This window comes from Carassius auratus, chromosome 19 (assembly GCF_003368295.1).
Source record: "Carassius auratus strain Wakin chromosome 19, ASM336829v1, whole genome shotgun sequence".
NCBI lineage: Eukaryota > Metazoa > Chordata > Actinopteri > Cypriniformes > Cyprinidae > Carassius > Carassius auratus.
The window spans coordinates 1,579,396-1,640,343 of NC_039261.1; the positions used below are offsets into that span (position 1 = coordinate 1,579,396).

Genomic DNA, 60,948 nt, shown 5'->3' on the forward strand with positions numbered 1-60,948 from the left:
ATCAGATCAAATATTCCTCAAGTGCCTTCAGGGTTTTCATTTGCAGAACATTTATTTCCTGCAGCATTTGCTCTTGCAGAAGATTCAAATAAATCTGAGAGAACACGTCAGTCGAGAGGAACAGGAACAGAGACGGAGAGTCGTGTTACCCAGAACAGCCTCTGACACCGGAGAGAGTCACCGGTCCTGTTTGCTCACTCTAAACCTGCAGCGGCCAGTGTGTGTGTGTGTGTGTGTGTGTGTGAGCACACCTGTGCAGTGTGTGTCCAGGCTGCTGAGGGTGTGTGTGTGTGTGGTCCGGGGCTGATGTGGGGCGCTCACACTGGCCAGCGCTGGCAGCAGCACGTCTCCACACATGTGCGGTGGAGTGGGGGGGTTCTCACTCTTCACGGTCACCTGAGAACACACGTGAGGACAGGAAGAGTCCTGATGTTTGATCAGCTGCTCTGAAGACAGCACGAGCAAACACCACCAACGGCAGCAAGCAGAGATGCACACTCTTACTGTACACACACACACACACCTGAGGATCGGGGACAGAGGGGACGGAGCTGTCAGAGCCCAGAGACGACACAGGCGATGGAGGTTCGGTCTTCACCTGGAAAACTACAACACACACACACACACACACACCTTACTCATGCCTTCCACCAGAGCTTCATCTGAAACAAGACTGTGGCAAAACTCACGCTCTGAAAACCTAATCATCTACAGCCATTATAATGCATTAACGTATAATAATAATAATAATAATAATAATAATCCTGACCAGATCCTATTTACACACAACACGAGATGGTCAGCATGCAGACAGGGTCACTTACACATGTCCACTGGCAGAGGTTGTGTTATCGTCATGTCATGCTTCAGGACTGACGCTTCACCTACAGAGAGAGACACAGCACACACAGTGAGAGAGCAGGTATTCCTCATCAAATAGAGGAACACAGCCTGGGAGGCAGGGGCCGTTCCTGAGCATTTAATCATTAAACACTGATGTTTGCAGGTCAGAGTCCTTCTGGAAAACTGCACACGCTGCGTTCATCACAAACACATTACTGCATGTCCGAGTGTTCAACAGATTCATCACATAACCAAGTGAAGACATTTCTGAAGATAAACTCCAAGAATTTCATAAGAATGTTCCTGAGTGGAATTCCTGAAACATTCTCAAGTTTTGAATAAAAGGTGGCTCTTGCGGAGGATTGGTGGACTCGATCTGTTCATTATTCTGTGTGGTACAACCGTCCTGTTCATGGTGTTCATGAGCTAATAATGCCTGAGACTGTCATATTTAACAGCACAATTTTACGGGACTCTGTAGAGTGCTGTTGAATTTCTCTGATCTTCTAATACCGTCTCTGCTAATGAAGTGACATTATAAAGCAGTGTCCCACCTGTGGAGTTGTGCTCCAGGTTCTTCCAGGGTGAAGTAGGGTCATCAGGGTCCAGCGTGAGGACCAGGTCACTGTCCAGCTGACAGACAGACAGACACATTCAGAGCATCATCATTCACTTCTGGCAATAAGATGTAGTAGCTGTTGAGTCTATTTGTGACCCTGGAGATCTATATATGATCTGAAAGATTAATAAATCATCTCTCCAGTGATGTCTGGTTTGTTAGCAAGACGATATTTGTCTGAGACATAACTATTTGAAAATCTGGAATCTGAGGGAGCAAAAAATTGAGGAAATCATATTTAAAGTTGTCCAAATGAATACTTAGCCATGCATATTACTAATCAAAAAAAAAGTTTTGACATTTATGGTAATAAATGTACAAAATATCTCTGTGGAACACGATCTTTACTTAATACCCTAATGATTTTTGGCATTAATAAAATGTCTGTGTGTGTGTGTATGTGTATGCGTCCGTGTGTGTGTGTGTGTGTGTGTGTGGTGAACCTACCGATGTGTCATATTTCAGTTCTCCGGTGAAGTCCTCCTCCATATCCTCACACTGGTACAGACAGGCATCTGACGGACACAGACAGAGAGTGTAAGTGTGAGAGGAAGGGAACGGGATGCTAGAGAGCCAGAGGATGACCAGTGTACACATCCTTCTCACACATGTACACACACTGCTCTTCAAGCACAGAGCATGAACATCCTCACGGTCCTCAGTGTGTGAAGACATCTCAGAAACTACAGTCACAGCTGGGAAGGGTTTGAGGAAACAGAAGATGCTGGAAAACCAAAGCAAGAACTGCTCGAGACAAACAAGAAACTCACAACCTACTCTCACAACACAGTCGACTCACAGTTTTCAAGGCTATGTCACTGTTTCGTAAAGACTGCTAACGTTATTTGTTTTTGAGCGGAGCTGAAATTGAGTCTTGTGAGAGAGATCAGTCTCCTCCAGCTGCTGCTGCTTCGCTGTGGTTCAGGACACAGTCACTTCTCCAGCAGCTCCGTTTCCTTTGTCATATTCCTTACCACCAACTGTTTATTTTTAACGTCTTTCAATCTTTGAAATCAACATATAGAAGGGGAAATTGTATTTCTAGTCAAAGTGAGACACACGTGCACACTAGCAGCAGCCGGAACCGGAGTGACTCCGGTCCAGAGTCAGCGGAGCACCCCTCACACCGAGCCGGTAACGGTGATGTTACTCACCCCAGTCCGCGCTGGTCAGCAGGTTATCGGCGCAGAAGCGGCTGTCCAGCTCCGACAGCAGCAGCTCCGCGGTCATCATCTCGCTCTCAGACACACACACACACACACACTATCTCTCTCTCTCTATCAGTGGGAATCACAGAGGCTAGACCGATTCTACCCCGAGAGGCATCAGTCACTGAAGCACCGAAACCGTGAAGCAGAGCACTAAATCTGACCGATAGCTTTTGTTTATCGTTTTAGCTCGCCATTCCGCACATTCGCTCGACTGACATACACAGACAAGGAAACTAATTCCCTTAACAAGACCCGCCTCTTTGTTTTTTGATTAACCAATGGGAACGTAGGACAGAAGATTGGCACGGCGGTTGGCCTCTCGAAACCCAGAACGCATGATATTGGATGACCGCGATCCAAAGGTGTGGTTTCTCGCGGGAAGGCGGGTCTGTTCTGCTGCAGAAGCCAATCAAAACACGCTTTGGCGATTGACGGTATTATTGACCAATGAAGTTGTACAGAAAATGGACCTTCCAAACTGCGCTATTGTTCCCGTGTTATTGTTTTTGTGCCTAATATCTATTTTTGCAACAAAAAAGTATATGTATATTATTTTATTAGAATAGACTTTGAAGTCAGCAGCTGTTCATTAAATATAAAGATGTTTGTAGAAAGTTACTGATTGTGTAGCTCTTACAGCGGGTCATGTAAGGATGCCTCGATGGTCACGTGGAGTCGAGCGTGAGAACAGTGAGCCGGTGTACACCGGAGGACTCCCCCAAAACTGCATTCAGGGCACACCGAGAGGATGTGAGAACCTAGCGCACTTCCGACAGATGATTGCATGTCACTGCAGATCATATTGATCAGAAACCTGTGCAGTTTGTCGTGCAGTGGCAGTGATGAGAAAACAACAACAACAACCCTGCACCCTTGTCTATTTGCACAGTCACATATTCTCTCAGGAGCTGCCTCTTGAGTAAATACTTACTTCAAAACAACATGTGACACTTCAGCTTTATGGAAGTAATGGTAGTAGGTTGTCAGGTGCTTTTCTACCACTGTTTCATAAATAGTGAATTTAGACAGGACTCATTAAAATAATTACAACATGCATATTTCAAGTTAAGAATAGAAGAGCCGTGTTTCAGTTGTATACAGCAATGACTGGAAATTTTAACCATTTTATTAAAAAAATTAATTAAAATCTATAATACAAGAGTTAAAATGTTATATTTTCAGTGTCTAAATTTAACAACCACATCCTTATATGGAATCCTCAATCATATTCCGAATTAGTCAATTCGTGCAACCATGGTGAGCAACACTGCCAATAAAAGAATAAATTATGTTCAGTCACCGTTGTTCGTGTAAGCCAAATCTGCAAAGATTTACTGCAAGTCCTCTTCTCTTTCTTAATATGTATTAAACATATGATAACTGTGCATCATCTGTGCATATCTGAGCATCACTAAGCAACACCTGACAGCTCAAGCTGCAATCGAGCCTCCAAGGGAATAATGAAGACTCAACGAACAATAATCATGTGGCCATATTTGCCTGGCTAGACCAAGCCCAGTGTAACATGAAAGTGCCATCAAGCAACGAAGAAGACAAGAAAATAAAATTATAGGCTCTACAAATAATATCACATATTAATTGATATAAAGACTTTTTTAAAAATAAAATGTTACCCAAGTTATATTAGCCAGTGTAAGCACTTAGTTCCCTCAATTTATAAATTGTGTGCACGATTTAGCAAATGAAGAGAACGAATTAGTAAATTGTGCACACAATTTATTTATTTTTTCTTGCATGTCAAGTCTGAAGTGTGGCTAAACTTTGCAAAGTCAGAAGCTGAAAAAGCCAAGTGTAATATTTGTGGCAAGCTAATTTGCTGCAAAAGAGGTGTTACCAGAGGTGTCAAAATGTTTTGCAAAAAGAGACAGAATATGAATATATTTGATATCTACACACTGGAATAGAAAGTGGGGCTCAAATCGAATAAATAAAATTCAAATTATACCAAACCCTAATTAACTGTTACTTGTGTCGTGAGAAAGGTCTAGAAAAGCTCTTCATGCACAGAATATTGGAGGAAAAGTGGGGAGAGTGTTTTCACTCCAAAATTCATCCAAGTGATTTTTGCATTTTTATGTATTTAGCAGATGCTTTTATTCAAAGCAACTTACAGTGCATTCAGGCTAACATTTTTTACCTAACATGTGTTCCCTGGGAATCAAACCCACAACTTGCACTGCTAATGCAATGCTCTACCACTTGAGCCATAGGAACACAGTGATGATAGATGGATCTGTGGACTCTCATTGAAGAAGAGATGTGTACCTGAGAACTTAAATATGTCAAGGTTTCTGCCCAAACACCATAAACTTTACTGAAGAAGTAAGTAGCGTTATGTAGTGAAGACAAACGTGTGGCCATAGAGACCACAAGCTGCAGCAATGACTGGTGAAAGGAACCGTGTTTTTTTAAGAACTTGGGGAAACTGGTCTTACAGCATGTGCTGACTGGTTTTATTCCCATACGTGTTTAGGTTTCACCGTGTACACTGGTAAGTTGGGCATTTTCTCAAATATAGCACAGAATATCATCTGCTTTGACCAACTAAGGCATGGATTCCTGTTCCAAGAAGACACAGCTCCGCTGGGCACAAAACCCTATACACAGCAGGGACGCACTCCAGTGAAGTTCCTAGTCACTTGGCCAAGTTTCGGGACAGGAAATGTGCATCAGTATTGTTTTCGTCTGGCCTGTACAACACATCAAATTCACATGAGGTTGGGTGTTAGCCAGTGATCTCCAGTCACTGGCATTAACCTTTGCAGTGTTGAGAATGCATGTGATTGGATTATTATCATTACGTATGGTGAATTTGGCTCCATATAGGTATTCATGGAATTTATCCTTGACTGCAGAGTTCATTGAAAGAAATACCAATTGGTGATTAGGATATCTCTTCTCTGATTTGCTCATTTTTCTAATTGCACTGAAACTCAATGAGACAACAAAGCTTCAGGTTTTAACCTGACCAAGGGCTCATCCTGGATTTGAACCCAGGACCTCTCGCACCCAAAGCGAGAATCATACCCCTAGACCAACGAGCCTTCTGAACTGGGCTGCAGACTGGAGAAATGCTGATTTAATTCAAAGCCTAGCCCTTTTAGACTGGCATCTGCATGCAAGATGTAGGGTTTGTAGGAGTCTGCAAAGACTAAGGCAATAGTGAGACACTGATTAATTTGGCAAAAAACATCCATGCAAGACTGATTCCACCTGTCTCTGAAAGGTTCAGACAAACATAATACTTTGTGATGTCAGTAAGTGATCTGATAATTTGAACATATTTGGCTATTTGGCTATTTGGCTATTTGGCTATTTGGCTCACATTTGGGAAGTCGTGGCCTAATGGTTAGAGAGTCAGACTCGCAATCGAAGGGTTGTAGGTTCTAGTCTCGGGCCGGATGGAATTGTGGGTGGGGAGAGTGCATGTACAGCTCTCTCCCCACCTTCAACACCACGACTTAGGTGTCCTTAAGCAAGGCATCGAACCCCCAACTGCTCCCCGGGCGCCGCAGCATAAATGGCTGCCCACTGCTCCGGGTGTGTGCTCACAGTGTGTGTGTGTGTTCACTGCTCTGTGTGTGTGCATTTCGGATGGGTTAAATGCAGAGCACAAATTCTGAGTATGGGTCACCATACTTAGCTGAATGTCACTTCACTCACTCACTTCACTATGAAGCTACAGTAATAACCATAGAAATCCAGAAAAGATCTTAAGGACTAAAGGTTTGTAAGATGCAGTTTGGTGCTGACTTGTCATGGTTTGCCGCAGTGTTTTCAGATACTGTTTGTCAAATTACAATTTCAGACCAACTTTCTCTAATATTTCGATGAGGTCTTTCCAAAGATGGTCAGGTCATAGGACTCCAAGAAGGTTCATGTTTTAAACCGCCTTTTCCCTCAAGACATTGGAAAGTTGCTTGGTGCCATGTGGCATATGCTCAAACTGGTAAAAACCTAACAGGTGTATACAGGTGGTTTTATTCTTAACCTCTCTAGACATATAGATTAAGGACTGAAAAACATCTACTCCCTAACAGATCATGGGGAGTAGTACACTAATCTGTTACTGTAAGAGCATTACGTGTGTAAAATCTATGCACAATCTCACATTTGTACTTTTTCTTTCTGACTATAGGGGCTTTACGATTACTTAATGATGTGTGCTTCTGATAAGCTTCTGATGGTGTCCTGTCAATATCTGCTGGAGCCAAACCCCTGGAATCTTAAAATAGAGCCTTGGATCAGATAATTGAATTTGGTGTCCTGCTCCTTTTGCCAACCCAACATTGCACTGAAGTAGTGAGAACAAACCAGCTCTTTCTGACAGCTTCTGTCTCTATCTTTTGTTACCTTGTCTCAGGAATACAGGTTTTTCCAAAGACAATGAGGTTTGTATCGGTATCTACTGTCTTTGTGGCTAGAGTTTCAAGATGGCCACCAAGCTTTACAATCCAGGAGACAAAGACAAGGAACCAACATTTATGTCCAGAGTCTACACAATGTCCACCCCAGCACTTTCTTTACACAGCTGGATCAAGCTCATGAAAAGGTTTTTATTGGTGCCCAGAATAACCAGGGTTCGGTAACAAAAGCCAAGTATCTTAGACTTTCTCTCAATTCTTAACAGACTCCGACTCTGTACTTTTTATGAGACTTATTGTTTTCTCCATCTAATATGATTTTTTGAAGAATAGGAGGAGGAAAGAAGAACTGAGGGGAAACAGGATAATAATAATAATTCCTTACATTTATATAGTGCTTTTCTAGGCACTCAAACTCAGGGGATAACTCCTCATCCACCACCAGTGTGCAGCACCCATCTGGATGATGAGACGGTAGCCATATTGCGCCAGAACGCTCACCACACACCAGCTTACTGGTGGAGAGGAGACAGAGTGATGAAGCCAATCAGCAGATATGGGGATTGTTAGGAGGCCATGATGGTCAAAGACCAATGGGCGAATTCAGCCAGGATGCCGAGGTCACACCTGGGATTTTTAAGGACCACAGAGAGTCAGGACCTCGGTTTAACGTCTCATCCGAAGGACGGTGCTTGTTGACAGTATAGTGTCCCCATCACTACACTGGGGCGCTAGGACCCACACAGACCACAGGGTGAGCGCCCCCTGCTGACCTCACTATCAATCAATCAATCACCTTTATTTATATAGCGCTTTAAACAAAATACATTGCGTCAAAGCACTGAACAACATTCATTAGGAAAACAGTGTCTCAATAATGCAAAATGATAGTTAAAGGCAGTTCATCATTGAATTCAGTTATGTCATCTCTGTTCAGTTTAAATAGTGTGTTTTTATTTGCAATCAAGTCAATGATATCGCTGTAGATGAAGTGACCCCAACTAAGCAAGCCAGAGGCGACAGCGGCAAGGAACCGAAACTCCATCGGTGACAGAATGGAGAAAAAAACCTTGGGAGAAACCAGGCTCAGTTGGGGGGTCAGTTCTCCTCTGACCAGACGAAACCAGTAGTTCAATTCTCACTAGCACCTCTTCCAGCAGCACCTAGTGATCCCAGAGGTCTCCCATCCAGGTACTGACCAGCTCAGCCCTGCTTGGTCTTGGGCTCCAGGGTGATATGGCTGCCTGCAAAGGATGCCTTTCATTATTAATATTAAATGCAAATTTATCCATTCTTTCTCTAGACCACTTGTACACTGTAGGGCGATGGGAATGCTGGCGTATATCCCAGTGTCTCGGCAATGGGTGGGGTCTATCACAGCGCTCACACACATTTGCATGCACACATACTTCCATACATTGGTTCTGTTGGTCAAGGTAACACCTTGAACTCTGTCATATTCCTCAAACCATTGCTGAAAAAGCCTCCATTATCCTACAGGAAGATCCCGCTTCCATCAGGAACACAGCTGCAATAAAAGACTTACAAGGTTTTTAGTTAGGTTTCAAAGGTGTCAAGGTGAATGCTTAGACTAACCCCATACACAAGCAAACTGTGATGCCACCTCTTGAGATTTGCCATTATGTCATGAATATTATTCACTCCACCTTTCTGAAGTTTTATTGTTGTGGCTGATCTGTGTAGATGGAAACAAAGTAACCAAAAACTGAGGGCAGACTCATTTTAGAGTTTTACTTATAAAGATAGTCTCAAGTGTGTCAGAATGAGCTTCAACAAAAAAATACACTAGAGAGAAATAACGCGAGTAAGACATTGCTTACTCTACTAATAACTAACCTACTTTATCCTGTTTCCTCTCTGGAAAAGTACTTGTCTCTATCTGCTGTTTTCCACCGCAGCGGGTCTGGAGATCACAGATTGACACGTTTTGCATGTCTCCCTGTATCTGACAGACCAAGCTGAGTTCATGCATCTCCTGAGCTGATGAGTTGAATCAGGTGTGTCAAAACATCAGAAATACTAAACGTGCAGCTCTCCCTAAGACTGGAGCGGAGAACCACTGTTCTGTTGTAGATATTACTTGTTGAAAAGATACAGAGAAATCTCTTATTGAACCTGTGGTTCAGAGTAATCCCAAAAGTATCATTGCAACTAGAATCTAAAAAGATCTATTTATCCTAAAATAACAGCTTCTGGATAAATATTGTTCATGATTCTAAACTGATTTTATGTTAAATCAGCCATTTAAGTTAATTTAAGTTGTCTCACTGCCCCATTTCTTTTTACATTTATTTATCCCTTCTGTTGCAGATAAGTTTGTGTAAAGTCATTTGTAATAGTAATATAATAAAGTCAGAAATATAATTAAGTCAGAAGTTGTAGTTTTTATGTCTGAAGGACAACTTTAGTACAAAATGAAACAACTTACCCACTGCAAGTCAAGGATCATATAGATGCACGCATATATATCCATCAAATAACAGATCCTGCTGCATGCAAAGGTGCTGAAAGTTTCATCTTAATCATTTGGATGTTGTGTAAATATGTGGATGTAGTATTGTGGTGCAGCATAACATGCAGTAAATCTGAAAGGGATACTCCACCACAAAATGAAAATGTTGTCATTAATCTCTTACTCCCATGTCGTTCCAAACCTGTAAAAGCTTTGTTCGTCTTCAGAACACAATTTAAGATATTTTGGATGTAAACCAGAAGCTTGTGACTGTCCCATAGACTGCCAAGTAACTTACACTGTCAGTGTCCAGAAAAGCATGAAAGACTTACTCAGAATAGTCATCTTCCATCAGTGACTCAGCTGTAACGTTATGAAGAGATGAGTTTACTGTTTGTAAGCCAAGAAAACTAAAATAACGTCTTTATTCAACAATTCTTCTCAACTGTGTCTCTCTACTTCACCCTAGCACCATTTTGGAGAATATGGGTGCTTCTCAATTCTTATTTGTTCATCCTCGCTTCTTTCCTCATGTCTTTGATCCACCTCTTCAGGACGCAAGGAAAAGACGTGAGGATGGAGGACTTGAATCATGTGAAATGATTTATCCTTGCTCCCTTCAGCGTTACTTCAAAGTGTCATCAGCTTTGATTAAAGGGATCTGCCCTTATGTTGTTAAAGTTTGTTAATTAAGACATTCATAATAAATATTAATAAAGCAAGATGCAATGTTTGAAATACATGACATGCATGGTTTATTTGAAGTGAAAAGGTAAAATATAAATACAAATTATAACAACAGATGTGAAGGGGAGGAGAATTTATACGTGCGTCACGTTAAGTCGAAAAAAGACTTCCCATAGGATACACCAGTGTATCCTCGCTCATCGCTCCTCATGAAGCCTCCTCCCTCCTCAATCCTCGCCTCCTCATGGTGCAATTAGAGAATTGAGATGTCCTTCAAGATGGCTGTGCTCGATCGGTTTCAGGGTCATAGGATGGAGGACGGAGGAGCGAGGAGACGAGGAGGGATATTGAGAAGCACCCTATGAGTTGTGTGCACACCATAGCTCTTCTGTCTAAGTCTTTCATACTTTTCTAATAAATACTACTTGGCAGTCTATGGGACAGTCACAAGCCTCCTGGTTTTCATCCAAAATATCTTAAGTTGTTTTCTGAAGACGAACGAAGCTTTTACAGGTTTGGAACGACATGGGGGTAAGAGATTAATGACAACATTTTCATTTTGTGGTGGAGCATCAGTTGAAGACTCACTGAAGCAGACAGACATCCATCAGAGGAAAGCTAACATGTCCTACACGAGAACGACCTCTGCTGACCACACTCCATATGACACTGACATTCTAATGAATATGACTGCATTTCAGTAGAAACACATCACTAAAACATTTTACTATACAATATCTTATAAAAAAGGAAACTTGTGTGAACTTGAACACGTAAACATGATTAACACTTCATGGTCAAGAACATCACAGTGTTGCCAGATTAATACAGCCATTGTAATTATGGTGTGAATCTGAGAAAAGGAGCTGCAATCATTTTTTTTTTTTTTTTACAGTATTTTACAGAGGGCAGTTGTTTTGATATTTTATATTTAATGCAATTACATAAATGTTAAATGTGAGTATCCAATATAGCTGAGTCTTACAAAAAATCTTGTTCATGTCTTTGCAGCTTCAGCAGAAGAGAAAGATAAAGAGTGATGCTGAAGCGCTGGTCATTTCTGTCAGCTGGGAAAGGAAGGAAGATGTTGTTGCTCTATCTAATGTCACTTTTTATTCCAAAACATTTGACACTTTTTATCTGCAACATCATGAATCACTTGGTCATTTGAGAAAAGACACATAATTAGACATTTTCTATTACAAGTAGTTCAAATTGTATAAACACATAATTCATGAGTTTGCAGTAGTGTCTGCCTTTATGTCAGGGCAAATTTGAGCATATTTCAATTTTGTCCAACTTGTTACTAATAAACTTGATTTGTCCAGAGCTCTCAACTCAATTCAAACAACTCATGACACCATTCCTTCGACACACACACACACACTTTTATCCAAAGCAACTTGCAGTGCATTCTAGTTATAATTAGTTTTTTGTTTTTTTAACCAGTGTGTGTTTGTTCCCTGGGAATTGAAGCCACAAACTTTAGCACTGACTGCTCACATAATGCTCCACCACTGACAGACGGACCGACACACACATACATGCACACACACACACACACACACACAAGGAGGAAGCTTTTGGGATCAAGTGGAAAGAGGGACACAGTCTAGTCAGTCATATGAACTCGGGACTGGTTCAGTCACAATGAGAAATCTTATTCTAAACTGGACATTTCTCTTTATTTTACATCTGACCAAAGAGGACGCTTCAGGTAAAACAAATGACTGAATCTGAATCATTTCTTGTTTTTTTCTCCACTGCTTCGCTGTTGATGTTAGTTAATCTCAATGTTAGAAATGCAACATCATAAGCTGTTGTCTATGATGATCTCAGTACTAATATATATTCATCAGATGTTATTAGTGTTATCAGTGTCATCAGTGTTATTATTTATGAGCATATGAAGTATGATGCACTTTTATATTTTATTAAATCCTGAAGTAGTGAAACTACTGTATTAAAGAAGCTTTACATTACATTACATACATTAAAAAGGACAGCTCAACACAAAACTGATCACTCTGTCAGTATTTAATCATCAAACCTGTATGACTTTCTTCTGCTCAACCAATGTTTAGTTTTTGCCTTACAGTGAAAGATAAAAGGGTCTAAAACAACTAATAATCAGCATCGCCATGACACTCTGTATACCTTTTAAAAGTCTTTATTTTTGTGTCCTTGTTACTGTGTAAATATACATTTAAGTACTAAGAAATATTAATCAACTACATGTACTTACTCTGTGGTTAGGGTTAGGATTAAGGTTTGGCTTTGGGTTACGTGCATGTAATTATGCATGATTTATTGTTATTATAATAGTAAATACATGTAACATTAGGGTGACAAATGGAAATGGAAACAAACACAATTTCACTGAGATTGGACTATGTTTAGGGTGTGCTCCACAAAGCTTATTATAGTGTTAATGACAATAACAGCACGTAATTAATAATTATACAACACCATTAGTAAACTGTGAATTATGTTAAAAAAACGAGAACACAGAGCATGCCAGGACATGTTGCCAAGTATGTTAACCCATACACAGAGTTTGATACCTGGATCAGTTGTGGTATTGGGGGTAGAAGAGAATCCCTGCTGGCACTGAGACTCGAACCATTAGGCCACAACTGACCCTCACCTCTGATTCAGAAACACGCAACATTTTCTCAGTGAACAAAAGCTTTGCTACATCACCAATCAGCTCATGAAGCATACTCTAATGATAATTTATCTGGATGGGATTTTGCATATATTACTATCTTCTAGTGGAGAAACAAACAAAAATAAAGTGGGTGAGAGGTTATATATTTATACACCCTAATGTAACGTGTAACAAAGACACCTTAAAATGAAGTGTTACCAGACTTTTAAAGTAAGAATCCCATGACAATTCTGTTATTCCCCGTTGGATATTAAGCATAACGTCTTTAATTATAATGATTTCAAGCACTGCAGAATTATCTGCTTGATATGTTTGAACCACAGGGTCCAAAACAACACTGGACTCAACTTTTTTTATTATTGTTTGTTTTGTATGTAGGAAAAAAAACTACTGTCATTCAGTTTAGAGTGAGAAAATTACAGAGTTTTCATTTCTATGCGAATGTTTAATAACAGGCAGGCATGTTAGTGTGTGATGAGAGACGTCTGACCAGGTTACTGACCAGCGGACCTAAATAACCTATTCCAAAATATAAAACTGGTATCAGTTTAGAGACAAAAAACAAAAACAATATTAACTTCCATTTGAAACGGAGTCACAGGAACAGACTTCCTTCTGATGAGCTATAAATATGAGGCGATCAGGAAGTCCAGTCAGCCTCAGCTCTGAGTGTGTGTTCATATCAAAGTGAGTCAGCTGTTCCTTTACACAACAACATCCTGCGCTTTCTATAGCAATCAGATATTCTAGATTGTTACTCATGTTGCAGTCATTAAAGCCATTTCTCATTTAGCATTGCAAAATATTTCAAAGACTATGCTAAGCTACTTAAAATTTGCAAAGAAAAAATGTTTGTTGTTTGGTGCTCGCCCATAATTGGCTTCATATTCATTTCTCTTCTCATATAAACCCATGGGCACAGGACTGTTTAAGGAAAGCAATGCATTAAGGGCTGATATTACATTTAAAGGTGAAATGTGAGTGTATAATCTCTGACCTTTCACCTTTCTCAGTGCAAAAGCTGAGTGCCCCAGAAAAGCACTTTCTTGTCCTGATGTGTTCTGACGCTTCATATGTTGACTGGAGCCATGGGCTGGAAAAGGTGATCGCTTCTAAACGAGGAAAGCTGGTGTCTTACCTGGACCAAAGCAAACACCAGCTGCTTGAAGACGGCCAGCTCTCCATTAAAGGCCTGCAGGAATCAGACGCAGGAGAATATTACTGCAACCATCAGCTAGTGGCAGATATCACTGTGCTCAAAGGTATTTTAGCCGTCGCACGTCTTTCCAAGCTCACACTATTTTATTTCTTCTCTGGGAATACAAAAGACACCAAATATACTGTGAGCACAGGTCACCAAGAGCCAAGAAAGACAAAAAAAAAAAAGCACCATGAGAGTGGCATAAATGTGTGTTACAAGGGGTGTGTTGGTGCAGTGGATAAGACACATGTCTTTGTTGTGAGAGACCCAGGTTCGAATCCACTGTGAGACACCAATTTGTCTCTGAGCAAGACACTTAACCCTTGTTGCTCCAGAGGCGTTTGACCTCTGATATATACAGCAATTGTAAGTCGATTTGGATAAAAGCATCAGCTAAATGTGTTAATGTGAATCATGCAATACAGACAAACACTTCAGTGACATTTACACTGTACACAAACCAGCATGCATTCATTTCTTCTTACTTACTGTATGTGTTCTTAGAGTTGTTTTCTTCTTACATAAGCTTTCTTTCTATTTTTCCTTCCAGGTCATAACTTTACAGTTGCTGAGGGCACAACTATTTATCTGCCATGTAAGACATCTGATAAAATGAAGCAGAGATGGGCATTCAAACGCACTCCTCACTCCAGAAAAGAGTTCATCTCCACACTTTATAAAAACAGCACCATAAAGAAAGAGAGAGCTGATCCAACATTAAGATTCACCCACACCACAGACCACCTGATTATCTCCAGTCTCCGGCTGCAGGACTCTGGGCTTTATCTGTGCAACAACAGAGAGATGGCTTTCCTCACGGTGACCACAGGTAGCACTGAACACCACATCCACAGTTCACAACTTCACAAGTTAAGTTCTGTCAAATGAAATGGAATGACACCAGGGAAAAAGCATTGGACACATGAAGAGGCGCAAAAAGACATGAAAGTCAAGACACCAGCTGAAATCTATCAGTAATTAGAAAGCAATCCTGTCGATCCTGAAAGCAAATTAGCTTCAGTTCCAACACCAACAGTACAAGGATGATGAAGATGAAACAAGGCTGGACAGCTAAGGAAACTCTTGACTGGTTTCAGAGAAAGAAAGTGAAGCTGATAGAATGACCAGCCAATCGCTGGACTTGAATCCAATAGAAAATAAGAACTAAAGGTCAGAGGTCATAGAAGAGGCCACAGAGCCTTCGAGCTTTGAAGGAAGTTTTTGTGGAAGAATGGGCCAAACTCACACCTGTCAGCACCATCAAAGACTTTTGTACAAATTCTTAAGATTAGATTAGAGTCAACTTTATTGTCATTGCACATGTAGGTACAAGGCAACAAAATACAGTACAGGGGAAGAAGGATACAGCATAACATTAGGGAAGCGAGGAGAAAACAACAACACCCAGACTATGCTCCTTTGGAAGAACAGAGTGACAACAGGAAAAACACCTCAGCAACAAAAGCACATAATCAATACTGAAAACACACGACTTTGCAAAAGGGGAGGGGAATGGGGGGGGGGGTCGAGGTAATCCAGTGCAGGCAGGAGTCATCCGGTCCTGGTCACAGACCCGCTTGAGAGACTGGAGGTACAAAGCGGTGAAGGCGCACGTCCATCGTGTAGCCAGCTTCCAGGCAGGGCAGTCAGGTTCCCCCGAACCCAAGCTCCTCGTTGAGAAGATGGTGTCAATTTCGTTTAGAGACCATGATTTTTCAGTTTGGAGAGCAGTGCAGAGAAAGTCTCTCAAAGTATTTGACAATAGACGAGACGAGAGAGCAAGCAGGGAAGGTAAGGGGAGGAGAGGGAGAACATGTGTCCGCCTTCGCTGAGAGCCACAGAAGGCTGTCAGTGAACCCTTTGGTTCTGTGTTTGCTGTAAGTCTTGAAACCCTCTGGAATTCTGCATTCATTCATGAGGAAATTTTAATGTTTGATGGGATGACTTTTGGTGTGGCAGCTTGTTTTACATATGCTTAACAGCTTATATTGCTCATTTCTTGTGAATTCTGCTCTGGGGGTGATTTCATGTGTGTTATATGTGCCACCGCAGCATGTCTGTGGATGTTCTGGCAGAAGCAAGTCTCTGTACGTCAGCAGAAGCAGTGTAGCACATCTATTCTGTTAACACATTCACATCATCATATCCATAGCCATGCCAATCTATTCAGAGAGCTGTGGCCTTACAACTCTGCACTTTTCTGAAGTGTTTTGCAGTGCCACTAAATCAGCTGTGTTTTAATGACTTTAGTTCACACCGGTGTCCACGCAGAGGAACCAGGTGTAGATCATCACATCAACTGTGAACATGTTCCTAACATTTCACAATCAAAGAATAGCTCAATGCAGCAAATCTTCAAACCTGTGTATTATCATTCTTTAGAGATCATGTTATCTAATGTATTGACACTGCTACACATGACATGAATCCATGCATTAAACGTATTACAATTCTCAGTATACAATATATTTTATTCTCTAGACAGTGTAATGAAATAAGAGTGTGTTTCTTCTTCACAGCATCGACTGAAATTGAAAACAGCAGTCCAGATATAAACAAATATCGTAAGTTCTGTTCATTTTTCCCCTAGTATCACAAGAAAGTCTGTAAGCTCTTCAGTATTTTCTGTATAAATTCAATCCATATCGAATTTGAATTTCATTGTATAACTAGACAAAGAGAATCCAGTTAGACAAACAATACACACATCTATAGGGAAAAGGGGGACGCGTTAACATCTGTGCTGCAGAGAGTATGTGGACCTCTAGATTATCAGCATATTTAAAGAGTAAATCAACTGATAATTCTTGAGAGCTGACCAAACGCATTCAGTAATAAGAAGCTCATCCGACCGTAAAACACTGTGCGGGTTGTATAAGGGTTTGACCTAGAGCTGGAGCAAGACACTTCAACAGAACAATGACTTCTGCATTCTACACGAGAATGTCCAGCGCAAAAACAGCACCGTGCTTTTGTTTTTATTTGTTAAAATGTATCAAATATATTAGAATTTCTTTACAACATTATAGTACTAGACAAACATCAGATCTCAATGTAGCTCAAAGTAAAATAAATACAAAAAACCCTGCCACTATAGCACTGTACGGTCTGTAAAACATGAACGTGTGTGTTTAGTGACTGTGGCCGTCCTGCTGGCCTTGTGCATACTGGCGATGGTTTGTGTTGGACTTCTGTCTGTGACGATCGGCTGGAAAAGCAGAAGAAGGAGAAGAAACTTCAGAAAAGAAACAGGTGCATTGGACATGGAATCCATCTTTTGACCAAAAGACATACTCATACACACACAAGTAAAATACAAATAAATAAATCAATACATAATTGGATAATTGATTGATTTATTTAATTCTTTTCAGAGCTGACAAATATTGCATCTGGTCAACAATTACAAAGCATGTCAAATGAAGGTAGGGGTGGAATGTTATTCTTTGCATTAATATCATGAGATCATTATGCAGACATGGTTTGATCCAAGGTGATTTTTAAACAGTGATCTTGTGTTGTTTATCAGGCCCCTGGATGCTGGACCCTCAGGAGGATGCAGTGAGTTTCTTTCTCCACCAATCAACAGCCAAATATACTTGTCAATTTAAATACGATGTAAATATGGCTAGAGTTATCTATATTAGCTGTGCTAATGTGTGTGTGTGTGTGTGTCCAGGGGGAAATCCAGTACGCGTCTCTGGGTGTGCAGCACTGGAGACAGACAGACAGACAGCTGAGCAGCAGACAGCATGTCATTTACTCCACACTGACCCCGTCATGAAAACAACACACTCATTTACACTGGATACCTAGTCAATATGAGATATGTTCATATAAACCGAATACATTCAAAAACACCTTATATAGAAACTGAGTCTTAGCTTTATTGTCATCCTACAAAAGCTTATATATAATCAAACAAATGAAAAACAAACCATAGAATATAGTTATATAACACATGTAATATAACTACTTTAGCTGTGAAACTTGAAATTATTAGGAAAGGGGATCTGCAAAGATTCATAAAACATAGGCACATTTAGGTACATTGGGGCGCATTCCCTTCAAAAACAAAGCTAAACCACAGCAGCTCAGATGTCAGGAGTAAATGAGACTGCTATGTTCATTATAAGATCCACCAACAGAACACCTTGATTATTAGGAGTCATTCTTTCATATTGTCTTCCCCTGCACACAATGGTGGCCTTGTCAATCAACGATCGTGGGAGTGGCCTGTGCAGAACTACGTCACTCTCACAGGAATCTCAGAACAGCCTGGTTTGAGAACAAAATAAAATAAAAACACCGGGTGGATTTTTACCATTAGTGGTTGTGTACAGACACTTTTATGACCCCTTTAAACCAACTACATGTAGCCTTGGTGAACAAAATAGACTTCTTTCAGAAATATTACAAATAGTTCCAACCCCAAACTTTTGAATGGTATTGTATAAATGATTTTATATGGATTTCTCCCACAGGCTTGGCATAGGTTCAGAGTATAGATGTTGGTATAGTAGACTTGTTAAACTCTGAAGCTGAAGCTGGTTAAATGCGGTGAAATCAGGACGTGTGGTTGTTTATAGCTGCGTATATCACATTGACTGGAGCAGGAGCCGTGGCTCTGGACCGTCTGAGGAACCGGAGACTGGAATACTGTACTTGTGCTGCCTGGAAAACAACAGCATCTCCCTGCGTTAGTGAATCAGTATTAATGTCACTCTCAGAGCACAAAACAACACAAACGACTGACTACACAGACAAACAGGAGAACCAAGGTTCCTTTCGTAGGTATGCCACTTCTTAGTGGTATTCTTATCCTTGTTTTTACGTCGATCGTACCTCATATTCTGAGTTTGTAGTTCTCTAATGCCAAGGTCTCCATTTTTTTTTGTGCTTATAGAATTTTAGTTATGCCATTCTTATGCTCCTTTTTTGCATATATGCCATTTTTTAAAGAATCCAAGTCCATCCCACCTTGACATTTGAGTTTTCTGTCACGCAGCTGATGCAACAGACCCTGGAAGAACCTAAAAGAAAAACACAAGCCAAATGATGCACAGCGCTGTGTGGTGTATCCTGCATTTCAGTCAAGTTTGATTTGGGGCTTCATGCTGTTTTAAAGGGGTCATGAACTGAGAAATTCTAATTTCTTTGATATTTTGGCAAATAAGAGGTTGCTATACTATAAAACATTTTGTTAATCTAAAAATAGCTTATATTGAAGGGGTCTGCCAAAACCACAGCTTATGGAATCTTCTACTCCATGATGTAATAGTTTGGATAAGCACCGCCTCCTCCTCAGAAGCACTGCCTGTTTAGCCCCGCCCACCAGTTCATGCATGTAGAGTAAATAATGCTAATAATAAACAAGCTGTGGAAAAACAGTGTTTGCATCTTCTTTCTGATCCCAATATTAGAATTAACTTTATTTTTAATGAAGATCTAGAACATGTCTCGGTTCTTTGTTCACTTCATTTTAGTTCAGATTCATTAACAAACAAGGCACAATTCGATGCAGGATTTTTAGAAAGACTGAATCTGACAGATGATGCTGTGCGATTATATTGGATCTGACAGTAATGTGGCAACAAGTGTGAGTAACTGTTTTAAGTACAGTATTGTTCAAAATAATAGCAGTACAATGTGACTAACCAGAATAATCAAGGTTTTTCGTATATTTTTTTATTGCTACGTGGCAAACAAGTTACCAGTAGGTTCAGTAGATTCTCAGAAAACAAATGAGACCCAGCATTCATGATATGCACGCTCTTAAGGCTGTGCAATTGGGCAATTAGTTGAATTAGTTGAAAGGGGTGTGTTCTAAAAAATAGCAGTGTGGCATTCAATCACTGAGGTCATCAATTTTGTGAAGAAACAGGTGTGAATCAGGTGGCCCCTATTTAAGGATGAAGCCAACACTTGTTGAACATGCATTTGAAAGCTGAGGAAAATGGGTCGTTCAAGACATTGTTCAGAAGAACAGCGTACTTTGATTAAAAAGTTGATTAGAGAGGGGAAAACCTATAAAGAGGTGCAAAAAATGATAGGCTGTTCAGCTAAAATGATCTCCAATGCCTTAAAATGGAGAGCAAAACCAGAGAGACGTGGAAGAAAACGGAAGACAACCATCAAAATGGATAGAAGAATAACCAGAATGGCAAAGGCTCAGCCAATGATCACCTCCAGGATGATCAAAGACAGTCTGGAGTTACCTGTAAGTACTGTGACAGTTAGAAGACATCTGTGTGAAGCTAATCTATTTTCAAGAATCCCCCGCAAAGTCCCTCTGTTAAAAAAAAGGCATGTGCAGAAGAGGTTACAATTTGCCAAAGAACACATCAACTGGCCTAAAGAGAAATGGAGGAACATTTTGTGGACTGATGAGAGTAAAATTGTTCTTTTTGGGTCCAAGGGCCACAGGCAGTTTGTGAGACGACCCCCAAACTCTGAATTCAAGCCACAGTACACAGTGAAGACAGTGAAGCATGGAGGTGCAAGCATCATGATATGGGCATGTTTCTCCTACTATGGTGTTGGGCCTATTTATCGCATACCAGGGATCATGGATCAGTTTGCATATGTTAAAATACTTGAAGAGGTCATGTTGCCCTATGCTGAAGAGGACATGCCCTTGAAATGATTGTTTCAACAAGACAATGACCCAAAACACACTAGTAAACGGGCAAAGTCTTGGTTCCAAACCAACAAAATTAATGTTATGGAGTGGCCAGCCCAATCTCCAGACCTTAATCCAATTGAGAACTTGTGGGGTGATATCAAAAATGCTGTTTCTGAAGCAAAACCAAGAAATGTGAATGAATTGTGGAATGTTGTTAAAGAATCATGGAGTGGAATAACAGCTGAGAGGTGCCACAAGTTGGTTGACTCCATGCCACACAGATGTCAAGCAGTTTTAAAAAACTGTGGTCGTACAACTAAATATTAGTTTAGTGATTCACAGGATTGCTAAATCCCAGAAAAAAAAAATGTTTGTACAAAATAGTTTTGAGTTTGTACAGTCAAAGGTAGACACTGCTATTTTTTTGAACACACCCCTTTCAACTAATTGCCCAATTGCACAGCCTTAAGAGCGTGCATATCATGAATGCTGGGTCTTGTTTGTTTTCTGACAATCTAATGAACCTACTGGTAACTTGTTTGCCACGTAGCAATAAAAAATATACTAAAAACCTTGATTATTCTGGTTAGTCACATTGTACTGCTATTATTTTGAACAAAACTGTATGTGATCACAATTGCTTTGTCTGTTATTACAAATAATTTGATATGAGTATTTATGCATTTTTGACCTAAATCACAGCAGCATCCATCTGTGAGCAATGTAGGCTGTCAATCATACACTATTAGCCAATCACAGCAGGGGGTGTTTACTTCAGAGTCTACAATCCTCCATGACTATTCAAACAGAGCGTTCTGATGAGGGTTAAAACAGGACAGAAAATAGACTACTATTTCTTAATTATGATGGGTTTTTTATGTAAAAATCTTTATAGCATTATAAGTTGACATCAGAGAACAGTACATAAAAAAACAAAAACCACAGGCAGCTCGTGACCCCTTTAAGAGCTGCGGTTCTCTGTTTCTCACCTTGTCTGTAACAAAGCACAGTCACGCAGAGAGTACTGCAAACCCCACAAACAACACAAGCACAGACCAACAGCATCCTGCAGCCCACACTTTCTGATGAACGCCGCAGTTCAGCGTCTGAAACACAAAACCAGTGGAAAGAGCAGCAGTTTCACTGGAACAGATGAGAGGTTACAGCCATAACTAATCCTTCTCTAGAAACAGCTCTTCTGTGGTTTCTCGGTTTTAGAAAGACAGTGAAGAAAGGTTTATTACATTACTAATCTAACAACTTGTCAACAAACAAAGCATTCACAATTTAGCAGTATATTCTGACTGCTTCTGCACCTTTATGAATTGGTATTGTACTTTTTATTTTTTATAAATATGGCAACTTTTTTATGAAGTAAAATGGCTAAGTATAATTAGTAAATGTATTTTCCATTTAGCTGGAAGTCTAAATATGATGGCACTATTCTAACAGATAGCTTTGATGTTATGCACTATATCTGAACCATGCTGATGAAGGAAGAGGTCTGTTCTGGAGAAGTGATCCACTAAAACACAGAGCATCTTTACAGCTCTGACATCACAGCTCTCTCTGCTTCTGCCATTTTGAATTATAACATAATTAATATAATAAAAAATCATGATGTTTTGGCCGATCAGAAGAGCTCTAACCTTCAAATGTGAGTCTAACAGCAGTGCCAAAGTGCATCGTCTTTGCCCTGACACCAAGAGCGCAGTAGTACAGCCCCAGATCTGACTCTCGGACCCCAGAGATCACCAGGCTGACCGAGTCCATCCTCCTGTCTGCTTCCAGCCCAAAGTGACTGCCATTCTCATTATAGTAAGTAACTAAATCTTTTTTGTTAAGGTTTCCTCTTGCTGCAGATATGAGTAAAGTAATGTGCTCAGAGCTCAGTCGATACCATGCCATCTCAGAGCTGGAGTTCAGGAAGCAGGGCAGAGTGACATTCTGCTCCAGCAGGACGCTCATGTTCACTGTGTCTGCGTGGCACTGTGTGCTGATGCCTACAAAGATAACATGAGGACGTTCTCTAATCAGTTGTTATAACAAGGAAACCACATTATATACATTTTTTTACATTTACACACCATATAAATATTATTCATCATTTAGCAGATGCTTTTATCCAAAGAAACTTATAAATGAGGACAATAGAAGCAGTCAAAATCAACAAAAGAGTGCAAGTGTTATAACAAGTCTCAGTTAGCCTAACACAATACACATAACAATTTTCTTTTGTTAATTGTATAATAAATAAAAAGAAAACAGAAAAATAACAGAGAGAGCTAGTGTTAGACGCCCTTTTTAAAAGAAAACAAGCAGTTAAAAAAGATAATTATATATATATATATATATATATATATATATTATGCATATAATAAATATAAATAAAACAAACATAGAATAGAAAAAGAATGGTCAAACATTTTTTTTTTTTAAGAAAACACATAGAATGCAAGTCTTATAGTGTGTTTTATATATATAAAAAAGAACAATTAGATAAAATAGATTTAGAATAGAGATAATTAAAGGGTAAAATAAAGATGGAAGAGATTTGTTTTTAGCCGTTTATATATTAATAGAGATCAATGTATGGCTGTATACTCACTGACTAAAAGGATAACTTTGAAAAAGCTCATGTTCCAGTCTCTTTGTCAGGTGCAGTTCATCTGATCTGAGATGTGGGAGCAGGGGTCTTACTTATAAATGCTTCAGTTTGCTAACCCTCGACAGGTCAGGCTTTCACTTATAAACCACAGTTTTGCACATTTCCACAGTTGTCATGCTAGTGTTTACTGAAAAGGGAAGAATCTGTTTGCTGCTGCATACCACCACCCTTAAGTTTCATTTTTGAGGAAAAGGTCAAATCTAGAGCAGCTTGGTGTTCACACTTTCTTCCGTCAGTATGAGCACATGTGTACCTCGCAGTCCATTACCACACACAAAAATGCAAATGTACAACAGACATCCCATGCTTTCTCACAATGTTTTTGTAATTTCTGCACACTAGACATTGATTTTGATTTTATCCAAAGTAACTGATAATGCATGCAACATATGCAATACATGTGCATGTATGTTCCCTAAAAAATATTTACTTATGACTCTCATCTTTGATTCTACTCATCTCTGATTCTACACTACACTACAGAACACTGCACCACACAACACTGCACTACAGAAGACCACACTACTTCACTACTTCACTACTGCACTACAGAAGTACTGCTATACTTCAGATATCTTGCATTTAAAGACTGATATTATTCAAAGATCATACGATCCTCATCGATAGTCACATTAAAACACATTTCAGGCTCAATATTAACATATTGTGCACAAGTAGTGGTCCAAATAAAGTATATCAGTCTCAAGCAATATGTCAGTAAATATGTTAATATGTTAACAGATTAACCATATTTTGTATGAAATCAGTGTATTTTAAATATAATCTATTACTTTGTTTTTACTAGGGTACACTCCACCAGTATGCAGATTGGGAAACATCATCACACATGACTGAAGGAGCCTAGTGGAGATGTGGGAAGAGAGCTTTACAGCAGCTGACCCACTGCTAAAAAACAAAGAAATGTCCTGAGGAATTCTTTCACGTTTGCTGTTAAACGTGCAGTTGGTGGTGGAGCTCTGATCGATTCGGCTAGCACTGTACACACCACTTCAGCTCACTTTTTCTAACGCAACCTAATCTTTTTTATTTACGTTGCAATGATACCTTCTATATATTATGTATAGAATGTTTATATAATATTAGCGCCATAAAGAGTCTGAAAACATTTACATATATGTCCTGTGTCCCGGCAAAAGATGAATTCAAAAATTGGCAGTAGTTTTCTGTGAGGGGTAGGTTTGGTGTAGGGAGATAGAAAATACAGTTTGTACAGAATAAAAACAGTAGGTTTGTGCAACAGTGTGTTTGTGTGTCTGAACATTTCATCAGAGGGATCAGAGAATCTCCGTCAAAGAGAAAGCACACACTGGCTGCTTAAGAAAGAATCACGCTAACCTTTATTGTGCAAACAGTAAAACCAAACGCTTTAATCATTTAACATAACTGATTTTTCTAGAAAAGCAGTCTACTGCTGAGACACGAGCATTTGTAGGAGCGCTCCAGCAAACACAGACAGTACATCTTGGGAATGTAATGGTCAAGTCTCTTGGAGTCTGTACACTGAAGCGTCTGGTCCCTGGGAAGGTCCCTGTGCCTAAAATGATTACGTGATCCATTCATGTTGGTCTGGAGTGCTGATCCCTCTCTCCCTCATTCGTTCAGTTTTTTAGTTTCTGTGGTCAATGCTATCATTCGTCTCAACACACTCCTGGTCTCTAGAGGTCAGGTGACCCAGCACTGGTTTTACAGCTTCTTCTCTCAGACACGGCTCCGTGTGTCCCTCACTCGTACTCGGCGATCAGCACCATCATTCCCACCCCGAGCAGCAGGGCCAGGACCTCCAGCAGAGACTGCCAGACACTGGAGCGGCCCACCAGCAGCTCTGGGAGCACGGTGACGGTGGCGATGTAGACGAAGCCTCCGGCGGTGAAGGGCAGGATCCAGGCGGTGGCCGCGGCACCCACCCCTTCAGCCAGCAGAGAGCAGGCGGTCCCAGCCAGCGCCCCGACGGCCGTCAGCAGCTGGAGACACATGGCCTGAGCAAAACATCACCACTGGAGTCATGACCATTTCAGTCATTCAATAACAGAAGCAGGCTACTGTTTTAAAGAATTACAAATTCATAATTGTTAAAGGAGTCATATGATGCAGTTTAAATGTTTCCTTTCTCTTTGGAGTGTTACAAGCTCTTGCATAAAGAAGATCTGTAAAGTTGCAAAGACTAAAGTCTCAAATCCAAAGAGATATTCTTTATCAAAGTTAAGCGTCAACCACTCGCTCCTAAAACAGCTCGTTCTAACGCGCCCCACATGACACACATTTTGTAATCATTATGTAAAATTAGCTGTAGGAACACCCCCCGGATCTCAGATTTTAAAACAGTGGGTGCATTTTGTAATACTTGAGACAAGCGCATTTGCGAATGACGTCAGTAGGCTATTATCAAATATGGTCAATTACTGCATCGATGCAGAATCGTCCACATCCGCATGCAACGATGACTTCCAACACTAGAATACAGCACACTTCAGGGTGAAGAGCAAACACAAAACTGTTTGTGTGAGCAGTTAATCTTTTCACAGATCAGCTGTGTACCTTCCTCTTGGTGCAGCCCGACTGGACTAGAATGGCAAAGTCTCCGATCTCGTGTGGCACTTCATGAAGGAGGATGGTGATGGTGGTGACGGCACCCACCGCCGGGCTGACCAGGAACGACGCTCCGATCGCAAGCCCATCCGTGAAATTGTGAGTGAAATCAGCAGCCAGGTTCAGATAAGCAGACACTTTAATATCTGCAGACACACACAGTTTCCCTGTCAGGGACACAACGGCTGACACACGACAGCTCAGACACCGGAGCGTTTCATACCGGATGTCATCTCGCCGGGTTTCTTCACAGCTTTCTTATCAGAGTCAGCGTGTTTCTCTTTCTCTCGGTTCTTGTCATCATCATCGTCATCGCTGTCTTTTGCTTTTGGAGCAGCTGAAAAAATGGCAAGAAAGGGTTTTTATTGTATCTGGAAACCAGTCAACAACATCCGCATCACTGCTCACAAAACCAGAGAAGAAGAAGAGAGAAACTCTGTTTCAGTATTCTATAGCAACAGCAGGAGTGATGGGAATGTGACGTTACTTTCTGCTACAGCTGCTTAGTCTGGAAGGGATTGGGATTTTGGTCTTAATCAAAGAGCCCTGATGTAATGGGATCAGTTTAAGACTCTTACCATGAGAGTGAGAGTGAGAGTGACCTCCCTTCAAAAGACGGACAAATTTCTCGACCACCAGAAACGCCACGATGCCAGCCAGCACCCACAGCCCCACCGACATCATGTGACCATGACCATGACCTGCGACAGAAACCAAGCTCTGCTTCAGAAAAACAAAACAACAGTTTCCAACAAAATCACATTCTTGTATTCCGTTTGGCCGAAATATATATTCAGCGATTGAACAATAGCCTACCGTGAGAGTGACCATGTGACTCGCCGCTCCCGTGCGATTGGCCGAGAGGAGAATGAGGCGCTGTGTTGAGATGAAATCGAGGGGTTAGCATGATGGCAGATTTCAGAACTACATCTGCCTGCAGTCTTCTGACAGGAGAACAGCTCTTCATATTGATTAAACTTACACTATCAAAACTAGACTGGATTTATACAGCTCATAAAAACAATGCACAACTCTTCTCTGCAACTTTGCTGCAACCTAGACTGCTGGTCTCGCCTGGACAGAGGGGAATGGCCCACTATTAAATACAGTAAAGCTGCTTTGACACAATCTGCATTGTAAAAACACTTCAGTACAGACGTGATAGCAAGAGAAAGAACAGACCCAAAGACACGGCTACGGTCGGACAGTGTACTCTGTGAACTCCTCGGGTCATGTGACAGGATGTGATGGTAACGAGACTCACTCACCCAGCGCATGAGGGATGAGATGAAGGAAGGCGTCTCCGAGCAAACCTCCGGACGCGAAGCTCAGGAGCACTTTGAGCAGGTTCTGATGCTGGTCTGTGTTTGACTGCACTGGGATGAGGAAGAGGATGAGTAAGGGAGCAGCGCTGATCAGCAGAGTCGCTCCAATCGCCTGCAACCACCAGAGAGAGAGAGAGAGAGACTCAGAGAGGACCTCCACAGACCCCTGGAGGCCAGAGGAGGCACTGCAGAGCATCTGAGGACTGACACATAAAAACAATATTTCAGCATTTTCTGAATATAATTTTTCTGCTTTAAATACATACATGTAAACATAACCTAACTTAATTCCTCATGTAAAAGCCTTTATTTACCTTAACTGCGGAAGGTAACAGGCTTTTATTTGAAGCAGGCTTTTATTAGAGGCAGACCTTTATTTCTAATTGCATTACTTACTTATTTGATAAGTAATTGTTTTAAATAACCCGTTTTAAATTAAAAGTGATAGCATTCCAGTAGACAGAGATCATAACATTAGCACAGAATCAGTTCAGAATCAATCACCAAAAGAATCAGTTTGGTTCAGACTCTCTGTGTGTCGGTCTGCTTCACACAGAATCACACATGCGCAGTATCATCAGCTCTTCGGTTCTCGAATCAGATGCGTCCGACAGAAACGCTTCTCGGTTTAGTGTACTGGTGATCCGAAAACGAGAAACGCTACGTTCGTTATCTGGCTCTGCTGTTATTAAGCCTCTCATCAAAAAACCACAACTTGACCCCAAAGAACTAGTTAATTATAGACCAATCTAGAATCTCCCTTTTCTGTCCAAGATACTAGAAAAGGTGGTATACTCACAATTATATTCCATTTAGAGAATAATGGTATCTGTGAGGATTTCCAGTCAGGATTTAGACCGTATCATAGTACTGAGACTGCTCTCCTTAGAGTTACAAATGATCTGCTCTTATCATCTGATCGTGGGTGTATCTCTCTATTAGTTTTATTGGATCTTAGGGCTGCGTTTGAAACAATTGAACACAACATTCTTTTGCATAGACTTGAACACTTTGTTGGCATCAGTGGAAGTGCATTAGCATGGTTTAAATCGTACTTATATGACCGCCATCAGTTCGTAGCAGTGAATGAAGATGTATCATATCAATCACAAGTGCAGTATGGAGTACCTCAAGGCTCGGTACTAGGGCCGCTACTCTTCACGCTTTATAGGTTACCCTTGGGAGATATCATCAGGAAACATGGTGTTAGCTTTCACTGTTATGCTGATGATACGCAGCTCTATATTTCTTCACGGCCCGGTGAAACACACCAATTTGAAAAACTAATGGAATGCATAGTCGATATAAAAAATTGGACGACGAGTAATTTCTTACTGCTAAATTCAGAAAAAACAGAGGTGTTAATTATAGGACCTAAAAACTCTGCTTGTAATAACCTAGAACACTGTCTAAGACTTGATGGTTGCTCTGTCAATTCTTCGTCATCAGTTAGGAACCTAGGTGTGCTACTTGATCGCAATCTTTCCTTAGAAAGCCACGTTTCTAGCATTTGTAAAACTGCATTTTTCCATCTCAAAAATATATCTAAATTACGGCCTATGCTCTCAGTGTCAAATGCAGAATGTTAATCCATGCATTTATGACCTCAAGGTTAGACTATTGTAATGCTTTATTGGGTGGTTGTTCTGCACGCTTAGTAAACAAACTACAGCTAGTCCAAAATGCAGCAGCAAGAGTTCTTACTAGAACCAGGAAGTATGACCATATTAGCCCGGTCCTGTCCACACTGCACTGGCTCCCTCTCAAACATCGTATAGATTTTAAAATATTGCTTATTACTTATAAAGCCCTGAATGGTTTAGCACCTCAGTATTTGAATGAGCTCCTTTTACATTATAATCCTCTGTCACATAACACCCGATGTACTTGCTACATCATTAGAAGAATGGCATCTACGCTAATATTTGTCTGTTTCTCTCTTGTTCCGAGGTCACCGTGGCCACCAGATCCAGTCTGTGTCCAGATCAGAGGGTCACTGCAGTCATCCGGATCCAGTACGTATCCAGACCAGATGGTGGATCAGCACCTAGAAAGGACCTCTACTGCCCTGAAAGACAGCGGAGACCAGGACAACTAGAGCCCCAGATACAGATCCCCTGTAAAGACCTTGTCTCAGAGGAGCACCAGGACAAGACCACAGGAAACTCTTGTTCTTCTGCACAATCTGACTTTGCTGCAGCCTGGAATTGAACTACTGGTTTCGTCTGGTCAGAGGAGAACTGGCCCCCCAACTGAGCCTGGTTTCTCCCAAGGTTTTTTTCACTTCGGGTCACTTCATCTACAGCGATATCGTTGACTTGATTGCAAATAAATGCACAGACACTATTTAAACTGAACAGAGATGACATCACTGAATTCAATGATGAACTGCCTTTAACTATCATTATTGACACACTGTTCTCCTAATGAATGTTGTTCAGTTGCTTTGACGCAATGTATTTTGTTTAAAGCGCTATATAAATAAAGGGGACTTGACTTGACATAGGTGGAGTGGCGCCCAAGATGAACAGGGCTTTTACCAACTCAAGAAAGGGCACGAAGCAACCGCGCAAAGCCCTCACCATATAGGATTTAAAAAGAACGCAGAATACTAGCGTGCGAACTTACCACAGTGTGGACTTCAGAAAGTGTGCAAAGACTTCACGTGCACACCTACCATAGCATGGATTTTCAAATACTGTTCTAAGGAAGGGCTCTTGTGGCACTCTGATAGCTCATAGATGGGATGGTGCATCTCAAAACAGTATGATTGAGAGTCATCAGCTCGATCTATGGAAACAATACTGGAGCACTCTGGGGAAAAAACAGAGAACTCAGTCTAATATTAGAGGAGAAATCCAAATACAGAGTAGCACACTCATAGGTGACAGGGGAGCGCTGCTAAACTACCACAAGGATTACCCAAATAGCCCCTCATGTTGAGGGAAGTGATGCTTGAAGTGTATAAACAAACATACACTGGCTGAATGAAAACCAAGGAACCAAGGTCTAATCATCTCAAGAACGGGAACGATGCGGAGCGCGTAACCCTTATCGTACAGGATTTCAGAAGGTGTGCATAGTCTTGCGTGCACACTTATGTGGATTTTAGAAGTACACAGAGCTTGGCGTGTGTACTTAAAAGGTTCCTAAGCATCGCAGAAGCTCAAATTTTACAAACCTGCGGAATTCGTGACACTAGCCTTCTGTGCCTGTCTTTGATCCTCAGATTGAGACAGGCCAGGACCCCTATGTTGTTCGCGCTCAGACCTGGACCTTCGTGGGACGAAGTATCTGAAAGCAGCAGAGCATGCCTTCGTCTCCCTGAACCTCTCGATCACCGTCTCAACGGAATTACCGAAAAGTACAGAAGGCGATTCCTGAGCATAGAGAAGCCTTTTCTTTCTTCCCGATGTCTGCCAGGTTCATCCACAGATGTCTCTCCACTACCACCATAGTCCTGCCCATGGTGGAGGTGGCCTGCTTGGTAGCCTGGAGAGAGATCTGTGGTGCGGCGCAGCTCAGCTACCAGATCAGGAGAAAGGCCCTCGCCTCTATCCAGGTCTCTTAGCAGATCAGTCTGATATTGAAGCACCAGCATTGTGCTGTAATAAAGCCACAGCCTGACCTGCTGCTGCGTATGCCTTGCCATTTAAGTGAGATGATTTTCTGAAGGGGCTTAGATGACAAGGAGGGAGATTAAGAGAGGATGCCTCCTTCACAGAAAGAAAGGTCTTTCTACAGGGGGCATCCTCTCATAGCGGCTTTCATTTTAAGTCAGTGAAGACGAAGAAGAGAATGACGTGTTCTGATTTATAAGTACTCTATGACTGTATTAAGTATTAACATTATATAGAATTCACTGAATCTGTTACTGATATACTGTGACCATCTCATCCATCAGTGTGTTTTACCTGCATCCAGAGCTCCAGCATGTTCTGCTTCCCTTCTTCCACATCGCTTTTCATTCGCCCTGCTCCGTGGTCGTGTGTGTGTGCGTGTCCGTGGTCGTGTGTGTGTCTGTGATCATGTCCGTGATGCTCCTCTTCAGCGTGGGGCAGGTTGGCTCCTGCGCTCCACTTGCTGGCCCCGTGATGCATCTTGACCCCTCCGTGTGAGTGTCCGTGGCAGCCGCCGTCTCCGTGTGAGTGTCCGTGATGATGTTGTGAGTGAGCGAGCGTCTGCTGACACACTGCCATCACAACAGCGATCAGAAACAGCGCTCTGATGAAGCTTCCCATTCCTCCTGCACACACACACAATAAACATCATCAGTGCCATAATGCACACGAGTGTCCACGCTTGACATGCACTTGATCTTTATAGGGGTCATGAATTTAAATATAACAGGTCATTGTACTATAAAAACACACAGTGCTCACACACTGTCAGTGTTAACAGTACAGCTGCACCATTCTGGATAAACTGAGAATCACAAGGTTGTTTTTGTCTCAAACAGAGATCACGATTCTCCCATGATTCTGAACAATATAAAATATTATTGCTGAAGTCTATTTGAAAGTGTTGAATTAATTAGAATGAATTATGAAACATTTCAGAATCAGAATCAGTTTTATTGCCAGGTATGTTCACACATACGAGGAATTTGTTTTCGTGACAGTAGCTCCGCAGTACAACATAATGACAGTGACAGAACAAAAAACACAATAAGGAATAAAAAAATACAAAAAAATACAAATAGGTTTTAATATACACTGCAAGTTCAAAGTTTAACTATCTTCTGCTCACCAAGCCTGCATTTATTTGATCCAAAATACAGCAAAAGTAGAAACATTGTAAAATATATTTACAATGTAAATATTTTCACCATACTTTCTTTCTCAGCAGGAATTCTTTTTTTTTTTTTTTTTTCATTTTCGAGTTTTTCATCAGGTGTCTTTTTTAAATATGTGATGTCATCACGTCGCCGTCTTGCCGCCAGCCAATCGCTGCACAGCTGATCGTGGTTTCGAGTATCGATGCATAGACCTTTTAAACCAAATCATGAACGCGCAACTATCTATGATAACTACACCCAGCCATACTAAGCATCTTTAATGTGACATTTCAGAACAGGCCCCAGGTCTGTGATTACTGGACACGGGTTATTAAGAGCAGATCCCTCCCAAATAACGTAAGTATCCTGGAGCAGAGCTCAACCTGAAACTTCCTGACAGTGTTTCACCTCAACTTCTGTTCAAACTCTGAAACCCCACCAAACCTGGAAAATCAAACCACAGAAGCTTACTCAACCAGCTCCAACTATCTTAAATCAGGTCTAAACCACAAGTTTCACAGAAGCCAGACGAAGCAGATAGAGATGTTAGCTCCATCAGACACCGAGTCTGTGTTTCTGAACAGAATCAACACTTCTCTGCTAATATTATAAGATTAAACACGCGCTCTTCGGGTAAATACCTGCTGCTGCTGTCACAGCACGACTCCTGTAACGACTCGATCCGCTTATTTGGCGCAGTCGGTAAGATACAGACCAGCAGATGCTGCTCACTCTCGAACAGACGTGGCATTCAGTCAACGCACTGAAATCCCGCGAGACTTAAGAGCTGTGCATTCAAAAATAGCGCGATATTACAGTCACATGAAGCAGGATGCGAATGCTGTACGTTAAATACTAGTGTTCAACCTATCATAAACCTATTTTAAAAGCTGTATATCATTAGTATTATTTATAGGTATCCTTCATTCGTTGTGCTTTGGGATAGCGATTAATCAGAAAATGCAGTATGATTTGAAGGAAACTGCATTTATACCCACTTGGACTGGTTGGTGAATTGCGTTATTATTGCTCCAGGGGGCGCTCTTCACGCGTTCACACCGCAGCTCGAGACATTTCGACTTTATATCTTACAATTACAACATCATTCAAAATTGGTACTTTGTCATTTTTTTTCTATCTGTGACCCTGAAGCACAGAACCAGTCATAAGGTTCAATTAAGAGAGAGAGAGAGAGAGAGAGAGAGAGAGATTTGTAAATCATCTGAAAGCTGAATAAATAAACTTTTCCAGTCATGTATGGTTTGTTAGGAGGACAATATTTGGCTAAATATTAGAAAATCTGGAATCTAAATACTGAGAAATTCACCTTTAGAATTGCCCAAATGAAGTTCTTAGTAAGTTTTGATATATTTATGGTAGGAAGTTTACAAAATATTGCATTGGACATAATAATTACATTGGACATCTAAATGTAATAAGCAATGTAACTAAAATGTAATAAGTAAGGCAACGGTTTCTAAATAGATGTTTTCAATTGTTAATGATTGTCTAACTTTTAAAGTTAACAGGGTTAACTCTACAGTAATCCACACTGATTTCAAAATCCTTCATCATTTGAATTAAGATTATATTACTCTTTATTGTGAAAGTCCACAAACTCTCAGAGTAGATCTGTTAGGATAGGTTTAGGGTTAGTAGAATATACTTGTTAAGTTTCTCATAGTCAGTGTGTTGTATGTGTGGACCCATCACAATAAAGTGATATCAAGCAGACTGTCTGCTAATACTCTAGTGACTGCTAGCCAACATGAACACTTCAGCGTAATAAAAGATGTAAATTGTGCACATTTTCAGTGGTCAAAATGTGGGTCACTTTACTTACTAATGACACTTCTTTTATTTGGTTTAAATGGGTCATATGATGCAATTTGATGTTTCATCTTTAGGGTGTTACAAGCTGTCCGTGGATATGAAAGATATCTTATAGTTATGAGAGTTATAGTCTGGAGGAAGAGCTTATCCACTTCTCTGTCTCAGTAGAGAGAGTGAGGGAGAGCACAGCCTCATCTGACCCCGGAGTCAAACGTGACAGACACGTCCGATCGATCATCCTGCCGTCCAGTGTTTTCAGAAGATCTTCTCCTTCAAGTTCAGAGCTCCTCTGCTCTGACCCCCGAGACACAGACGGGAGACACCTTTGTCCTGATGCTAATCAGAGTGCCATTCGATCACAGTCGGACCATCTGCCCCGCTGCCCCGTGACCTTTGACCCTTGACCTCCTGGCCTCTCCACGTCCTCCAGATGAGCTCCGGAGTTCAAGGTGACCAGCCGTCTCTCTCGGTGCTCACCATCACACGCTCCACTCTTCACTTCTCACCCGGGGTTTGTCCTGACAGTCCAATAATCTGAACATCTTCAGCCCTAACTCTTTAGTCAGTCTTTATATACAGTGTCAGGGTTAACACAACACACAGGAGATGTTGGCCATAGCCTGCTAGAGCGAGAGGCTTTACAGAGCTTGCATCTAACAAGACTGTGATTTCAGATTTATATACTTTTGTTAATCAAATCATCCTGTGTAACAGTGGAATTGCAGGTAAAATACCGTCCAGAGGAGAAAGAAGCAGATCATGCCAGAATGAGTCTTTAGTGTCAGTTATCTGTCCTAAACAGTATGTGAGAATAGATCCTGAACCATCGAGTGTTGACGAGAGTATGTCTGAAGAGATCCGTGCACACTCAAACACAACCTACATTTATAAATCACTGCTAACACAGACCGATGGTTAGCAATGAAACCGTTTTAATGATACATATCTCACATGGTGAAAAATATTAACTTAAATGTCCATCTGAAACAACATTGTGATAAAGATGCAAACAGATGCATTCATTATGCAAGACTTATTTTCAAGACTTTCATTAAAGGCTGGCTTTTGGTTCTCTCTCTGTAGTTCTTTCCCTCTTGATGAACTGCTTTAACCGTCTCAGTGTGAAGACTGAGACGTCACCGTCGAGGCTGCGCTGTGCAGATCTGTCTTCAGTGTGAAGCATGTTTGTAGATTACCCATGATGCTCGGCGCTCTTGGTCTGTGCGTTCTGCTGTGAAGAGTGTAGCTGAAGATGCACAGAGGGTGTCCCGGGGAGTGAGACTGTGACCCTATCACGCCTGCAGGACACAAACACACGGCTGACTCTACAGGAACAACTCACCTCTTATTCTGATGGATATTAATATATCAGCTCAAAGCACCATCTACACAGATCAAGCTGGCGGGCCGTGCCCATGAAAGATGACACACACACACACGTGTCATGGCACTGTGTTCTCTGTCAGTTTAGAGGTCATAGTTAGAAAGGAAAGAGGGTTTATTGTTCTATTATGAAACCTTGGGTTGGCCAGGTTTTTCAGTAATATGTGTTTTTAGTCACAATGATCCAGTGTGAGTCATTATGTAATCAAACAGAACGGCCTCTGGACGTGTGAGAGAAGACATGGCCACAAACACACACACACACACATGCACACGCACACACACACACACACACACACACGCACACTCACATGCGCACACACACACACACACGCACACTCACATGCACACACACACACTCTCACACACACACACACACACACGCACACTCACATGCACACACACACACACACACACACACACACGCACACACACACACACTCACATGCACACACACACACTCTCACACACACACACACACACACACACTCTCACACACACACACACACACACACACACACGCACACACACACACACACACACTCACATGCACACACACACACTCTCACACACTCACATGCACACACACACACTCTCACACACACACACACACACACACACTCCCACACACACACACACACACACACGCACACACCTCTCTCATGTTGTGCTCGCTCTGATCAGTGTTGAAGCAGCTGTAATCGTGGCATTAGTCTGTGATTGATGTTTTGATGGAATATCTTCTCTCTCTCGATCAGAGGTGGTCAGAGGCCCCTCGGTTCAATGTTAATGCTTTCACACCCTGGTCTGTGACCCCTGACCTCCTGACCCCTGGGCTCGTTCCCACGCCATCGCTGCACCGTAACAGATGGAAGTAACTTCATTCAGTGGAGAGGTGGACAATCTGCCCAAATGCTCCTCAGTAACCGTCACGTATTACCCCAGCGCCTCCGATCCTGTGATCTGACCGGTCTGCAGGTAACAAACATCCGCTTCTTTGACAAACCGATGTTCAGAAGTGATGCTGCCTGAGAGGTGGACGATATCACCACAGTATGAATCAGTTTCAACCACTGAAAGGAATGCCACAACATTGTTGTATTTCTGAACAAAAAAAATAAATAAATAATAATAATAAAATCATAATTAGTATTTTTGTCTTGTTTTCTAGTATAAATATCAAAAAAATCTTGAATGAGGAGGCATTTACTTTACAAGTAAAATGACTTGAGATATTAAGCCTTGTTTTCTAATTGTATCTGGAGAATCACTTACTCCTGCTTTGAACAAAACCCACAAACATTTCAGTCTCATGAATGCCTCTGAATGATATTGCTGCACTAGACAGCACTATAAATACAATCCAGATGATCGCTCGTATCGCCGTTATATATGATGCAGCTCTAAACACTAAAGCATTATAAACATTACAGTATGACTTCTATAAAGCTGCTTTGAAATGTGAGAAGAGTGCTTTATAAATCAATTTCACTTGACTTGGATTCTGTGTCATTTTGTTACCTAATGTACTTCTTTTGTTTTTCAATATTTTGCAAGAAAGCATAGAAGCCAGTTAATATTGACTGTCAACCACAAAGCTGTACTTGGATGCATTCAGTCACTAGGGCACCTTCACAAGACAGGAACCGACGTGAAACACCTGCTACTGTTTTCATGACCCTAGTTCACATGTCAGGATGGAACGATGCCAGAAATGACTTAATGAACGCTCGAGTCTACATTATATTTATGTACAAAATGTAAATGTGACAAATCACATGCGTTTTCTGAAATAAGCATGTTGTGCCTTAAGCTAGAAACATACTCAACAAGCAAGACCCTAACATGCTTTATCCCTTACAGAACAAAAATATATGTCAAATATAAAGCAAAACATAATACATTTCAATTTGGGAAACTAGTGCTTATTTTTTAAATACGCTGCAATATATGCATTGACCGTATGTGGCTATTTATTGAGACATACAAATATATTTATAAACAAGCAAAATATTTTTTTTTTCTGTTTGAAATAAGATTATATTGCTAACCCCATTGGCAGATTAGAAACCCCCACTTAATTTTGCCTTTTTTTTTTTTGTCTGAAGACAAGACAATAAAGTTTGCTTGTAGAACATTTTTCTTAGTTTAGGAAATAAGATTTTATTTTATTTTTCAGTGTGGTAATCTATTTATTCAGCTTTCAGATGTAAACACATACATTCACAGAATGAGTTACAGCAGATCTCTAGTTCCCAGCATGCTTTGCTTCCAATTATGAAAATGAAGTGAAATGTCACTTGCTTTTTCTCAATATGAATATGGGGGAGATCTGTGTACAGCATGTAGTATGCATGAATTAATGTATATTTGTCCACAAGTATTGTATTGTATTGTATTGATACCATTACTTTATTTAAAAAGTAACGACTGTGCACTTCTCAAGATAGTCTGTTAACTAACTGCTTTAGTATGATTAGGTGTGCTTACGCTATATGATTCCACATATGTGTGTACTGTATATACTGTATGAGTAAATATACAGTATGTTCAATATATTTATACACATGCAGTACTATATTACAAATGATCTGCTCTTATCATCTGATCGTGGGTGTATCTCTCTATTAGTTTTATTGGATCTTAGTGCTGCGTTTGACAATTGACCACAACATTCTTTTGCATAGATTTGAACACTTTGTTGGCATCAGTGGAAGTGCATTAGCATGGTTTTGTCACGGGTGCGTACTGGACAGAGGACTCAGATGCAGAGTAAAGAAAAAGGAGAATCTTTATTCTCGCCACAAAACACAAAATAACATAAAAAATAATGAACTGCTCTGGCGCACACAGAGATCTCCGAGCTGGCCGGCATACTGCGGACCACTCGCGCTGCCGGATCTCCGAATTACGGATCCTTTGACACAAGAACGGAAGGTGAGACTGATACTGAGAATAATGCAAAACATGGGCAAAGACAAAACAATCTACTCACGACCACAGACAGAAAAGCAGAGACATATAAGGGAGTGGGGGAACGAGCGACAGGTGGGGAAGAATCAGCTCGTGATCTGCACAACCCCGCCATGATCAGCGCTGATTGCCCAGACCACGAGCTACTGAACAGACAGGACAACACAGACCACAGGGGAAGCTGAGACGGCACCCTGCACCGTGACAGGTTTAAATATTACTGATATGACCGCCATCAGTTGGTAGCAGTGAATGAAGATGTATCATATTGATCACAAGTGCAGTATGCAGTACCTCAAGGCTCAGTACTAGGGCCGCTACTCTTCACGCTTTATTTGTTACCCTTGGGAGATATCAACAGGAAACATGGTGTTAGCTTTCACTGTTATGCTGATGATACTCAGCTCTATATTTCTTCGCGGCCCGGTGAAACACACCAATTTGAAAAACTAATGGAATGAATAGTCGATATAAAAAACTGGATGACGAGTAATTTCTTACAGTTAAATTCTGAAAAAACAAAAATATATCTAAAAGTCAGCCTATGCTCTCAATGTCAAATGTTAATCCATGCATTTATGACTTCAAGGTTAGACTACTGTAATGCTTTATTGGGTGGTTGTTCTGCACGCTTGGTAAACAAACTACAGCTAGTCCAAAATGCAGCAGCAAGAGTTCTTACTAGAACCAGGAAGTATGACCATATTAGCCCGGTCCTGTCCACACTGCACTGGCTCCCTATCAAACATCGTATAGATTTTAAAATATTGCTTATTACTTATAAAGCCCTGAATGGTTTAGCACCTCAGTATTTGAATGAGCTCCTTTTACATTATACTCCTCTACGTCCGCTAGGTTCTCAAAACTCAGGCAATTTGATAATACCTAGAATATCAAAATCAACTGCGGGCGGCAGATCCTTTTCCTATTTGGCGCCTAAACTCTGCAATAACCTACCTAACATTGTTCGGGAGGCAGACACACTCTTGCAGTTTAAATCTAGATTAAAGACCCATCTCTTTAACCTGGTTTAAACATAACATACTAATATGCTTTTAATATCCAAATCCGTTAAAGGATTTTTAGGCTGCATTAATTAGGTAAACCGGAACCGGGAACACTTCCCATAACACCCTATGTACTTGCTACATCATTAGAAGAATAGCATCTACGCTAATATTAGTCTGTTTCTGTCTTATTCTGAGGTCCAGTAGTCACCAGATCCAGTCTGTGTCCAGATCAGAGGGTCACTGCAGTCACCCGGATCCAGTACGTATCCAGACCAGATGGTGGATCAGCACCTAGAAAGGACCTCTACAGCCCTGAAAGACAGCGGAGACCAGGACAACTAGAGCCCAGATACAGATCCCCTGTAAAGACCTTGTCTCAGAGGAGCACCAGGACAAGACCACAGGAAACAGATGATTCTTCTGCACAATCTGACTTTGCTGCAGTCTGGAATTGAACTACTGGTTTCGTCTGGTCAGAGGAGAACTGACCCCCAACTGAGCCTGGTTTTTCCCAAGGTTTTTTTCTCCATTCTGTCACCGATGGAGTTTCGGTTCCTTGCCGCTGTCGCCTCTGGCTTGCTTAGTTGGGGTCACTTCATCTACAGCGATATCGTTGACTTGATTGCAAATAAATGCACAGACACTATTTAAACTGAACAGAGATGACATCACTGAATTCAATGATGAACTGCCTTTAACTATCATTTTGCATTATTGACACTGTTTTCCTAATGAATGTTGTTCAGTTGCTTTGACACAATATATTTTGTTTAAAGCGCTATATAAATAAAGGTGATTTGACTTGACTATATCTTATCACATGAACTTCTATATATTATAAAGTATATTACTGGTTATAAAATTACATATATTGTTATACATAAGTAATTATATCGTTACATATTTTTCAAATTATGAAAGCAGCAATTCCTTATGTATTTTTCAATATATTGTAATATATTTACATAATATATTATTCTGTGTGTTTTTAATATGGTTTAATATATTTCTCAATCATATATTAGGAATAGTGCTGTCAATCAATTAATCAAATCCAAAATGCAATTTAATGTTTTTGCTTACATAATATATGTGTGTGTACTGTGTTTATTTATTATGTATATATAAATACACACATAAACAGTATATATTTTGAAAATATTTACGTTTATGTTTATATTTATATTAATATAATTTATGTTGTATGCAATTGATATTAATGTATAATAAAATTTTTTTCTTAAATATATACATGCATGTGTGTGCATTTATATACATAATAAATATACACAGTACACACACACATTATGTAAACAAAAACTTTTATTTTGGATGAGATTAATCGCTTAACATCATGTGCATTCAGACACCCATGTTTTGCTCTTACAGTGAGTGAATCATGTCTAAATGAACATGAAGTTCCTCTTTAGTCTGAACACTTTCTTGGTTTATGGCCCTTGAGGGCTGCTGAAGAAAAGCTTGTGCTGTCCAAACACACACGCCCAGCCTTTACAGAGAGATACACTGCCCTTTGACCCTCGTACTGAGTAAACAGGACAACATGAGAACTACTGTACACAGCCCAACTGAACACTTTATTCTTCAGATTCTGAAAACCCGACAAACGCTCAGCTCAGCGTCTGTATCTCCATCGCTCCTCTCGCTCTCTCTCCCTCGGCCGCTTCATTGTGTCGCTGGGGATTTTCTCCATTGAGCTCCAGTCTCTTAGGAAACCCCAGTCCTGCATAAAATGAGGGGCGCAGAAGAAAAGGAAGTTAGGAGGGAGGAAGGGGGGAAAGAGGAGGGGAAACTCCAGAGAAGAAACACAAAATGTGAGGGACAGCGTGAGGAGGGAACAGAAGATGTGGAGGAGCTGCGGTGGACAGAACAGCAGAGGAGGACCTTCAGCTCGCTCCTAACAGAGGAATATCTCATCCCTCTTTACAGCTGCTTTCTCTGGACATTCATCAGAGAGAGAGGGATCAGCTGCTGAGCTAGGAAGTGTGGATGGTACAGCGGCTCGTTCAGTCTGAATGACAAATCTTTGAGTTTGTGTTTTGAGCATGGTGTGAGATCTCTTCTGAAGCATTTCTAGGGTCAGTTATCTAAAAGATCTCGTTCTGCTGTGTTTGCAGAGCTCTGTTTGGGTTTGATGTAAAGTCAATTCAAATAGCAGGAAATGTTTGTGTTTGTGTTTGTGTTTGTGTTTGTTATTAGCAGGTGGAATCTGGAGACATGTTGTATTTTCTACACAAATTTTGAAGGGAAATTAATAATGTGACAATTTTTATCTGGAGCTGTGCAGGCACGGATTAGATTAGAAAAATGCTGTATGATTCCAGAATTAAATGCTTCTGGAGAATCTGAGCTCGATGGATGGATTCAACTATAGATGAATGTTATGCTGTGTTGAAGCTCCATCATGAGTTGTTTTAAAAAAGTGGCCCAACTGAGAGTCTGAGAAAACTCTCTTTCCAGTTAAAGCTGGGGAGAGAGGTACAGATCAATCTCTTTGGGTTTTTTGAAGCATTATTTAGTCAAACCTCATGGAGACTGAAGCATATTTACAGCCTGTCGAAGCCAGAGAAAGTGAATTGTTTGATGTATGTCAGACCTTTTGTGCGGCTGTGTGAGTTATGGGTTAAGAGCCTGCTGTTGGCCACTGCTATTATCTAAAGCTGTGTTCTTTGATTGTGTAGGCCATGAGGATCCTATTGTGAGACACAGCTGCCCGGAGCACTGACCCTCTCACCACTGACTATTGTGTCTGGACAATCACTTATGAAGAACCCAACACAGCAGAAGCAGACCACTGCTTCACTTCTGCTCCTCTCTTCTCCTCTCTTCTCCTCTTCACTTCTGCTCCTCTCTTCTCCTCCTCACTTCTGCCCTTCTCTTCTACTCTCTTCTCCTCTTCACTTCTGCTCCTCTCTTCTTCTTCTCACTTCTGCTCCTCTCTTCTCCTCTTCACTTCTGCTCCTCTCTTCTCCTCTCTTCTCCTCTTCACTTCTGCTCCTCTCTTCTCCTCTCTTCTCCTCTTCACTTCTGCTCCTCTCTTCTCCTCTTCACTTCTGCTCCTCTCTTTTCCTCCTCACTTCTGCCCTTCTCTTCTACTCTCTTCTCCTCTTCACTTCTGCTCCTCTCTTCTTCTTCTCACTTCTGCTCCTCTCTTCTCCTCTTCACTTCTGCTCCTCTCTTCTCCTCTCTTCTCCTCTTCACTTCTGCTCCTCTCTTCTCCTCTCTTCTCCTCTTCACTTCTGCTCCTCTCTTCTCCTCTTCACTTCTGCTCCTCTCTTCTCCTCTCTTCTCCTCTTCACTTCTGCTCCTCTCTTCTCCTCCTCACTTCTGCTCCTCTCTTCTCCTCTTCACTTCTGCTCCTCTCTTCTCCTCCTCACTTCTGCTCCTCTCTTCTCCTCTTCACTTCTGCTCCTCTCTTCTTCTCCTCACTTCTGCTCCTCTCTTCTCCTCTCTTCTCCTCTTCACTTCTGCTCCTCTCTTCTCCTCCTCACTTCTGCTCCTCTCTTCTCCTCTTCAATTCTGCTCCTCTCTTCTCCTCTCTTCTCCTCTTCACTTCTGCTCCTCTCTTCTCCTCTCTTCTCCTCTTCACTTCTGCTCCTCTCTTCTCCTCTTCACTTCTGCTCCTCTCTTCTCCTCTCTTCTCCTCTTCACTTCTGCTCCTCTCTTCTCCTCTTCACTTCTGCTCCTCTCTTCTCCTCTCTTCTCCTCTTCACTTCGGCTCCTCTCTTCTCCTCTCTTCTCCTCTTCACTTCTGCTCCTCTCTTCCCCTCTTCACTTCTGCTCCTCTCTTCTCCTCTTCACTTCTGCTCCTCTCTTCTCCTCTCTTCTCCTCTTCACTTCTGCTCCTCTCTTCTCCTCTCTTCTCCTCTTCACTTCTGCTCCTCTCTTCTCCTCTCTTCTCCTCTTCACTTCTGCTCCTCACTTCTCCTCTCTTCTCCTCTTCACTTCTGCTCCTCTCTTCTCCTCACTTCTGCTCCTCTCTTCTCCTCTCTTCTCCTCTTCACTTCTGCTCCTCTCTTCTCCTCTTCACTTCTGCTCCTCTCTTCTCCTCTCTTCTCCTCTTCACTTCTGCTCCTCACTTCTCCTCTCTTCTCCTCTTCACTTCTGCTCCTCTCTTCTCCTCTCTTCTCCTCTTCACTTCTGCTCCTCTCTTCTTCTCCTCACTTCTGCTCCTCTCTTCTCCTCTATTCTCCTCCTCTCTTCTCCTCTCTTCTCATCTTCACTTCTGCTCCTCTCTTCTTCTCCTCACTTCTGCTCCTCTCTTCTCTTCTCTTCTCCTCTTCACTTCTGCTCCTCTCTTCTCCTCTTCACTTCTCCTCCTCACTTCTGCTCCTCTCTTCTCTTCTCCTCTATTATACTCTCCTCTACTCTTCTGCTCCTCTTCTATCCTGCTTCTCTCTTCTCTTCTCTTCTCTTCTCTTCTCCTGCTTCTCTCCTCTTTTTTCCTCTCCACCTTCTCTCCTCTCTTCTCCTCTCCTGTTTTTCTCCCCTCTTCTCCTCTCCTCCTTCTCTCCTCTCTTTTTCTGCTACTCTCCTCTTCTCTTCTCTTCTCTTCTCTCCTGTCCTATCCTCCTTCTCTCCTCTCTTTTTCTGCTCCTCTCCTCTCCTGCTACTCTCCTCTCCTACTTCTCTCCCCTCTTCTCCTCTCCTCTCCTCTACTGATTCTTTCCTCCTCTTCTCTCCTCTCTTCTCCTCTCCTCCTTCTCTCCTCTGTTCTCCTTTCCTCTCCTCTCCTTTCCTCCTTCTCTTCTCTCCTCTCTCCTCCTTCTCCTCTCTTCTCCTCTCCTCCTTCTCTCCCCTCTTCTCCTCTCCTCTCCTCTCATCACTTCTCCTCCCCTGCTTCTTTCCTCTCCTCTTCTCTCCTCTCTTCTTCTCTCCTGCTTCTCTCCTCTCTTCTCCTCTCCTCCTTCTCTCATCTCTTCTCCTTTTCTCTCCTCTCCCCTCTTCTCCTCTCCTCTCATCATTTCTCCTCTCCTGCTTCTTTCCTTTCCTCTCCTCTCTTCTCCTCCTTCTCTCCTCTCCTCTCCTCCTTCTCTCCTCTCTTCTCCTCCTTCTCTCCTGCTCCTCTTATCTTCTCCTCTCCTGCTTCTCCTCTCCTCTCCTGCTCCTCTTCTCTTCTCCTCTTCTGCTCCTCTCCTTCTCTCCTCTCCTCTCTTCTCCTCTCCTCTCTTCTCTTCTCCTCTTCTGCTCCTCTCCTCTCTTCTTTGACTCATCTCCTCTTCTCATGTGTCTGGTCTGATATCGACCGTCTGGTGCTGATTGTCCAAACGCAATTCTTGTGCTTGTTTGAAGCAGGAGTTGTGGATGGACATCACGCTCCTGACTGTCCCTCTCGTCTCCTGAACAGACCATCTAAGGGTTTGTGGTCCTTCAAGATTATTCAGATATTAAGGTGACTTTATCTTAAATGTTTATTTTGTTTTATCATTTTTGTTTGTAATGGTGACAGATGAATGGTGAGATTAAATATGAAAAAGTGATATGTTGCCCAGATGTGTTTTTTTGAGATCAGTGGATCTCAACCAGGGCTTCAGGAGCCACTAGGAGATCTCAAATTACTTAAATTAATTAAAACAAATCTAAATAAGCTTGGATATATGCTAAAACAACTATCAATTATTTATCAGGCAATATTTATTATTTAAATTCACTCAAACCAAATTTTTATCATTAATTCTAATTGTTTTAATCTATGTTTCAATACAAATTTCTAAAATAAAAATAAAGAATAAAATAAAATAACACAAATGTACAACTTTAAAAGCTGGTGAATCCTTTCAGAAGAGACATCAACAATACTTTAAACTGTGCTCAGATTTGCCAAGAAAGTTGGAAATGTATTTTACACTGTACTAAAATTTTTTGCCTTATTTGTGTATTTTTCTTTTTTCTTTTTTGTCTGAAACAGATTCGGGGAAACCTCTAAGACAAAACTGATGATCAAATGAGCCATAACTAACTCAGTTCAGTCTCATACACAGTAAAAGAGCAACCTCCAGGCAGTTCTGTTTTGCTTTGACTAAGAATTTGAAGTTAGAAGGAGAAAAAATGGTATTAAATGAAAATGATATATAAAGATGAAGTGAAAAGGGTGTTGATGTGAAGAAGGGCACTATGAGCTGAAGCTCTGAAAACTGTTTAATCTAAACAGTCAAACAGGTGAACATCTGAAAAAAAAAATTGACAACTGATGTGCAGATGGAACTGAAAAAGCTACACAGAGAACAGCAGAAAGAAGGAAAGAAAGAGTGAGAGCGATCAAGAGAGATGGGCATTAATATGCTAATGACCTGAGTGAATACACAACAGCTCAACTGACCAGACTAATCACTGCTGGACACACACTGAGGTTAATCCTGCACACACACACACACACACACACACACACACACACACACAGTAATCCTCACTCACGGAGGTGCACACATTATGCACACTCACACATTTGCATGAACACAACACATGCTTGCTCACACACACACACACATTTCACCACATGCGCCTTTTCAGCCTTGATATTACACAGATGGCAAACCTAAAGAAAATGTATATAAAACATATTTCATGCATATTTATAATATAATATACAATCTCATATTGTATTTGATATAGTTTATAAGGGTGCAGGTGTGCTCTTGCACATAAATGATGTTGCTGCATTTATTTTACAGACTGTTGTGTTTGTTGTGACATTTGGTGGACTGAAAGTCTGGAACAGCATGTCTTTTATGTTATTTTTGACTTGTGATTTCAACTTGATTTGTTGGATGATTTGTGAAAAATAAATAAATAAGCAATAATAGCATAGCAAAAAGACTAGCTACTTCAAGCAATAAAGTCAGTTTGCTAAGACAGACCAGTCTGGGGTTTTCTTTTATCTTCACACAGCTCGTGTCTGACAGTGTCTCACCAGTAACATTTGACAAGAAAAATGACATAGTAATAATTAGTAGTGTTGTATAATTATAGCATGCAACAAACAAAAAATCTGAATGTTATGTTTTACTGTAACTCCTCACATGTGATTTACTTAACACCAACCATTCAAGGCTTTAGAATAGGCCTATAAATAGGGCAAAGGTCAAGTTATACAGTTATTCTCATTCACTTTGTTACATTTCTCAAACATTTCGTATAAACAGCCCCGCACACAATGGATAACCTGTCTGTAAGTTAATCAAAATCTTTAGTTCATCTTTCAAAAGTAAGTATTGTTATCACTGAACATATCAGTTCCATCATAATAAAAAGTCCGAAAGTTTTCATTTTCAAAATGAAACACCGCATTCAACATATCACACAAACCTTTGCCGTTTGTGTGATATGTTGAATGCGGTGTTTCATTTTGCAAGAGATGTGTGGCATTTTGCATATGCAATTCTTGGATAAAGTGTAAGTGGTGTAAAGTGGAAAAAAGGCAAAGATTTAAAAATGTGTGTAAGCAGTTGAAAACCCTGTAATATATGCGCAAATGCTGCACGTGTCCGCCAGGGGGCACCAGGCAGGAAGTGAGGGGTGACTCCGCGCTCAACAACATCCGGTTTGATCTTGTTTGGATTTTAGGACGTTTTTTGGCTTGTGCTGAGAAAGATGAGCAGCAGATGACAGTCTGACATCCGACTGTGAGCGATGCTCTTTATTCATTCCTCAGATCTTCATCACTGGATTAGCATGGTTTAAAGAGCCGTAGTAATGTCGCGGTAGCTTTTGAAGTTAAATACCATTGTAAAGATGCAATACTGTAATACTACGCGGACAAACTATACATGTAATAATAATGATAATAGTTAATTGGTTTATGAAACTTTTAAACCCCTGTTTGCTGGAGCGAATTATGTAGTAGGTTGTTTCGTGAACTCATGTTTAGGATTTCATGTCGTGAGTTTGTGTTTTCTGCTTCAGATCTCAGTGAAGTCATGATGACGAACCCAGTCAGTGTTCAGACCCTCAGTAAGACATGGGAGCTGAGTCTGTACGAGCTGCACCGGACACCGCAGGTACACACACACACAGACACACACACAGAGAGAGAGAAAGAGAGACACACACACACACGGAGAGAGAGGGAGAGACACACACTTTCACACACACACACAGAAAGATAGAGACAGAGACACACTCACACACAGAGACACACACACACGGAGAGAGAGGGAGAGACACACATACACGGAGAGAGAGGGAGAGATAGAGACACACTCACACACAGAGACACACACACACGGAGAGAGAGGGAGAGACACACACACACACGGAGAGAGAGGGAGAGACACACACTTTCACACACACACACAGAAAGATAGAGACAGAGACACACTCACACACAGAGACACACACACACGGAGAGAGAGGGAGAGACACACATACAGTCACAGAGAGATAGAGAGAGAGAGAGAGAGAGACACACACACACACACGGAGAGAGAGGGAGAGACACACACACTTTCACACACACACAGAGAGATAGAGACAGAGACACACTCACACACAGAGACACACACACACGGAGAGAGAGGGAGAGACACACATACAGTCACAGAGAGATAGAGAGAGAGAGAGAGACACACACACACACACACACACACTCACTCACACACACATACACACACTCAACTCAATAATTCAACTCAAGAGTCTGACAATTCTGAGGAAAAAAAGTCAACGTGTGTGTTATAAACTCATGATTCTGAGCCGAGGGGAAAAGAGAGAGTGACCGGTTGGTTTTTCTTCTCAGAACTGAGAGTGAGAATAAAGACATAGTTTAGAAATATATTCTCAAAATGAGCTTTTTGATCTCTATCCCATGGCTTCCATAGACTGCTACTGTACAGCTGTGGTTCTGGTCCAGCAGACAGATTAATCCTCATGTTCCTGCAGTGAGAGTCTGTGTGCTGTTGTTTCAGGAGGCCATCATGGACAGCACGGAGATCGACGTGTCTCCCAGAAGCCTCCACAGCGAGCTGATGTGTCCCATCTGTCTGGACATGCTGAAGAACACCATGACCACCAAAGAGTGTCTGCATCGCTTCTGCTCCGAGTGCATCGTCACCGCGCTCCGATCGGGGTGAGGCTCGGGCCCGCCGCCCTAGAGCGAGGGACCTGTGATCTGTGCTGGGGATTTAAGCGGCTTTAGAGGGATACATTCAAAAAAGAACGCTAAAATAACAAGATTGCGTTTTTTTCTTTTTTTAAATCAAGTAATCAATCTGAACTGCAAATAATATACTTTTTTATTTTAAAATATGCACCCATTCGATTTAAGTTGTATTCCTAATATGTTGAAAATGCTTTCAGTTTTCATTCTTACACTCTTCTGAACTCTAGACTACATGTATTAAAGACACTTCTCTTGTCCGTCCACGCAGGGAACGAGGGGTTTATAGAGCATTATCAGCTGGGTGACCAAACCCTCACTGTGCTGCACACTATTAAGATGAAACTTGACCCTTGCAAAAGTAAAATCACAAATCAAATCACAATATCTGTAAAAAAATAAATAAAACACAATCACATTTTCCCCAAAATCGCACAGCGCTAATATGTTGTGATATACATGTCGTGTATATGATGTCTTTCATTTCCTAACTGCTTGTTACACTTCTCTAATCTTTTAGTCCTGTCCTGTGATAAACTGACTCATGTTAAAACACTTGAATGTCTTTGCTCTCCCGTTGGTCTGATTGCTTCCACTGTCCTCATTCGTAATCTGCTAAATGATTAAATGTAAATGTAATTTCAGTGAGCTATGAATGCTCTCTTACTGAGCGCTGCTCCTCTCTCTCTCTCTCTCTCTCTCTCTCTCTCTCTCTCTGTGCAGGAATAAAGAGTGTCCCACCTGCAGGAAGAAGCTGGTGTCCAAGCGCTCTCTGCGGGCCGACCCTAACTTCGACGCGCTGATCTCGAAGATGTACCCGAGCCGTGACGAGTACGAGGCGCATCAGGACAAGGTTCTGGAGCAGCTGAGCCGCCTGCACAACAACGAGGCTCTGAGCAGCAGCATCGAGCAGGGTCTGCGCATGCAGGCCAGACACAGGTCACACCACACACCACGCTCTCCACAAGAGTCTCGTCTTCTCTTCTAGTAGAAGTGTCTACAAGTATCAGGACTAGAACCTTGTCCAGCAAATGCATCCTGATTCAAGACCCTGTAGATATACTTAGGGATGGGTACCGCACCCCGGTATTAAACTGGCCCCGGGGCTAAATGATGAAAGACCGTAGTATCAGTAAGATCTGACGCTATCGGTTCTGCTTTCGGTACTGGAGGAGAAATATTAATGTACTATGTATTTTTGCTTAATAATGTTGTCGTGCACATTTAATCTCGGCAAACATTTCTAATGTGCGATCATATTAAGACGTTTGTCCATGAGATCTGCGTGAACTCTCATGCGCGCCGCGGAGGCTGTCTGTCAGTCACACACACACACACACACACACACCACAACGAGCGCACGCACATGCATTAACTGTACGTAAACTCCTGCTTAATAATAAAGAGTGACAATGGCGAAGAGATTTGCTTAATGTTATCGTGCACATTTTATCTTACCAAACATTTCTAATGTGCGATCATATTAAGACGTTTGTCCGTGAGATCTGCGTGAACTCTCATGCGCGCCGCGGAGGCTGTCTGTGTGTCACACACACACACACACACCACAAGGACGAGCGCGGTACACGCATAACAGTATGAAAACTCCCTCCTAATATAAAGAGTGACGATGGCGGAGAGAGCAAAACTTTCGAAAGTGTGGTTATACTTCACTAGAGTTTATGCTGACAACCCTCGTTGTCATAAGTGCTAAACAATATTTGCTTGTAAGGTCGGAAACACAAGCAATCTGTCAAAGCATCTTTCAAAAGTGCATTATGTGTATCGACTGCCAGCTAGCTCGCCTCTGGTTGTTGCCACGTCTACGTCAGGTGTTTATGCTAAAATCATGTTGAATCAACGTTGTTCACGTCATTTAAAATAAATGTAAAATCTCCCTGGTTTGCTATGCTTACGTAGAAATTCTGTTGATTTCTTTTGGGAAAATGAGAATGAAATCAACATATTTTCTATTTGTTTTTAAAATTCCAAATAAGGAAAAATCAGTATGTAAATGTAAACATTTATTTGGATAACTTAAATGCACAGCACCTCAAGTTAGTTTACAAAATAGCCAATTGCCACATTTTGCAACCTTTTTATATATATATATATATATAATTTTTTTTAAGCTGCAGCTACAGTATGAACCAACCAACTCCTAACACCTCTGGTCCAAGACAAGTCCATTATTAATTTTACATAAAAAAAATAAAGAAATGTTAATTCTGTTCTCAACTTGTTCTTAAAAACACACACACACACAACACAAAGTACCGATAAGAACACCGTTAAAGTACCGGACCGTTAAGCAGTATCGGTAAGAATAGTAATACCGTTAAAACCTTAACGATACCCATCCCTAGATATACTAGAAAACAAGACGAAGACACGGAGGAAGAAATAATTTTTTGCTGTGAATTCAAGATACCTAGGTTTTTTCCAGGTTAACAAAAGAGTACACTTCTGTAATGTACTTTATAAGTGCTCTATATCTGCGCACAGACTCCATGCACTAAAATGATTCTTCAGCACTTCTTAAGACAATATTAAGATTAGCTAAGTGTACTCAACTCTGCTAGTTTGGGACACCGTGAATATGAAAATGTGCTTTTAATATACTATCTCTGTATTTACAAATGTATTCAGTCACCACTCGTAATACACCTGAACCCATATTTCATACACTAGTGCACTCAAGTGTACTACGAGTGGTGACTGAATACATTTGTAAATACAGAGATAGTATATGAAAAGCACATTTTCATATTCACGGTGTCCCAAACTAGCACAGTTGAGTACACTATACAGTTTACTTCTTTAGCCTGGCTGACCTTGTTTCTGCACCACTGAACAGTAGACAGCACGGTACGATGCTCGTGTTGTTAGCTTGTTTTAGTGCCAGTGTTATGACAGAATGAGATTAAGTGTTGTGAAATGAGCGGCTGTGTCACGCTGTGGTTAGGAGATAAGGTGAGTGTAGTATGGAGAAATGTGTTGTAGTGGGTATGAGTGTTTGTGTGTGCTGTGTCTCAGAGCTCAGCGTGTGCGTAAGCTGCATCCGGAGAGCGAGAACGCCACGCTCAGCGGCGGTGAGGACGAGGTCTCTCAGGACACCAGCTGTGCTGCGGAGCCGGGCCCCAGCCGCACCAGGAGAGCGTCGGATGACTCCGGGGCCGAGGCCGAGGCTCCTGCTCCTGCGCCGCAGCGCTCCGAGATCGAGCTCATATTCTGCCCTCACCCCCTGCTGGTCAGCCGCCAGCAGTACAGCCAGACACGGTACAGCAGCCTTCCTCACAAACATCATGGTTGTGTTTATGGAGTGCGCTGTAACATTTCTTCATGCTTCTACTTCAACATTTGTTCTAAGCCACTGTCTCCATTGTTTTTTGAATGGACTTCCTGTTTCTATGAAACCACTTCCTCCTAAATCCAGCTCAGATTGGTTCGCTGGCCCAGTGTATTGTGATTCCCTAACTGTGTATTGCACATTATCTGGAAACATCATGACCCTTGCTATTGTGATGTCACGTTTATCGGTCATCAGCATCGTAAATCCTGTTCAGAAACCAGTTTTTAAAAATCTATGTACATTTATAACCGTACACTTGGAATTATGTCACCTTTGCACCAAAAAACAAAACTAGTTAACCCCAATGTGAGGGTGTTTCTAATGTAGCATCAATGGGAGGAACGGTACATTTAATCGTTCTCTCTTCTGACTGATGTTATCGGTCTCTTTTAAAAGTCATGAACACTTCGCAGAGTTTTCTTTTGCCATTTGAGCAAATGGGAATACAAAACGTTTATGTGTGGTACTCTCCCATTCACTGCTCTTGAATATAACCCAACTATTACAAATTCAGCGTCATAACTTTGCAGATATTGTTTATGCTTAAACAGCAACATTACACACAAATTAAAGTTAACAAAAAAAGGGAAATCACAATCAATCACCCCTTTCAAATCAGCCTCAAACTCTAGATGGTGCAGTCTGATCTGACTCAGTATGACATCATCAACATTCAAATACTTGGCAAAAACTTGCCTGTGGGAGAAGTGTGCAGCGCACCCCAGAAGCCCTCCGCCCTCCCCAGCTCCACCTGTACAGACCTGCTCTGGGGTGTTATTCATGTTTTAAGCGCAGCAGCAGTATTTCTTACATGCTCACAGCAGCGTAGCACCTGGTTTCAAACTTGTTCCTGTGGACCCACAGCTGATTCAGATCATCCGCTCCGTGAACTCAGATGAGCGAGAGCGAGCTGTGTGTCCCGAGGAACAGGATTGAGACGCAGTGGTGTAGCAGAACGACTCCACCAATACCAAATACATGAACACTGTCATGCACATCCCAATTCCTCCGAGAGCTGGCTCTACCCAGACTTCGCATCGCTCCCATGTAATCGTGTGTACCTTTCTCCCTTCTGCTCACAGATACGTCAAAACCACAGCCAAGGCCACGGTGGACCACCTGTCGAAATACCTGGCTCTGCGCGTGGCTCTGGAGGAGGGTTCGAGCGGCACGCCGGAGGGAGCTCTGCGGGACGTCAGCGAGAAGCAGTTCACCATCTACATCAGCACCGCGGCGGGACAGTTCACCGTGAGTCCGAGCGCTGCGCTCAGAGCAATCCCAGCTGCCTCGCCCTGTCCTCACCCTCTCTGTCTTTCAGACTCTGAACGGCTCGCTGACGCTGGAGCTGGTCAACCAGAAGTTCTGGAAGCTCTGCAAGCCCCTGGAGCTCTTCTACGCCCCGACAGACCAGAGCCAGACGCCTCCGCTGCCACAGGTGGACGACCAAAGCCCAGCACAATCAGCTCTGGCCTGACAGACTCTTAGTGTCCTCTCTACTGAGGTCAGCTCGGGTCTAGTCGGTCCTCACTGAAGGAGCCCAGGCCCAGTTAAAGGAATACTTCACCCAAAAACGAAAGTTCTGTCTTTAATTACGCACCCTCATATCGTTTCAAACCAGTAAGATCTTCCTTTAACGTCGTAATACACATGAAGATATGTTTGATGAAATCCGAGAGCTCTCTGACCCTCCACAGACATCAGTGCAGTCCAGAAACACAGGGAGACCATCTTTAAAATAGTCCATGTGCATCAGGGGCTCAAGCCACGAGAAAACATATAATTAGTTACTGTCTTCCTCTGTATTGGAGAGTGATTACGTTCTTACATTGTAAATACATGATGTGTTTTCTAGTCTAAAATGAGCTCGCTATGGAGCCCAACATGTGCTAATGTCTCCTTTACTACTTAGTTACCAAAAATGTCAAGCACATGGTTAAGAATTTGTAATATACTGGTTGGGGGGGGGGGGATGTCATTTGACATCACAAAAAAAAAAAATATGTTGTTGGTTGAACATTAATATTGTATTTTAAATGCATTTTCTTAGCGTCGTTTATAAATGACGTATTTTAACGAGTAGTGTTGTGTAATGGATCTGTATGTTGTAAATGTGTCCCGTCAGGTAAGAGTTCCTCATGTGATCTCTGTGGGTTTGGGAGAGGTCAGTGACATCACACCACGAGTACAGATTTAAGACAAGTGCGTATGCAACGGTTGTGCTTCGGTGGTGTTTTCTGTGCTTGTTCCATTAGAATGGATTCATTTCCTCGTTCAGTGATGTATACGCTTGTTTCCCCCATCACTTCACTTTGCTCCTGGCTCTTGGGTTGACCGAAGACGACATGAGCTACTGTTTAAACAGAAGTGACTGCAATAATCATGAGACTAGTTATTATTTCAATCTATTGACAACCCTAATGTTAAGCTCATAACTTCTGTGTGAACCAAATAGCCCAGGCTACTTCTGACTCATAAGAATGTGTGTGTTTTAAAGGGTGTCACATTCATGAATCTGAACTGAATTCAGCTCGTTTCCACCACAAAAGAAAAAAGAAAGGGAATTGCAACTGTTCCCCTCACAGTTCTGAGAATACAGTTCCAATTACAATCACAATTAGTTCTTTTGTTTCGGTAACAAAAAACGATTGTGAGGGGAAACAGAAAGCCACAGTTATGTTTTTTTATGCAGAGGTGGAAACAAGCTCCCGAGGAACTGAAGTCAGAGGAACAGAAGTGACCCAGAGTCCAGGGGAATCGCTGTATGTGCTGGTTAAAATGGTCATTTTCATTGTCACTTCCCAAACTAGTGTTTGTACATATGCACCCATGTCTTGAAAAACTGTCTTGTATCTTTTTCATGAATAAAGATGAGCACATTTATACTGGACTCCCAGACTGTAGAACTGGACACATCTTGACCCTCTGGGGTCGTTGGTTCATTCAGACAGAGAAAAACAACAAAAGTTTGGAAATCACTACTTCCTCAGGATTGTCTGAAACGCCATCAGACAGCAACTATTATGTTAACATTTCTGGTATGATGCTTTAGAAATATATTCAGTGTCATTACACACCTTGACATTTTTGATCATGCCCCACAGCTCTGGTCACAATGTTGAGATATGTAAAAAAATAAGACAATCAAATTACAATTTAACATAATTTCAAATGGATTTTTTTTTTTTTATCTACGCTAATTTATAGTTAATTTACTTACTGTTGCTGATCTTTTTTTCTACTAAAAGTGGCACACTTTTGAGTCCTTCCTGCAGCAATGAAAAAAGGCTTGTGTTATGAAATGTATCAAAGACAAACCAGTCTGGTTTAGTTCTAGTTTTCTAGAAGCAGAGACTAGCACCTGAGCACATTGCTGACAGACTGGCCCACCTCACTCACAAGATCCCCCCAAAAAAGGGAAATATAATCTTTTTTGTGATAGTACTTATTGTGTGTTCTTATCAAAGATCTTAGTAATTTGCATGTTTGTCACACTTTAATGTTTCAGATCAAACTAATTTAAATGTTAGTCAAATATAACCACAAGTGAACACAACATGCAGTTTTTAAATGAAGGTTTTTATTATTAAGGGGAAAATAAAAATCTCAAACTACATGGCCCTGTGTGGAGAAGAGTTTGCCCCTAAACCTAATAACAGATTGGCATGCAGCAGCAACAATGTTTGTGATAGCGTGCAGTGAGTCTGTTACAGGGCTGTGGAGGAGCTGTGTAATTCAGCCACACTGGACGGTTTGAGCATGAACCTATTCAGTCTCTTTCTTATGGTGGGGTCATGAACCCTGACCTTAACTGAGGCAAGTGAGGCCTGTGGTTCTCTGGATGTTGTTGTGGGGTCTTCTGTGACCTCTTGGATGAGTCGTCCCTGTGCTCTTGGGGTAATTTTGGTCAGCTGGCCAATCCTGGGAAGGTTCTCCACTGTCCCATGTTTTCTCCATTTGTGAATAATGTCTCTCACTGTGTTTCACTGGAGTCCCAAAGCTTTAGAAATGACTTTATAACCTTTTTCAGACTGATAGATCTCAATAACTTTCTTTCTCATTTGTTTCTGAATTTCTTTGGATCTCGGTATGATGTCTAGCTTTTGAGGATCTCTTGGTCAGGCAGGTCTATTTAAGAGAGTTCTTGATAGTGAACAGATGTGGCAGTAATGAGGCCTGGGTGCAGGGGTGTAAAAATACTTCTTACTACTTATCAGGTACGCGTTATCATCAAATCACACACAGAGTGCACACACATTGATTTATTAGTCTATTAAAAATCAATATTCCAGGCCTTCTAAATTGTAGATGGCAAAAATGCTTCTGTATGATTTTCATATTTAATGCAGGCCTAGTTACTTAATCTATACCACACAAAGAGAACAGTTTTTCTGCAGATGAACACATTTAATAATCATTTGCTCCAGAGGCGTGCGACCTCTGACATATATAGCAATTGTAAGTCGCTTTGGATAAAAACATCAGTTAAATTAATAAATGTAAATGTAATCATTTGATACAAGTTCAGTAAAGCAATAAGTGTCTTACATTTTACAGATAATATATAATATAATTTTTTTTTTTTTTTTTTTTTGCTCAATTTTGCCAACAAAACTAGTTCCAGACAAAGATCACAGCACTGCTTTGTGTCTCTAAGCAATGGACAGTGTTTACTCATTGAATGAATCAGCTTTTTTGAATGAATCGTTTGAATAAACACAGTTGCGTGTGTCTCACGGTGAATGCTTGAGAGCTGGCAGCTCTGGTTACGTTGGTTGGCGCTAGCTTTGATCAGCTGTCTGATGTTGACCAATGAAGTTGACAGAATGCTGTCTGTCAAATTAATTTAATTCAAATGCCATCTGTCATGTCTGGCAGGTTGGCTGGTGGTTATGTTGCCCGCATACCGCCTCCCATGGCCGAAACTGGTATTACGACACCTGTCGGGCCAGGGCTAGTAATGCTAATGCTAATTAAGGTTGATATCCAGGCGGCAAGGAAGTCGACCGGAAGTTGAAGTCGGCTGCGTGCTGCCATCTTGTAGCAGAACTTCACTTGTGCTGCCATCACGTGAATTATGAAGTCCAAACTCCATTTTTGATCATGTCCCACAGCTCTGGTCACAATGTTGAGATATGTAAAAAAATTCCCATTGACTCCCATTCATTTTGGCGTCACTTTGACAGCGAATAACTTTACATCTGAGGCGTTTAAAGACTCCGTTTGTCCATTATTTATTTCTAAAGATACACGACAATGTATAAAGGGCTCCATTACCTTCTCTGTTACATTATGGCCCTGTAGAAACAGTTTTTGTAAAAAATTGGCTAACGATTGCGTCATAATCACGCGACTCTCTGTCGCATTACCGTACAGACAGGTGGAGAAGCTCGCAGGTAATTAACTTAATATGGCGTACTCGCGTTACATTTTAAAATACTATACAAAATAATTAATCAGAATACTTACTCCTGCTCACTCACGACAAAGAACTCCCCGCTCAAGCTCGCCGTCTCTGCAAGATTAACGATGGCAGTTTGCACACACAGCTAATAGAAGATTTACATCTGTCAGACAGGTTGCTGACGTCGTCCAGCTTCGTTTGAGTCTGCGCGTCAGAAACAGAAGTGCTAAAAAACGCTAAAAATGGGCTTCACTTGTCTCAATTGAGTTCCAATGGGGTCGCTGTGTCCATTTCTTTTACTGTCTATGTTGATATCTCTGCAGCACTATAACTTGAAATTTTTTTAATGACATCATCGGCCTTATTTCTTCTCATTCTTTTGATGCGTGTAGGTCATATTATGGATATTTTTACCTCAATTTTTGCATATGGCACCTTTAAAAACAACCAAACATACAGCCTTTTTATACATCTGTATCTGCAGTTTAAATCCATGTCCCCTAGACTGTGTAAATCAAAATGCTATTTCAGATGCAGATTCCAGAAATGTGTTCTTATGTTGGAATGAAAGACACTACAGATGAAGTGCTTCTTATTCTTACCCAAAAATTCTAAATGGAAGAAATAGTTAGAACTGAACAGAATACTTTTACTTGAGTATGACTTTCAGGTACTTTATGCACCAGTGTCTGGAGAAACTGAACTCTGTGTGATAAACCACAGTTTTAACAGGGGGGCAAACTCTTCTCCACACAGGGGCCATGTGGTTTTGGGAGTTTGTTTTCACTTAATAATAAAAAACTGTATGTTGTGTTTACTTGTGTTATCTTTGACTAATATTTAAATTTGTTTGATGATCCAAAACATTAAAGTGTGAAAAATATGCAAAAAATTTAAAAATAAAATCAGGAAGAGGGCCAACACTTTTGCACACCACTGTATATATTTTTTCATATTTTTATTAGCAAAAAATAAATAAATTTAATAATTATATATATCTACATATGCCGGGGTGTGCCTTAGGCTTGCCACGATAAAAGGCCACTCTGAAACGTGTTTTAGCACACAGCACAATGTCACAGATGTTGCAAATTTTGAGGGAGCGTGAAATTGCAATGCTGACTGCAGGAATGTCCACCGGAGCTGTTGCCCCTGAATTGAATGTTAATTTCTCTACCATAAACCGTCTCAAAAGGTGTTTCAGAGAATACATCTAAGCAGCCTCACAACTGCAGACCACGTGTCAACACACCAGCCCAGACATGCACATCCAGCATCTTCACCTCCAAGATCATCTGAGACCAGTCACCCGGACAGATGCTGCAACAATCGGTTTCCATAACCAAAGAATTTCTGCTCAAACTGTCAGAAACTGTCTCAGGAAAGTTCATCTGCGTGCGCGTCATCCTCATCGGGTGTCTCGACCTAACTGCAGTTCATTGTTGTAATGGTCTTGAGTGGCAAATACTCACCTTCGATGGTGTCTGGCACTTTGGAGAGGAGTTCTCTTCACGGATGAATCCCGGTTTTCACTGTACAAGGCAGATAACCGACAGCATCTATGGTGTCATGTTGGTGAGTGGTTTGCTGATGTCACCATTGTGGATCGAGTGGCCCATGGTGTGTGTGTTATGGACAACAAACACAGATGCATTTTATTGATGGCATTTTGAATGCACAGACATACCGTGACAAGATCCTGAGGCCCATTGTTGTGCCATTCATCCACGACCATCACCTCATGTTGTAGCATGATAATGCATGGCCCCATGTTGCAAGGATCTATATACAATTCCTGGAAGCTGAAAATATCCCAGTTCTTGAATGGCCAGCAAACTCACCAGACATGTCAGCCATTGAGCATGTTTGGGATGCTCTGGACCAGCATATGTGATCAGTTCTATGCGATGGAGATGTGTTGCACTGCATGAGGCAAATGGTGGTCACATTAGATACTGACTGGTTTCGGATAATCAGCATCTTGACACACAGTGAGGTGGATGGATTATCTCGGAAAAGGAGAAGTGCTCACTAATACAGATTTGTATTTTGTGTACATAGACATCTTAGATCTTTGAGTTCAGTTCATGAAAAATGGGGGCAAAGAAAAGTGTTGCATTTATAATTTTGTTTAGTGTTTGTTATCTTTAGTGTGTATGGAAACAATTGGCATTTAACCTGTTAATTGTCACCCCGTCCCGTATACGGGACGCCTACGTTGACTATACTATATTACAATCAAATCTAATCTAATCTTGACAAACTATATATCGTTGGAAAGGTCTAAGACTCCTAAATATATATTTTACCAATATTTTTTGTTAAACATTATGTAGCAAAAGTAATAGATTAATTTATGACAAGAGTGCACCCTCAGAAATCTACATTACAAAAGGAGCTTTGACCTTTGTTTAAAAAAAAGACTTCCTCGTTGCCTTTTTCTCTATCACATTTTAGAAATCATCAGAAGTTATATATCACTTGAAAACATAAAATCTAAAAATTCATCCTTTAAAACCCATTTTAAAATCAGACATTGCTTTACCATTTAAATGGCACATCAAAATCATGTTACAAAATGTTTTCAGTCATGAATTATACAAATTTAGGTTTGTATCATGCACATTCATGTCTATCTTCAAAAACGTGAGTGACAGTTAAAAGGTTTTAAGGTTAACTGTCTAAATTTTACATGGCATGGAGAAAACACCATGAAATCCCATATATTGTGTGTGTGTGTGTGTATGTGTGTATATATATATATATAGAGAGAGAGAGAGAGAGAGAGAGAGAGAGAGACACCAGCCACTTGTTTACCGGGAGCCAGAGCGCCTGACATCTTGGCAAATTTAAAAGTGCTGGCTAATGCTAAACGTAAATACAGTAGGATTGTTATTCATGCCGGTGCTCTTCGCCAGTCAGACATCACTAAAAATAACTTTAAAGAGGTGTGTGAACTTGCAAGCACGATGTCAGACACTGTAATATGCTCTGGTCCCCTCCCTGCTTACCGTGGTGACGAGATGCATAGCAGATTGTCATCACTCAATGGCTGGATGTCTAAGTGGTGCCCACAGAATAATATAGGTTTCATAGACAATTGGACGACCTTTTGGGGCAGACCTGACCTGTTTAAAAGAGATGGTCTTCATCCCTCCTGGGGTGGCGCCACTCTTCTCTCTAGAAATATGGCAAATAGTCTTAGTGTTTATACTTGACTAACTGGGGCCCAGGTCAGGAAGCAGACAGACTGGCTAAACCGACTGTCTGCTAGCTGCCTCCCGTCACAGAGGTCAGTTAATTCTCAGCACATAGAGACTCTTTCACCTAGATATCACACTATAGAGACTGTGTCTGTTCCACGAACTAGAAAATACAAAAAACGTCCAAACCAAGTTAAGGTTAATAATTTAATTGAGGTTCAACAAATAAAAAACAAATGCAATATGGATAAACAAATGATAAAGATTGGCTTATTGAATATCAGATCCATTTCTACGAAAACACTTTTTGTAAATAATATGATAACTGATCATAATATAGATGTGCTCTGTTTGACAGAAACCTGGCTATAACCTGATGATTACATTATTTTAAATGAGTCCACCCCCCAAGATTACTGTTATAAACACGAGCCGCGTCTAAAAGGCAAAGGGGGAGGAGTTGCTTCAATTTATAACAAAGTTTTCAGGATTTCTCAGAGGGCAGGCTTCAAGTATAACTCGTTTGAAGTAATGGTGCTTCATATAACATTATCCAGAGAAACCAATGTAAATGATAAATCCCCTGTTA

General features: G+C 41.2%; 5 protein-coding genes and 1 non-coding gene across 10 annotated transcripts in view; 2 read left to right on the forward strand and 4 right to left on the reverse strand.

The window, feature by feature from the left end:
- LOC113119112 (cyclic AMP-dependent transcription factor ATF-6 beta-like) overlaps positions 1 to 2,925 on the reverse strand; it is a 10,670-nt gene extending 7,745 nt beyond the window's left edge. For all 3 annotated transcript variants that reach the window (XM_026288332.1, XM_026288331.1, XM_026288330.1), the window contains exons 1-6: positions 2,617 to 2,925; positions 1,910 to 1,977; positions 1,398 to 1,476; positions 825 to 884; positions 524 to 606; positions 252 to 396 (exon numbers count right to left, since the gene is read on the reverse strand). In XM_026288332.1, coding sequence (XP_026144117.1) covers positions 252 to 396; positions 524 to 606; positions 825 to 884; positions 1,398 to 1,476; positions 1,910 to 1,977; positions 2,617 to 2,695 — 514 coding nt within the window. In that variant the 5' untranslated portion in view covers positions 2,696 to 2,925. The remainder of the gene's footprint in view (positions 1 to 251; positions 397 to 523; positions 607 to 824; positions 885 to 1,397; positions 1,477 to 1,909; positions 1,978 to 2,616) is intronic.
- Positions 2,926 to 5,666: 2,741 nt separating this feature from the next.
- Positions 5,667 to 5,738, reverse strand: trnap-ugg (transfer RNA proline (anticodon UGG)). Its single transcript has one exon. It is a non-coding gene; the product is annotated as a tRNA-Pro (tRNA).
- Positions 5,739 to 11,785: 6,047 nt separating this feature from the next.
- On the forward strand, positions 11,786 to 18,620 carry LOC113119113 (uncharacterized). Of its 2 annotated transcripts, XM_026288333.1 has the most exons (8): positions 11,786 to 11,935; positions 13,903 to 14,151; positions 14,641 to 14,919; positions 16,610 to 16,654; positions 17,226 to 17,342; positions 17,465 to 17,515; positions 17,620 to 17,651; positions 17,770 to 18,620. In XM_026288333.1, the coding sequence occupies exons 1-8, from the start codon at positions 11,869 to 11,871 to the stop codon at positions 17,872 to 17,874; spliced, it is 945 nt and encodes a 314-aa protein (XP_026144118.1). In that variant the 5' UTR covers positions 11,786 to 11,868; the 3' UTR covers positions 17,875 to 18,620. The 2 variants fall into 2 exon arrangements, with proteins under 2 accessions (XP_026144118.1, XP_026144119.1); XM_026288334.1 differs by lacking the exon at positions 16,610 to 16,654.
- Positions 18,621 to 18,632: 12 nt separating this feature from the next.
- LOC113119114 (uncharacterized) lies at positions 18,633 to 23,831 on the reverse strand. The gene is made up of 5 exons (XM_026288336.1): positions 23,324 to 23,831; positions 22,365 to 22,718; positions 21,705 to 21,821; positions 19,071 to 19,123; positions 18,633 to 18,764 (listed from the first exon to the last, which is right to left on the reverse strand). Exons 1-5 carry the CDS (start codon positions 23,352 to 23,354, stop codon positions 18,657 to 18,659), a joined length of 663 nt encoding a protein of 220 aa, XP_026144121.1. The 5' UTR covers positions 23,355 to 23,831; the 3' UTR covers positions 18,633 to 18,656.
- An 884-nt stretch (positions 23,832 to 24,715) lies between these two features.
- slc39a7 (solute carrier family 39 member 7) lies at positions 24,716 to 32,886 on the reverse strand. Its single transcript, XM_026288337.1, has 8 exons — positions 32,734 to 32,886; positions 31,230 to 31,561; positions 27,259 to 27,427; positions 26,807 to 26,866; positions 26,569 to 26,691; positions 26,214 to 26,327; positions 25,940 to 26,136; positions 24,716 to 25,380 (listed from the first exon to the last, which is right to left on the reverse strand). Exons 2-8 carry the CDS (start codon positions 31,554 to 31,556, stop codon positions 25,126 to 25,128), a joined length of 1,245 nt encoding a protein of 414 aa, XP_026144122.1. The 5' UTR covers positions 31,557 to 31,561; positions 32,734 to 32,886; the 3' UTR covers positions 24,716 to 25,125.
- Positions 32,887 to 46,816: 13,930 nt separating this feature from the next.
- LOC113119116 (E3 ubiquitin-protein ligase RING2-A) lies at positions 46,817 to 54,642 on the forward strand. Of its 2 annotated transcripts, none has more exons than XM_026288339.1 (7): positions 46,817 to 46,931; positions 47,212 to 47,306; positions 48,213 to 48,373; positions 49,127 to 49,342; positions 51,440 to 51,682; positions 52,838 to 53,003; positions 53,074 to 54,642. In XM_026288339.1, exons 2-7 carry the CDS (start codon positions 47,226 to 47,228, stop codon positions 53,227 to 53,229), a joined length of 1,023 nt encoding a protein of 340 aa, XP_026144124.1. In that variant the 5' UTR covers positions 46,817 to 46,931; positions 47,212 to 47,225; the 3' UTR covers positions 53,230 to 54,642. The 2 variants fall into 2 exon arrangements, with proteins under 2 accessions (XP_026144124.1, XP_026144123.1); XM_026288338.1 differs by lacking the exon at positions 46,817 to 46,931 and adding an exon at positions 46,970 to 47,077.
- Positions 54,643 to 60,948: the final 6,306 nt, after the last annotated feature.

Excerpts from the sequence above, each read along its gene's own strand:
- LOC113119114 (XM_026288336.1), bottom strand. The coding sequence starts at position 23,354 with ATGAGCTTTTTCAAAGTTATCCTTTTAGTCA. Across the intron at positions 22,719-23,323 it reads CAAAGTTATCCTTTTAGTCA|GCATCAGCACACAGTGCCAC; the intron begins GTGAGTATACAG and ends TTATCTTTGTAG. Across the intron at positions 18,765-19,070 it reads CAGAAAACTCAAATGTCAAG|GCAGCACAAGTACAGTATTC; the intron begins GTGGGATGGACT and ends GTTGTTTTCCAG.
- slc39a7 (XM_026288337.1), bottom strand. The coding sequence starts at position 31,556 with ATGGGAAGCTTCATCAGAGCGCTGTTTCTGATCGCTGTTGTGATGGCA. Across the intron at positions 27,428-31,229 it reads TGCTGGAGCTCTGGATGCAG|GCGATTGGAGCGACTCTGCT; the intron begins GTAAAACACACT and ends TGGTGGTTGCAG. Across the intron at positions 25,381-25,939 it reads CGGGCTGCACCAAGAGGAAG|GCCATGTGTCTCCAGCTGCT; the intron begins GTACACAGCTGA and ends TGTTTTGCTCAG.
- LOC113119113 (XM_026288333.1), top strand. The coding sequence starts at position 11,869 with ATGAGAAATCTTATTCTAAACTGGACATTTCTCTTTATTTTACATCTG. Across the intron at positions 14,920-16,609 it reads TTTCCTCACGGTGACCACAG|CATCGACTGAAATTGAAAAC; the intron begins GTAGCACTGAAC and ends TCTTCTTCACAG. Across the intron at positions 17,652-17,769 it reads TGGACCCTCAGGAGGATGCA|GGGGAAATCCAGTACGCGTC; the intron begins GTGAGTTTCTTT and ends GTGTGTGTCCAG.
- LOC113119116 (XM_026288338.1), top strand. The coding sequence starts at position 47,041 with ATGCAATACTGTAATACTACGCGGACAAACTATACAT. Across the intron at positions 48,374-49,126 it reads GTCACCGCGCTCCGATCGGG|GAATAAAGAGTGTCCCACCT; the intron begins GTGAGGCTCGGG and ends CTCTCTGTGCAG. Across the intron at positions 51,683-52,837 it reads CAGCAGTACAGCCAGACACG|ATACGTCAAAACCACAGCCA; the intron begins GTACAGCAGCCT and ends TTCTGCTCACAG.